This window comes from Theropithecus gelada, chromosome 7a (assembly GCF_003255815.1).
Source record: "Theropithecus gelada isolate Dixy chromosome 7a, Tgel_1.0, whole genome shotgun sequence".
Taxonomy (NCBI): Eukaryota; Metazoa; Chordata; class Mammalia; order Primates; family Cercopithecidae; genus Theropithecus; species Theropithecus gelada.
Window position 1 is genome coordinate 32617554 of NC_037674.1, and position 71413 is coordinate 32688966.

At 48.6% G+C, this 71413-nt stretch overlaps 1 protein-coding gene and 1 pseudogene across 1 annotated transcript in view; one reads left to right on the top strand and one right to left on the bottom strand.

Moving 5' to 3' along the window:
• Positions 1 to 12283: 12283 nt before the first annotated feature.
• Positions 12284 to 21649, bottom strand: LOC112627490 (annotated as a pseudogene).
• A 48694-nt stretch (positions 21650 to 70343) lies between these two features.
• CGNL1 (cingulin like 1) overlaps positions 70344 to 71413 on the top strand; it is a 176636-nt gene continuing 175566 nt past the window's right edge. The window contains exon 1 of the mRNA XM_025390493.1: positions 70344 to 70408. The gene's annotated coding sequence lies outside the window, so the exon portion shown is untranslated. The remainder of the gene's footprint in view (positions 70409 to 71413) is intronic.

The window sequence follows — 71413 nt, forward strand, 5'->3', positions numbered from 1 at the left end:
CTCTCGGGTTCAAGTGATTCTCCTGCCTCAGCCTCCCGAGTAGCTGGGATTAGGGGGCCTGCCACCACACCTGGCTGATGTTTGTATTTTTAGTAGAGACAGAGTTTCATCAGATTGGTCAGGCTGGTCTCGAACTCCTGACCTCAAGTGATCCTCCCACCTTAGCCTCCCAAAGTCCTGGGATTACAGGGGTGAGCCACCATGCCCAGCCTATTTCTCTTATTTTTTTAAAGACAAGGTCTTTCTCTGTCGCCCAGACTGGAGTGCAGTGGAGCGATCATAGCTCACTGTAACCTCAACCTCCCGGACTCAAGCGATCCTACTGCCCTTGACTACAAGTGGCTAGGACTACAGATGTGCCCAGCTAATTTTTTAAACTTTTCATAGAGATGTGATCTCGCTTTGTTGCCCAGGTTGGTCTTGAGCTCTTGTCCTCAACTGATCCTCTTTCCTTGGCCTAACATTAACCATTTTATTTTATTTGAGACAGGGTCTCACTCTGTCACCCAGGGTGGAGCACAGTGGCATGATCATGGCTCACCGTAGCCTCCCCCTCCCAGGTTCAAGTGATCCTTCTGCCTCAGCCTCCTGAGTAGCTGGGACTGTAGGTGTGCACCACCACCCCCGGCTAATTTTTTAAGTTGTTCTAGAGATGGGGTCCCACATTGCCCAGGCTGGTTTTGAACTCCTAGGCTCAAGCAGTCCTCCCACTTCGGCTTCTCAAAGTGTTAGGATTAGATGTGTGAGCCACTGCACCTGGCCAAAATTAACCATTTTAAAGTGTACAATTCAGTGGGATTTAATGACATTCATGATGTTGAATGTCAACATCATGAATGTAGGACATTCCACTTGTATCGCATTTCAAAATATTTTCATCACCTCAAATGAAAACGCCGCACCCATTAAGCAGTTACTTTCCCATCCCCTCCTTCCCTGGGGTCCTGGCCAACACAAATCTGCTTTTTGTTTGTATAGATTTGCCTCTTCTGGATATTTCATATACATGGAATCATACAATATGTGACCTTTTCCGGTCAGGCTTATTGCAAAAACTGAAGCAAAAACTACTGTGAACCCAACACTGCTCTAAAAAATTTAAGTAAATTTAAAAAGAAAAAGTTGCTTAGGATCAACGTGGAAGTTCCTGATCCTCTGTGCTAAGTGCTGGGGCTCTGAGGCCTGAGAACAAGGGCACAGTGACTGAGGAGCGGTCCTCATTGAGCCCAGTGTTTTTGAGGCTTATTCGTGCTGTAGCATATGTCAGTACTTCATTCTTTTTTGTGACTGAATAATAGTATGGAGATGTCCCTTTTGGTTTATCCATGAATCCACTGATGGGCATTTGGGCTGTAGCATTTCATCTTTTGAAAAAGGAGCTCACGGTCAGGCGCGGTGGCTCACGCCTGTAATCCCAGCACTTTGGGAGGCCGAGGCAGGCATATCGCCTGAGGTCAAGAGCTCGAGACTAGCCTCGCCCACATGGCGAAACCCCTGTCTCTACTAAAAATAGAAAAATTAGCCAGGCGTGGTGGCAGGCGCCTGTAATCCCAGCTACTCGAGAGGCTGAGGCAGAAGAATCGCTTGAACCCGGGAGGCAGAGGTTGCAATGAGCCAAGATCATGTCATTGCGCTCCAGCCTAGGCAACAAGAGAGAAACTCTGTCTCAAAAATAAATGAAATAAAATAAAAAAGGAACTCGATATTCTAAAAATCTTCTGTGTTGCAGACCTACTCATCCCTCCCTCCTGCTAAGCCCTGGCGACCGCTGATCTTTTTACTTTCTCCATAGTTTTGCCTTTTCCAGAATGTCATCTAGTTGGAATCATACAGTCCGTAGTGTTTTCAGATGGGCTTATTTCACCTGACAGTAAGTTTCCTCCATGTCTTGTCACACTTGGTAGCTCCTCTTTAGTGCTGAACAATATTTCATTGTGTGGATGTACCACAGTTATGTATCCAGTCACCTACATCTTGGTTGCACAAGGATATCTCAGTTGCTTCCGAGTTTCAGCGATCATGAATAAAGTTGCTCTAAACATTCATGGGTGGATTTTTGCATGGATATAAGTTTTTAACCCCTTTGAGTAAATACCAATGAGTGTGATTGCTGGATGGGATGGTAGGAGCATGCCTAGTTGTGTGAGATACTGCCCAACTGTCTTCCAAAGGGGCTGCATTCTCACCAGCGATGAAGGAGAGCTCCTGTTGCCTCACGTCCTCGCCAGCACTGGGTGTTGTTGGTGTTCTGGATTTTGGCTGTTCTCATAGGTGTGCGGTGGTATTGTTGTTTTAATTTGCATTTCCCTGATAACATATGACATGGAGCATCTTTTCATGTTTAGTTTGCATCTGTATATCTTCTTTGATGAGGTGTCTATAAAGGTCTCTGGTCCGATGTAAAACCAGATTGTCTGTTTTCTCATTGTCGAGTTTTTGTTTTTGTTTTGAGATGGGGTCTTGCTCTGTCACCCAGGCTGGAGTGCAGTGGCACAATCACAGCTTACTGCAGACTTGACCTCCTGAGCTCAAGCTATCCTCCCACCTCAGCCTCTCAAGTAACTGGGACTCCAGGCATGCACCACCATGCCTTGCTCATTTTTTATTTTTTTGTAGAGATGAGGTCTCCTTCTGTTGCCCAGGCTGGATTCTTGACTTGTAAGAGTTCTCTGTATATTTTGGAACTACTGCGTATATTACTATACTGGTAGACACATACTAGAGATGTGTGCAAACCCATAGACTATGCAGCACCAAGAGTGAACCCTAATGTAAACTGAGTGACAGGGGACTCTGAGTGGTTATAACTTGTCAGTGTAGGTTCACCAATTGCAACAAATGTACCACTCTGGCGGGGGTGTTGATAATGAGGGTGGCGATGCATGCATGGGCTCAGGGAGTATGTGGGGAATCTCTATATTTACTGCTCAATTTTGCTGTGATTTTAAAACTGCTCTAAAAACTAAAGTGTATTAAAACAGAAAAAAGGAATTTAGGATGAATCAGCATGGAAGTTCCTGATCATTGAAGTCAGAACCTCACCTCATTTGGAAGCAGGAAAAGCCTTCCGTACTCACCGTGTGCGTGGGCCACACTGACCGAAAGCCCCTGCCCGCTGGCCTTCCTGGGCCTGAAGTGGCACTTTATGCTTGCCCTCCACTTGCCTGTCGCCACATGCACGCCAGGGTGGCCTCACCCCTGCCTTACCTTTCTCAGACCCAAGTCAGCGGAGCCACCCCCAGAAATGACTTGGTGCCATTTCTGGGCGTGCCTCTGCTGTCACTTCCCTCTGCTCAAGGGAATCCTCTCGTGGGCCCCGCCTGGGTGTGGTACTTCTTGTGGACCCCAGCCCTTGGCTCATCTCCCTCTTTCTTCTCCCAGGGTCGCTGAAGAGGAAGCCTATTCCTTCCAAGCCTTAAAGCCACCCTCCTTGGCTTTAACTCAAAGCCACCATTCTGGCAGCCGTAGGATCCACCAGCAGAAGCTATGTTCTCCTGCTTGGTCTGTGGGTGAATCTCCGCAGGGCCCTCTGCTCCCCACTCGGTCCACACTGTGAGGCCCCACCTGGCCTCTCTAGGTTCTCTGCCCCCATCTGGTCCTGGCCATCTCTGCTCTCTCCTTCACTGCTTTTCAGACATCGCGCTCTTGTTCTCAGGCCTCAGAGCCCCAGCACTTAGCACAGAGGATCAGGAACCTCCACGTTGATCCTAAGCTCCCTTTTCTTTTTAAATTTACTCAAATTTTTTAGAGCAGTGTTGGGTTCACAGTAGTTTTTGCTTCAGTCAAAAAACGCTTGTTGACTGGGAACCTCTTCCTTGGAAATTTCAATCCAAATGTGAGGGCTGCTTTAGAGAACCCTCTGTGGGAGAGTGCCTGCCACCTGTCGCTCCAGTTTTCTATACATAATCTAGATCCTCCTGGCAATCCCATGACATGGACATTGTTATTCCTGTGTTACAGTCAAGGATGTTCAGGACAGAGCCTATCCAGGTGGGAAGTGGCAAGGCCAGGATATGCCCCTTGGGTGCCCTAGGACCAGCTCTATTCCCATCTCTAAGCTCCCTCTGCCCATCAGGTAAAGTCGTAAGATCTGGTCACTTCCATACTGTTTTGAATCTACTCTGTGCCAGGCAAGGGGTCAATCACTGAGATTTCTAAGGTACATGGGTGGGGCTGGAGGTTAGGAGAGAGTTTTCAAATCACTTTCAGCCTAGTGGAGAAGGCAGGCCAATCACCAAGGCAGTTCACCAACAAGGCTAGAGAGAGCTGCGCTTACCCTGAGGGAACAGCCCCATTTCTGTGGCATTGTGGGTGATATATGAACAACTAATGACTAATTTCTTTTCTTTTTTTTTTTTTTTGAGACGGAGTCTCGCTCTGTCGCCCAGGCTGGAGTGCAGTGGCCGGATCTCAGCTCACTGCAAGCTCCGCCTCCCGGGTTCATGCCATTCTCCTGCCTCAGCCTCCTGAGTAGCTGGGACTACAGGCGCCCGCCACCTCGCCCGGCTAGTTTTTTGTATTTTTTTAGTAGAGACGGGGTTTCACTGTGTTAACCAGGATGGTCTCGATCTCCTGACCTCGTGATCCGCCTGTCTCGGCCTCCCAAAGTGCCGGGATTACAGGCTTGAGCTACCGCGCCTGGCCAACTAACGACTAATTTCATAACTCAGGGTCAAACTTCAGCCCAGGGATATTCATTAGTAAGATGAAGAAATATACTGTTTGCTGTGGTCCTAATGTCTGTGTCCCCCAAAATTCACATGTTGAAATCTTAACCCCCAAGTCGATGATATTAGGAGATAGGGTTTTGGGGAGAAAGTTGGGCCATAAGGAGTGAAGCTCCATGAATGGGATTAATGCCCTTATGAAAGAGGCCCCAGAGAGAACCATCATTTCTTTTGCCATGTGAGGTTACGGTGAGAAGTGGCTGCCTAGGCATGATGGCTCTTGCCTGTCATCCCAGTACTTTGGGAGGCTGAGGTGGGAGGATCACTTGAGGCCAGGAGTTCAAGACCATCCTGGACGACATAGGGAAACCTTGTCTCTACAAAAAATACAAAAATTAGGCCGGGTACAGTGGCTCACGCCTGTGATCCTAGCATTTTCGGAGGCTGAGGCAGGCGGATCACTTGAGGTCAGGAGTTCAAGACCAGCCTGGCCAGCATGGTAAAAACCCAACTCCACTAAAAATACAAAAACTAGCTGGGTGTGGTGGTGTGCATCTGTAGTCCCAGCTACTTGGGAGGTTGAGACAGGAGAATTGCTTGAATCTGGAAAGTGGAAGTTGCTGGGAGCTGAAATCGTGCCACTGCACTTCAGCCTGGGCAACAGCGTGAAACTCCATCTTAAAAAAAAAAATTAGCCTGGCGTGGTGGTGTATGCCTGTAGGCCCAGCCGCTCAGGAGGCTGGGAGGGTCGCTTGAGCCTAGGAGTTTGAGGTTGCAGTGAACTATGACTGCACCACTGCACTCCAGCCTGGGCAACAAAGAAAGACGCTGTCTCTAAAATAAAAATAATAATAATAACAAAATAAAGGCCATTTTAGGCCCTTAAAAGTAAAGCAGGCCCCAGTGAAGGAGAGAAGAGGATGGAAGGAGGAGGGAAGAGGGAGGAGGGAGGAGGGCGGTGGCTGCACACCCCCACATCTCATAGATGATTCCTTCCTCAGCAACAGTTGCTCAGAGTTGAGCACAAGAACTTGTCTTTTTCCCAGTAACGAACACAGGCCCAGGCACAGAGTAGTGCTGAGGAAATGTGCAGTGAATGGATGCTGAACAGGAAGAGACACTGAAGAAGAAGGTGGTACTGACAGCAGCCATCGTGGAGGTTGGAAACGGAGATGCATGTGAAGCCCTTTGCATGGTATTTTCCCTTAAAATATGGATGGGGAACAAGGGGCTCTCATTTCTCTTTTTCTCTGGGATGGTGAGCAGTGAGCAGGGCACGCCAGGAGGAGCAAACTCTGCAGCCCAAGCACACGCGGAGACAGTGCAGGAGAAGCGGCTGACGGTGGCCTGGCCCCGCGTACCTGGGTGTGGACGCCCCGCCGCCCCGCAGAGGAAGCGCCTGGAGTCTGGAGTCTGCTGCCCTGAGCTCTGGGTGTCCATGTAGGAAACGGGTAGGGAGTATCCGGGTTTCCTACCCCTCCCCCTGGGTGGCTGTGCCTTCCCTTCCTCCTGCTCCCCTCCCTCCCTCCCCGGGGTCCCCAGGGGTGGACAAACCCAACCCCCAGGTGAGGGTCTGTCCTGGGGGAGAGGAAAACAGCTGGCAGGAGCTCAGGCGGCAGGCGGTGGCCCTGCTCCTGCCGTGAGAGACGGAAGCCAAGAGGCGGCGGGTGGGCGGTGCTGAGGAGACCCATGATTCACCCAGCCTGAGACCGACCCTGTCGTTCCCTTCCACCGGGCTCCTCATGAGAAGCCCCAGAGCAAAGTGGGTGTGGCTGGTCAGGGTGAGCAGGGCAGGCCGGAACGGGACCCGGACCCGGAACGGAGGAGGGTGGCCGCGGAAGACACCTAGCCTAACCGGAGAGGGACAGGTGCACCCCCAGACAGTGGGAAAGCGCCCTCTGCCTCCAGCTGGGATGGGCTCAGACTCTCCACTTCCCAGCCCCTTGCTTCTCTGTGCCTTGGAGGTTCAGGGTGGGCTGGTGGGTGGGAGGAGATGTGAGAGTTCCTGTGTCAGGAGTTGAAGACCATCTTGGCCACTTGCCTGCCAGGGCCCTGTAGAAATAAATCCCTGAAGCTATAAACAGGTGCTCCTCTAAGTTGATTCCAGGGGAGGGCGGGAGGAGCAGTGGCAGGTGGTGTGGGAAGAGAGAGACTGCTCTCTAGAGAGCTGATGGCACCAGGCCGTCACCACCGCGGTGACAGCGCACACACATCCACACACATGCACGCACACACAAATGCATGACACACATGCGCACACACGTACACACACATGCACACACACGCACACGTGCACACACATGCACGCACACATACACTCACATACAAATGCATGACACACATGTGCACACACATGCACACACACATGCACACACACATACCCCACTCCTCTACCAGGACCAACACAGCCCCTCCGTTCCTGCTCGCGTGGAAGGACGGCGCCCAGCCAGGTTTCCTCCCTGTGAATTGAGCGCCAGAGAGCAACAGTGACCTGTGGTGGTTTTTCCAATTCTCTTCCCATTCTGTCAAGGACAGAGGAGATGCTTTGTGATACAAAGGGGAAAAAAGGAAGGAGAAAAGGGAAGAAAGCGAAGGGAGGGAAGTCCTCCGCAGAGCAGCCTGGGGAGGGGTCTGGGGCCTGGCCTAGGCCCAGCCACTTCCTGAGGAGACCAGGTGGCTGTCTCCCAGGCCTGCAGGCCTCAAGGCAGCCCAGTCCTCCTCTGTAGTCCCTACGCGTTGCTCTGGTGCGGACATCCCTGGCTATGCTCTCCATGTAGATGTTCCTTTTAGCCTCTGCCTCAGCAGAAATCTGAAGATCAGGCCAATTTCGTGGTCTCTCAGACGTCTGTAAACAGGAGGCCTTGGCTCCTCGGGAGACAGGGAGCCTCTCACTGTACTTCCTTCTCTTGGCTCCAAAGACATAGAATGGTTGCTATGGGGATTCCTTCATTTGTAGAGTAAGTTTTCAGAAAAAAATAGTGACTCACAAGTCCTTTAAGGAGGAACAGAGTCAATCCTTGGGGACGATATGATCTAATAGGGTTTAAAAGAGGAACCGTGGCGGGCTGCAGTTGGCGGGCTTTTCTTCTTTTCCTCTTTGATCCTCATGGGTGGACGAAGCCCACCAGTGGCTCAGGTACTCTGGCACCACCATTTGCTTCTTTGTGACATCTGAGGACAGGTGTTCAAAATAATTTGGAAATGGCCAACTAGGACCCGGCACACTGGCTCACTTTGAGAGGCTGCAGTGGGAGAATTACTTGAACCCAGGAGTTCGAGACCAGCCTGAGTAACATAATGAGACCTTGTTTCCACAAATAATTAAAACAAAAAAACTAGTCAGGTGTGGTGGTGTATGCCTGTAGTCCCAGCTACTCAGGAGGTTGAGGCTGTAGGATGACTTGAGCCCAGGCGGTGGAGGCTGCAGTAAGCCATGGTTGTGCCACCATGAAAAGAAAAGAAAAGAAAAGAAGGAAGGAAAAAGAAAGAAAGAGGAAGGAAGGAAGGGAGGGAGGAAGGAAGGAAGGAAGGAAGGGAGGGAGGGAGGAAGGAAGGAAGGAAGGAAGGAAGGAAGGAAGGAAGGAAGGAAAAGGAAAAGGAATTCCTAGCTAGGCTAACGGGGAGAGTTACTGTCAGTTTCCACAAGGGTCTTCATGGTCACCTCTGAGCCTCGCTGGCTGGGTGAAGTTATTAGCCCAAGGGTGCCACAGGGCTTTTGCACAGTCATCTGCATTATGTCTGGCCAGGCAGAGGGCTTTCCCTGCGCTGATTCTCCTGGAAGCCTGGGGTTCGCAGCACAGACTGGAAAGTAACGTACACAGAGGGGAGGGACTGAACCAGGTCCCACTGCATGTGAATACATACAAAATACTGCTTTTCCTGCACAGATTTTCCTGGAAGCCTGGGGTTAGCAGCATAGACTGGAAACTAAGGTACACAAAGGGGAGGGACTGAACCAGGTCCCCTTATATGTGAGTACATACAATTACTTAGGCTAGGAAGCCAGGCCTTCTAAGCAGCTAGGGCCAACAGAGCAGGAGCCAGGAGGAATGATTTTATGAACAAACTTATTTTCCAACATCAGGAAAAAAGAAAGTTGGCTGTTAGGAGTGATAAGGAGAAAGAATGATGAGGAGCTCAAATCAGGTGGACCCCTGATTGAGATGATCCTTCTTTTCTTCAGAAAAGAGTACCACACTGGCTGTCAGCTGTGTGACCTTGAGGAAGTCACTCTCCCTCTCAACGTTCTCATCTGCCAGGTGAAAGGGCTGGGCTTGAATGAGCTTGGTTCCCTTCCCACAATGATGCTTGTGTACTGCACCTGTGCTAGGAATACTAGTAAGCGGTCTCCATGCTAAAATCAGTGTTCCAGGATCCCGCATGGCCCACAGCACCAAGCCCAGCCTTCTCAGCTTTGAGCTGAAGGCTCTGGGTAACCTGATTCCAGCCCATCGGTCCTGTCTTATCTCCCACTCACCATTTCCTGTGGATTACTTATTGTTCTATCCTCCCAGCCTCCATGGCCTTGTTCGCACCTGCTACCAGCAAAGCACATCCCCTCCTGCCCCAGTGCCCTGGCCTGAAGATGTCCTGTTAGTCTTTCAGCTGTCAATGAAGATGGCCCCCTTTTCAAGAATCCTTCCTGGAATCCTGAGTTTGGGGGTCCTGATCTTCCCAATCCCGTATTCATAGTCACTGCCTTCACCTGAATGCGATTGCAAGTCTCTAGCCCTTCAATTCAACAAATATTCCGGAATGATTATTAGCATGTGCTGTGACGATGACAAATTCCGATACAGGAAGACATGAATCAAATGATCATGTTCATCCATGCATGATTAGAAACACAGAAGGGTAAAGAAGGAAGAGAAAATGGCTTCCTGAGAGCTTGCCTGGGGTCTGGAAGGATGAACACGGAGCTGGGGGGCATGGAAGGGAGCCAAGAGAGGTGAATGGGCTGGGTTGGCCTCTTGAGGCTGGGAGAGGTAGATGGTGTGTCTTGATCAGAGGAGCTATCTGGGAATCCTTTGATGGTTTTAAAAAGGGGAGTAACAGATCCAATTTTTTATTTCGGAACAATCATGCTGGCTGTTCGTGGAGAATGGCCTGGAGCACTGGGTCTCCGCCCCAGCTGCCTGGGAGAAACTGTGTGGAAGGAGCCATATCCCCTGGCCTCCCCTCCAGACTCCAGACATCCCCAGTCACCTGGCTGGGAGGGAGGCAGAAGAGAATCAGGGGTGCACCTGGGGTCCCTGCAGGGGTCCAGCCGGGAGATGGGGGCAACTTGGACAGGGATGGTGGCAGAGGGATTGGGCCCGGGGGCATTTGGGAGATGAAAAGGGCAAGGCTTGGCCATGAATTCCCATGAGATGAAAGAGAAGGAATTGTCAGGATTGAGCCCCAAGTTTCTAGCTCATGCAAATAAATAGAAAGGGGGCATCCACTGAGCTTGAGAGCATGGGGAAGGGGTGTTGGAGACTCTTCTGGGGACCCCTGCAGACTCCTGTAACCCCTTTGAGTTCTCACAGGCAGAGGCTGCGGTGGCGGGGGGAGCAGGCCTTGGCAGGGTACCCGCCCACCACCAGGCACCCTCCATCCTAGTAGCCCTTGGGGAGACACACTGTGGTCCAGAGGAAGGGTACGGAGAGGCAGAGGAAGCCAACCAGTGTTCTTGGACAGCCCACCATGTGGTCAAAGGACCAGACAGCTTGTTTGGAAGCGTCTCTGAGGCACAAAGTGTCAGGACTCTGCTCCCTGAGCCCTCCCAGCAGGAAAATGAAAACTTCGCAATGGGCTCCCAGGGAGGCGGGGCTGGAGGTGCCTTCCCTTTATGAGAGGCCTGCAGAGCAATTCCTGCCGCAGGGGTTTCTAAGCAGTCAGAACATCTGCCCACGTTGATGTCTTCCAGCCACCTGATTCGGTGGCTTGGGGCCTTTGGGTTGGGGGAGTGGGATCTTAGGCCTGTTTTTTGGGGTAATAAATTTTGTGACCTTGGAGGAGCCACTTATCTCACAGATCCTGGGATGGGCAGGAGGAGGAGTGAGACCCGGCCTGCCCTCTCCCTAGAGGCTCACCAGCTCTCTGGAGACAGACACGTCCTGGGCGAAGAACAAATCCCACTCAGCCAGGCAGTTTCGTGGAGGAGGAGGAGGGAGAGGAAGAAGGCAGGAAGAGGAGGGCAGGGTGCAGAGGGGGAGAAAGGAAGGAGGGGAGGAGGAGGTGAAGAGAAAAGGGAGGAGGAGGAAGGAAGAGGAGAAAACCTGTTTTCTGTCTTTAACTGTCCTGGGGGCTCTGTGCTCCTCCTCAGTCAGAACTCCCCCCCTCAGGTCCCCCCCCACCACCCACCTCAGGTCCCTCCCCACTTCCTGTCCCTCCCCCACTCATATCCCTCTCCCCTTGTGTCCCTCCCCCCATTGTGTCCCTCCTCCCCTTGTGTCCCTCCCCCCATTGTGTCCCTCCTCCCCTTGTGTCCCTTCCCCTCTCAGGTCCCTCCAGTCCTCATGTCTCTCCGCATCTCAGGTCCCTCCTCGCCTCATGTCTTCCTCCCCATCAGGTCCCTCCCAACCTCCTATCCCTCCCCACCTTGTGTTCCCCCACCACTGTGTCTCTCGCCCCCTCATGTCTCTTCCCCCTCAGGTCCCTTCCCCTCTCAGGTCCCTCCTGCCCTCGTGTCCCTCCCCTTCTCAGGTCGCTCCCCCTTCAGGTCCCTCCCCTGCTCTTGTCCTTCCCCTCCTCAGGTCCCTCCTCCCCTCACATCCCTCTGTCCTCATTTGCGGGCAGGAGAAATTTCAAAGTGTGTTTGTACCACAATTACTTTAAAACTCTGAAGTTGACCTTTAAGGGTTTGTGTATGTTTTAATTTTACTTTTACATGATAATCTGCAATAACTACACAAATGCATGCATTTTTGTGCTTATTTGTAAGTGCTTTCTTTAAAACTGCTTTTTTCTTACATCCTTTCAGTCCCTTTCCCTATGCCTGGAGCCTGGGTACCAGCTATTGAAAACTACTTTTCTCCTTATTCATTCTAACATATTCACACATAAAGGTTGTCATTCCTTTTTGTCACTATTTTACAAAAATTGGATCATACCATATACAATTATCTGCTATTTGTTTTGCTCATCTAACAATAAATACACTGTGAAAATCCCTTCAGATGAGTAGATATCAATCTTATTCATTCTTTTTTTTTTTTTTTTTTTTTTTTTGAGACAGGGTCTCACTCCCTTGCCCAGGTTGGAGTGCAGTGGTACAGTCACAGCTCACTGCAGCCTGGCCTCCAAGACTCAATCGATCCTTTCACCTCAGCCTCTCGAGTAGATGGGACTACAGGCATGCACCACTGAACCTGGCTAATTTTCGTATTTTTTGTGGAGATGGGGTTTCGACGTGTTGCCTAGGCTGGTCTTAAACTCCGAAGCTCAAGAGATCCACCTGCCTCGGCCTCCGAAAGTGCTGGGATTACAGGCCTGGGCCACCGTGCCCCGCCTCTTACAAATTTTTTCTTTCTTTCTTTCTTTTTTCTTTTTTTGTTTTTCAGGTTGCAGGGTTTTATCTCAGCAACACAGCGACAGTCAAGCAGAGCCACACAGCAGGGGCAGCTACAGCTGCCTCAGGAGGCGGCAGCAGTGGCCGCTTTTGCAGCTGCTCTCTCTCCCAGCATCCTCTGCTTCTGTTTGGCCTGGCACTTCCCGGTAGAACAGTGGGCCCCCAGGGCCTGTTAGCGGTCCCGGTAGGCCGGGGCCACCTGGGTGAACTGCTGCACTTCCTTGGCCCGGTTCTGCCTGTTGTTCTCTCCTTCGCTCTACTGACAGGCCTTGAGCCGCTCCTGGATAATACTGACGATTTCTTGATCGACTTTGTAGTCCCTCCTCCGCTGCATTCGGCTTCATATATGCACAAGATGTCCTCCTTGCGCTCGGTGATGTCCGGCACGCGGCGGTACTGCCGGTGGTAGTAGTAATACCTGTTCTTTGCGTGCTGCCACTCTGGGACCTCTCACGAGGGTCACGGGTCGGTCCACGAGGAGGTTGAAGGCCTTCGTCAGGTAGACGACAGTGCTGGCGTGTGGCGCGGGGGCGCGGGGTCCACATCCTTGTCTCCGCATGGCTGCAGTGAGCGCGGACTCCGCTCCGGGACGCGCTGCCCTGGCTTCCGCCTCGGTCCGGGTCCCTACTCATTCTTTTTAATGGTTGTGTAATATTACATGGTGTGAACTTAATAAAGGACCCCTACGCAGCCAAGAGATTTTTTTTCCCCCAATGAGAAAACAGACTTTTTTTTTTTAATGTTTGAGATTTTAGTGAATTCTTTTCATACGGCAAGGAGCTGAACTACCTGTATTGTTCAGAAGCCAAGTTCAGCAGTCTTGTATGTGGGATGTCTGTAAAGAATAAGAAATGGGGCGGGCGCGGTGGCTCACGCCTGTAATCCCAGCACTTTGGGAGGCCGAGGTGGGCGAATCACGAGGTCAGGAGTTCGAGACCAGCCTGGCCAACATGGCGAAACCCCTTGTCTACTAAACATACAAAAACTATCCGTGGGTGCCTGTAATCCCAGCTACTTGGGAGGCTGAGGCAGGAGAATCGCTTGAACCCGGGAGGTGGAGGCTACAGTGAGCCAAGATCGAGCCACTGCACTCCAGCCTGGCGACAGAGGAAGACTCCCTCCCCCCCCCGCCGCAAAAAAAAAAAGGAATAAGAAAGGGACTGTGCCCCAAGGAGTCTGCGCTCTTACCAGGAGGCAGAGCCACACGTGGTCATGAGACAACAGCCTCTGGCAGCTGCACGGAGGAGAGCTCCACGGAGCCTGCGGGAGGGAGGGCTTGAGACTGGCCCGCTGGGAGGGTACAGCTCTGGCAGGAAGCCTGGAAGGGCAGGTGTGGAGTCAGACGTGATCTGATGTTCTGTGTGGCCAAGACAGAAAGCCAGGCAGGAAAAACCCAGTTACTCAGAAGATTGGTTGAGCAGCCACCTCCCTCCCACTGACCTCCCCCTAGGAATCTCTATATTCTTAGCTTATTTTCAGCTTTTAGTTTCCTCTCGTCGGAGGTTGGGCCCCTGGTCTCTTGATTTTCTAACTGCAGAAGGGATGAAAGCCTGAGATTTCAATCAAAAGCTTAAGAAAATAATAATCCTTGGTTGCCCTAATTCTTTCCTGAAAATACCTCACACTAACAGAAATTGCCTTTAAGCCCCTTTTCTTTTCTTTCATGCTTTAAATTTCTTTCTTAATTAAAAAGAGTTGTTTACTTGATGTGGGCTCCAACATGCTTATTTATTTTAACTTATCTTGTTTCTTTTTTCCTTATCTTCATGACTTGATAACTCTGTAACTCTCTCTTCTTGTGTCTTAAAATGTTGGTTGTCTCTGTCACTGACATGACCTAATAAGGAACTTCATAATCAGCCCTTTTCTATTCTCACAGAATAGAAGTTGTGTCAATAACAAATGGAAATCACTGAGCTCCAGAATTCAACTGCCCTAAACTGGCTGCTTGTCCCTATCAGAGATTTTAGAATGTTTTCCCCTTAAGATGAATTTCAGTTTTACTCAATCCTACCAATGTTTGATGACAATACTCATAGAAAACTAATGATAAATTAATGTCTGCTTTTCAAAGTACCTGGTTGAGTTCACTGTGTAAAAATAATAATAATAATAAAGGCAGCCAAACTGATGATTGGCAGAATTTTTTCCCGTCACTTAAGGCGATTGAGTTGCAGTACCTAGTCTGAGAATGCCTCAGAGACACACCACCCAGGGACTTGGATCCTTGATCTCAGAAAGATTGTGATCGAATTAAGTCTGACTCAACAAATAAGGTCACTGGAAAGAAGTGCTGGCATTAAATTTACCGTTAACGCCAGGGTCAATTTACTAAACAGTCATCTGCATGTGGTTCCACAAGACCTCTGGGTAAATTCCAGAAACTGCCTGGGAGGAAGATAGCTTGCGCATGAAGTCACTGAATCCTGGTCAGTGTGACTCTTGGTGATCATCTCTCAGTACGGCAAAAAGCGTTTCCAAAGACAGGACGCCACTGTGGGGTGGAAAGCCTTTGGAAGCTATGGAAGGTGACTTCTTATGTTAAGTCTAGAAACGGGATGGCAGGAGGACAAGAAACTGAGACTCTGGTGCCAGGATCCTGGAGTCCTAGTTCCACCACAGATGTTAACTGGGCTCAGCTATTCAGGTCACTGACTGGTTCATCTTAGAGTTGTTTCTAGACTAGATATTTATTGCCCTGCATTACAAAGATGGGAAAGTAAGAGTTCTGTCCATCAGCCAGTTGTCAGGCATAAATGATGTCTTTCCCTTGCTTCCTGCACCACAGTTTGCTTATCTGTCAGATGGAAACACTAATTACTTACCTACTCCTCACCTCCAGGGCTGTTCACATGAATAAGAAGAGAGTATGGATATGAATTTGCCTTACAAAGGGAAAAGTTCCACACAAATAGAAAACACTAGCGGAAATAATTTCTAGATTCTTCCTGCTGAAGCTTTTCAACTATTTCCAAAACACATCATTGCTGAGCCTGTGCAAGTTCAAATGGCAAAACCCGAAGAGTCAGTGGCATTGCCTCTTCTCTAGCCAGAGCCTTGGAGGCCGTCAGCCTGCACCTGCCTGTTTGTTCTGCCATTGCCTCATTCGCTCTGACTTAGACACCGGGGAAGCCAGGACCACAGAGGCACTTCTCAGCTTCCTCCTGAAACAGCCCTCCTCAGCTTCTCAGCTGTGTCTCCTGGGTCTTCTCACAGAATTCTTGGCCAGGAATCCACCTTCCTTAAAGCAAATCAGGCCTCCCGATTTCCTAGAGCCAGAATAGCATAGGGGGCAGCTGTGGGGCTTGGAGCCAGACAGACCCTTACTAATTATCCATGGATCTTGCTGAGCCTTGGTTTCTCATCTGTAAAATGCGGGTAATGAAGCTACTTTCCTGGGCATCTATGAGTTTGAAATAAAAGAATATGGGGGCCGGGTGCAGTGGCTCACGCCTATAATCCCAGCACTTTGGGAGACTGAGGCAGATGGATCACCTGAGGTCAAGAGTTCGAGACCAGCCTGGTCAACATAGTGAAACCCTGTCTCTACTAAAAATACAAAAATTAGCCAAGTGTGTTAGAGGGTGCCTGTAAACCCAGCTACCCGGGAGGCTGGGTCAGAAGAATTACTTGAATACAGGAGGTGGAGGTTGCAGTGAGCTGAGATCACACCACTGCACTTCAGCCTCGTTGACACAGCAAGACTCCATCTCAAAAAAAACAAAGAAGAGTATGGGTGAAAGGGCCGGGTGTGTCACGGAAGTTGAATGTTTGTCCTTTTCCTTTTTCCCTTGTTCCTTTCCTGTACAGCTGCCCACCAGGCACTGTCTCCTTTCTCCTGGGAAGGCGCTGCATTGTTTCCCTGCAAAGGAGGTCCAGAAAGCAGACCCGGTCCCATGTCTGTGCATCTGCTCGGAGAAGGCCTCCTGAGGAGCACACCGACACCCTCCCCTTCCATATTGGCCTTCTCTGCACCATTTCAGGTTCTTGCCTCTTTGGAATTGTGTGTATGTGGAGGGAACATCTGGAGGTGTCCCTTAATTTTTCATGTTACATCTGGACGTGTCACATAGCCACAACCGTAACTGTACATGGAGAATCATGTCGTGTGTGCTGTGGGCAAGCCAAGAGGTGGCTTTGTGTGCTCTGCTCTTCTGCCAGCCTGGCCCAATGCAGGTACTGTGTGACCCCGGAGGAGAGAGTCATTCAGTGGGCCTGAAGAAGGGAGGAGTTGGTCGCTTGCAAGGTGCACTCCCACTTCCTGCGGTTTTCCCAAGTAATTACATGATAAGGACTGGAGATGAAATGAAGCAAAATCTTCTGGGGTCACTTGAGCTATTTCTTTTGAGTACAGGTCTCTGGGATAGCATGGCCTGTCAGCCACACCCGTTTCACCCCTGTTGGCAGCTCCATTCTGCAGGGGAGCAAGTGTCCAGTCCTGGGAGCTCTGGCTGCAGGGATGCTAGGAATGTCCACCCTGTCCTGGGGCCTGCCTTCGCCTCTGCCCCTCCACTGCCTCTCCATCCCACTTCCTCCTCTTTATTTTTGTCTGTCCCTATGGCTGTCAGTGGGGTCTTGAGTCACGTATGTCATCATATCAGGAACATTGTGTGTTCCAAAGTGTGCTTGGTGCAACACTTGTTACTTGAAACAGTGCTTTGTAAAATGGATCCTGAGGCTAGCAGCTGGGAATGCCGCATCCTCTATCTCCTTCTTGTGGATTTATGATTCAGATTCTCGATTAACCCTGAAGAATCCCATAATAAATGGTTTGCTTTTGCTTCATAGTTTTGCCCAAACATTTTTGATCATGGATCCTTTTGTATGAATTCCCAACAAACACTTATTAGCAGGATTTGGTGAATCACATTCTGGGAAAAGCAGGCATGAACAACGTATTATTTGTAGGAATGCTATGAAGTCAAACTCACCAGTGAGAAATCTGGCATCAGAGGGCTGTGGAAAATGTGTGTGCTTTTTTTTTTTTTTTTAATAAAAATATCACATTGGTGCAGATCAGACGTTCCCACCCCCTCACCACAAAAAGACCCTTTTTAGTTCTTTCCTCAAGGGATTCCATGTTTTAAAGGCTTTTAACAACCTAACAAACTACATTTATTGAATAATAATTTATTTCTTTGAGTTTTATTTATCAAAGACATCCAACTGCCAATTAGTGCTTCTGATCAGTCAAGATAACCACAGTTGCCACACTGGGTTGATATGACTCCAGCCCAAAGCAAATAAACTTAATGTTTTATTTAGTCTGGGAATGTCATTGAGGTAAACGTATGGTTTCCTCTGGGCTTTTTGATATCTCGAAAATAGCTTGCAGACCCCCCTTGCTGCCTTCGTGGAGTGCAGGATGGGTGGAAAGCAGGACCACAGACGGAAATGCAGAGGACACACAGCTGTTAGGAGGGCGGGAGGGATGGGGGATGGGGATGGTGACTGGGGCTACACCAGGACACTGGAGAGTAGAGACTAAGTGGCTAGAGCCACTGTGAAGACTGGGGGTCCCAGGGTTGGGGGGTCCAGATCCTGGTGAACAAGCAAGAAGCTACTAGCCAAAGGCACATTCATGGTGTACCCTTAATGTGGGCAAAAACCTGGACACAGCGCCTTCCCTGTGTACCCTGGCTGCATTGTACCCACCCTTCCCCCAGCACCCAGAAGAGGCCCAGGGAGGACAGGGAAAAGGGGAGTGAGGCGGGCTCCTTCGCTGGGATGCTTTCCCCAGACCTCTCTGATGCATTTTTCAATCACGAGCTACTATGAGGTGGATGCGTTGCCATGGCCACCTTCAGTGCCAGTAGAGCCCTTGGGGGATTAAGGCCCCTGAGGATTCTGCGGTCAGCTTGCTCCTCACCTCGAAGGAGAGACCTCTGCCCAAGGAGCTCATCCTTGCTTAGCAGAACCTGGGCCACTGTTCATATGGCAAGGATGAGGCACTAGAGCCAGATTCAGGCTCCTCAAGCGGTTCCGTCTCAGATGATGGAGAGCCATGCGCTCCCTAAATAGAGGGTTTCCTGGCGCATTGGAGATGGGACTCAACATCCTGTAATCCACTTTCCACCTGACTTTACAGAAGAGATGTTACTCGAAGTAAGAGAGGGGGCTCCTCCACAGGAGAAAAGTACTCAGGTCATGCCCTTTGCAGCCCCAGTCAGCCTCCATGGGCTGGGTCCTGAGTCCCTCCTGGACCCCCAGGTACCCTCAGAGCCCCAGATTCCTGCTTAGCAATGGCCTCGAAGTAAAACACACGATCCTACTTCGTGCCTCTCCTCCCTCATTAGCCTGGACAACATTTTCCCAAAAGATACAATCTGTGTCTGGCAGAAGCCCACTTGCAAAAATAAATTCTTCCCTGAACATTTTTTCCAGGCGCATTTTAGAAATAAATCTGGGTGATGCCTTTTTCCCATTTCCAATGCCAAACATGCTGAACCCCGAGGCCTTGTTCTGTGGTGTAAACGTTACGATAAGGAAGGAATCAGGATATTCTCAGAAGAACCCACCTCTGCCTCTAGCAGGGAGGCTGAGCAGTCCCCGCAGCTGTACCCAACGCAAACCGCTCCTGCTCAGATGTGGGGACACAGGTGGATGCAGCTCACAGCCTGGGTCCCAGGACAGCACAGCCACATCCATCCCTCTCACCCTGCCAGGCTCTCCCGCAGCAGGGAGCCTTCCTCTGGTTTCTGGGTGTACTGACGACTGCAGCAGCTACAATCTCCTTGATACCCATTCATTCATTCATTCCTTCATTCATTCATTCCCTCACTAAATATTTATGCTGAGCGCCTGTTATGTGTCAGGCACCATGCTAAGAGCTGGAAATACAGCAGTGAGCAAGTGCCCATGGGGCCTGGTATGTATGGGGCACTCTACTCACAGCACAATGACCAAGTGCATGAGCTGGAAGGCAGGAGGAAGGGAGGAAAGGAAGCGTCTATGCAGTTGGCACCCTCTGCTTTTGTGTGTACCATCTCATTGAATCTTCCCAACCGCACTCCGTGATTAGAAGGTGTCCCCATCCCCATTTTCACAGAAAAAACAGCCAAGTTCCAAAAGAAAGGGCAGAGATGGATTGATACAGCTTGTCTAATTTCAGAGCTCTGAACTCTCTCATCCATGCACACTACAACGGCACTCACAAGCTCACAAATGCACAGGGACACATACTCACCCCCTCACACACCTGGACTGTGCATCCCTGCTCCGGGGGTACCCAGTGACTGAGTCATGCGCTAACATTCTACTTTTCTTTCTTTTTCCTTTTTCTTTTAGAAAGAGTCTTGCTCTGTCACCCAGTCTGGAGTGCAGTGGCACGATCTTGGCTCACTGCAACCTCTGCCTCCTGGGGTCAAGAGATTCTCCTGTCTCAGCCTCCTGAGCAGCTGGGATTACAGGCATGCACCACCTTGCCTGGCTAATTTTTGTATTTTTTTAAATAGAGATGGGGTTTCCTCATGTTGGTCAGGCTGGTCTCAAACTCCTGACCTCAGGTGATCCGCCTGCCTTGGCCTCCCAAAGTGTTGGGATTACAGGCGTGAGCCACCACGCCTGGCCAACATTCTACTTTTTTTCATCATAACCATGTTCTGAGCACCCACTTTGGCTCCTGTATGCTCCTGTCTGGGCCCAGGAACCCAGAGCAACAGGGGAGACTGAGTCCCTGCCCTTCAGGCATGTGCTGTCTAGTAAGGAAGCCACTGGCTGTGGCTGCTGAGCGTGTGAAATGTGATTAAATCTACATTGAGATGTGCTGTGAGTGTGAAATACATACTGAGTTTCTAAGACTTAGTAAGAAGAAAAGAATGCAGAAAATTCCATACTTTAACCAGGTTGAGTACCCCTTATCTGAAATGCTTCAGACCAGAAGTGTTTTGGATTTCGCATTTTTTTCTGTTTTTTGGAATACTTTTTGCATATACATAAGTGAGATATCTTGGGGATGGGACCCAAGTCTAAACGTGAAATTCATATATGTTTTGTATACACCATATATACATAGCCTGAAGCTAACTTCATAGAAGATTTTAAATAATTTTGTGCATGAAACAGAAGTTTTGGCTGGGTGTTGACTGCGACCCGGCACAGGAGGTCGGGGCGGAACCCTCCTCTGGTGGAGTCATGTCAGCACTCAAACACTTTTGGAGTTGGGAGAATTTCAAAGCTCAGATTTTTTTTTTTTTCTTTTTTTTTTTGAGACGGAGTCTCGCTCTGTTGCCCAGGCTGGAGTGCAGTGGCCAGATCTCAGCTCACTGCAAGCTCCGCCTCCCAGGTTCACGCCATTCACCTGCCTCAGCCTCCCGAGTAGCTAGGACTACAGGCGCCCGCCACCTCGCCTGGCTAGTTTTTTTGTATTTTTTTAGTAGAGACGGGGTTTCACCGTGTTAGCCAGGATGGTCTCGATCTCCTGACCTCGTGATCCACCCGTCTCGGCCTCCCAAAGTGCTGGGATTACAGGCTTGAACCACCACGCCCGGCCCAGAACTCAGATTTTTAAATTAGGGATATGCAACCTGTGTGAATCACACGTTGAAACTATATATCTTTTGGATATATGGGGTTAAAGAAAAAGTATATAAAAGATCATTTTCCATGCTTCTTTTAAAAAAATGTGGTGGTGGCTGGACACGATGGCTCACGCCTGTAATCCCAGCACTTTGGGAGGCTGAGGCGGGCGGATCACGAGGTCAGGAGATCAAGACCATCCTGGCTAACACGTGACACCCTGTCTCTACTAAAAATACAAAAAATTAGCTGGGCGAGGTGGTGGGCGCTGTAGTCCCAGCTACTGGGGAGGCCGAGGTAGGAGAATGGCGTGAACCCGGGAGGCGGAGCTTGCAGTGAGCAGAGATCGTGCCACTGCATTCCAGCCTGGGAGATAGAGCAAGACTCCATCTCAAAAAAAAAAAAAAAAAAAAAAAAAAATGTGGTGGCTACTTACCTGTTTGAGCTTGCAGGAGCATATTTTTAAAACGTGGCTACTAAAACATGTAAAGCCACATATGTGGCTCACATGTGTGCTCACATGATATTGCTGAGGGACAGTGTGGCTAGAGATGGAAAGACAAACCGTAAGCTAGCGCACACATGCGGAACAAGGGTGCCTGCAAGTAGGGGAACAGGCCAGGGAGGAAGCAGTGCAGGGTGGGTGGATGCCAGCAGTCAGGATGGGTGGCCTCAGGGGTGGAGGGGGAGCCAGAAGAGGGAGGAGCCGGGAGTGAGCGCAGGATGAGTCATTTCTTACCCTGCGAGGGGCTGGGACCTGGGTCCTGGAGGAAGGAAGGAGATCCAGGGAGCTGTACAGGCGCGTGCCTTTTTTCCTTCCCCGACTGAGCAAGGGGTCCCAGCACTGCGGGGGCCCTCTGGAGGTCACCACCTCCATCCAGCCTCTCGGTTTCAGAGGGTCAGTGTCTGCCATGGTCCTGATCTAGGGTTGGCAAACGGTCCTCTGGCCCTGCCCTCACAGGTGCTCACTCCACAGGTGCATTAATCCAGTGCCTGGGATGGTCCAAGCCTGCTGTCAGCACTGCAGAGGTGGTGGTGACCAATCAAAGTGCCTGCTCCAGGGCAGCTCATAGCAAGCGTGGGGTGGCTGGAGACAGACAATAGGCAAAGGAACAACTACATGTGTCAGGTGTGGTCGGTGAAAAGAAAAATCAAGAGGGAGGATGGATGGGTGGGCGCTGTGTTAGAGAGAAGGTGACATTTCAGGAGGGACCTGAATGAATTCAGGGATGGAGCCATGAGCACACCAAGAGGAAGAGCATCCCAGGGAGCTGGAACAGCAGGTGTGAGGTAAGAGCATGCGAAGGACAGCATCAGGTCCACCAGTGGGACAGACGGGAGGAGCGAGTAGCCAAAGGTGAGGTCAGGGAGCCTCCGTGTCAGGGTGAGGCCCAGGCAGATGAGTCTCACGAGTATCCTCCATAAGCGGCAGTTACGGCTGTCACCATTATTAGGCTCTAGAAGGCCACACCTTCCCTAGAAGGATGACAACTGCCACCACCCTCAGAATCTTCCAAGTGGAGGGGTGGTGCCTCTGGCCTCAGGGCTTGGTGCATAAAAAATGGGACAGCCACACACTTTCTTTTGCTCAGCATATGCTAGCAGTTGATGAGACACTTGGACTGGGTGGCCTCTGGGGGTGGCAGGTGGGAGCTATCAGAGAGGCAGGAGGCCCAAGTGACCTCAAGACTCAGCAGTTTCCTGCACTTAGGGAGTCAGGGCCCCAGAACCTTGTGACATTCCGCTCTACCGTCCTCCTCCCTCTGCTCTCCAGCCCCGCTTTGTCATGCCCCTCCTCCACTCAAGAACCCACAATGGCTCGCTATTACCTGTAATTCTTCAGCCAACCTTTGCCACAGGGACCATCCGTGCCCCTCAGGTGTCTCTGTTTAATGGTTATTTGCCCCCAAATCTCAGCTCAGACTGCTGGAGAAAATGACATGTTTCTGTTCTTTGCCAAGAGGGAAAGACCTGCTTTGATAAATACTTTTTTCCCCAAGGAAATGAGTGTCTACTTTTCTCTGAACCACAAAGCCAGTGCTACCTGCACTTGGTCTTCACTGTGAGAGCACCTCACAGTCCCATGGGGTGTGGCTTGCCTGCCAGTCTCTGAAGACAGCTGCACTCATGCAACTGGCCTGGAGGCAAGAGCCTGCCCCAGAAAGACAACTGTCTAGTCCTGCACAGGCTTCTTCCAATGTGGCAGAGTGTATTGAAAGAATGCCGGCCTCCTACTTGAACTGCACTCACGCAGCCGTTTATGGAGGGGCTACCACGTGCCTGCCACTGTGCTGTGGGCTGACCTCCTGAGAGAGGCCCCCGCGGGAGGGGACTGATTCCAAATATGCTTTTTTTTTTTTTTTTTTTTTTTTTTTTTTTTGAGACAGGGTTGCACTCCTGTCTCCGAGGCTGGAGTGCAGTGGCACAATCTCAGTTTACTGCAACCCCCATCTCCTGGATTTAAGCGATTCTCCTGCCTCAGCCTCCCGAGTAGCTGGGACTACAGGCGTGCACTACCACACCCAGCTAATTTTTGTATTTTTAGTAGTGACGAGGTTTCACTGTGATGTTCAGGCTGGTGTCGAACTCCTGACCTCAAGTGATCTGCCCACCTTGGCCTCCCAAAGTATTGATGTTACAGGCGAGAGCCACCGCACCTGGCCCCAAATACACTTCTGTTAAAGAATGGGTATTACTACTTTTCAAATGGTTATGTGACGAGACAGAAAACTATTCTTTTGAATCCAATAACCATAGCCCTCCAAGCTTATGAAAAACTTCCCTTATTCAATTGCATCTTATAATGCCTGCTCTGTTTTCCTGAGGAGGTCCAGGGTCTGGACCCTTCTGTGGATTCCTTATCAGGAAGATGGGTGTTATTATATAGCAATTTGCCAGTGAGGCTCAGGAGGACTGTGACTTTCTTGAGACCACATGGCCACGTGATCTGGAACCAGGTGGAACCTCCATGCCTGAATCTAAAGGTTCTCCACTCTGGCTGCATGAGAACCACGAGCAGCCTTCCAAGCACCACCTGCAGAGAGTCAGGCCACTGGTGGGGCTCCCAGGTGATTGTAATGTCCCAGGAGCTGGGAACCACTGCTCGGAAGCCAGATCGCAAGCCCTCTCTGGCCTGGGGGCAGAGGAACCTCCTGGCTCTGCTGGTTACTTGCTGTGTGACTTGAGGCAAATTCCAGTGCATCTCTGGTCTTCAGTTTCTTCATTTGCAAGAAGAGCGATCCCGTTCAAGGTCTGTTTCTATGAGGAATTCGTGAGTCACTCGGCATCGAGAAGATACTTGGGAAGGCCTCCTGGAGAAGCAGCATGAACATGGGCTTGGATCGTGGCCCTTCCCATATCGGGCTACAGGGAAGGAGGGCAAGACCCTGCACCGGAAACCTTGTCACCGGTCGCTGTCCTCTGCACTCCACAGTCCTAGGGGTACTCTTGCTGGGACGGAAGTCCCAACCTCCTCTGAGGGTGAATGGGTGGGTCCCACGTCCACACCTCTCTTAACAGCCCTCATAGGCAAAGGGGGCTGCAAACGCCTGAGGCTGCTAGGTCTTCAGGGCCAGCCTTGGGCTTCTGTGGCTCAGGAGCAGGGAGAGGGCCCCCCAGCCCTGCGGGCTCAGCTCTGGAGGGGCTGAAAGACAGGAGCCCTGAGCTGGCAGGGCCTGGAAGATGGTGTCCTCTCCATAATGCAATTCCCAGAGCCTTTCTTTGTCCTCATTTCCTGATCATGAAAAATACGTTACAGAACAAATAGAACTAGGTTTATAGTTCCCAAATTATGAAGGTGATTTCACGTTTTTTGGTGTGTGGTGGAGTTCGTTTTTCTTCTGGGACATTTTGGGCCTTGCTGCAACATGAAGGTGGGATGTTGGGGGCACGGGAGGACTTGGCCCTCTCTAGGCTGTGCTGATTACTATAGTGGAGGGACTCACAGAGTTCCAGGCTGGGGCAGGAGGAGGGTGATTGTGGCTCTGAGAATAAAAAAGCAGGTTGGCCAAGCCATGGAGAAAAACTGAAGTCCTCGCCTGCCAGGAGAGAAGCCATGGTAGGCACCTGCTGAGTGTGGTCTGCGGGGCCGCCCTCCACAGTTCCCATGAGCCTTGTGTGGGCAGGCGTCCCCTGACATTTCTAACTGAAACCAGGGGGAAGCTGCTTCCCCGCAGAGCAGCAGGCGTCCCTGTCAGAGCCACCGGCTTTCTCCCTGTGACTCACGGCTGCTTCCTCCTGGTCATCTGGTCCAGCGCAGGCCCAGAGGATGTGTGTTGACTGACCACGTTCCTGCTAAAAATATGGGTCCTGGAGTCAGAATTTCTTGCTGTGAAAAGCACTTCCTGCAGGCAGGGTGCCTCAGGAAGCAGATTATAACATTGTTTTTCTGAGTCTTTCTCTTCTTGTGTGGGGTCTCTATATTCAGAGTCTATAAACATGAACAAATGTATGTACAGTGGCCAGGAAAGCGGGAAACAGGTGGCGGCGGTCACAGGGCAGCACTGGGCTGGGAACCCCTTTCAGCAGCTCCCGCCGTGGGCGTGTCAGTGTGGACTCCCTCTAAGACACTCTGGCGCAAGAGCCATTGCTTTTCTTTTTCTTTGTTTCTTTTTTTTTTTTTTGGAGGAGGGGAAAGACAGTCTGGCTCTGTCGCCCAGGCTGGAGTGCAGTGGTGCAATCTCGGCTCATGCAATCTCCACCTCGCGGGTTCAAGCGATTCTTGTGCCTCAGCCACCCAAGTAACTGGGATTACAGGTGTGTGCCACCATGCCCAACTAATTTTTGTATTTTTAATACAGACAGGGTTTCACCATGTCAGCCAGGCTGGTCTCAAACGCCTGATTTCAAGTGATCCACCCGCCTCGGCCTCCCAAAGTGCTGGGATTACAGGCGTGAGCCACTGCACCTGGCCTTCTTTGGTTTTCTAGCTTCCATCTACTCAGCGTGGAAGGAAATCCAATTTGTTGTGCTTCCTGGCTCCTGGGGTCCTGTGGACCTGAGAGGGTCTTGCACCATTCAGGGAACTGGCCCTCCGGGCCTCAGGATGCCCTGGGCACTGCGGAGAGATTCACTCTTCAGCCACGGTGGTCCTGGGAGCAGTGCTGATGAGTCAAAGCTCAGCCTCTGGCTATTCACGCTCCACCCCCTGAGCAGCCTTGGGCACCCTTCCCCGTCACTCCTCACCATTTGCTGAGACCACTACCCCTGCCCCCCATCTATCCCAGCCTCTTCAACTAAAGCTGCCGATCTCACGCCCTGCTTCTCTGGGACCACCTCTCCCCACACGCCATGGGCCTGAAACCTAAGAGTTCTTTACTTGGGGGTTTGGGGGTGGGTGAGAACACTGAGCCCTTCAGAAACACAAAGCAGCCTCTTCTCCCCAGAATGAGGAGGGGAAGGGAGAAAGGGGAAGGAAGACGCTTGATACAGTTGGGGTATTTGTCCTCGCCCAAATCTCAGGTTGAATTGTGATCTGCAGTGATGGAGGTGGGACCTGGTGGGAGGTGTTGGGATCATGGGAGTGGATCCCTCATGGCTTGGTGCTGTCCTCACCATAGTGAGTGAGTTCTCGTGAGACCTGGTCATTGAAGAGTGTGTGGCACCCCCCATCCCACGCTGTCTCTCTTGTTCCTGCTTTCGCCATGTGGCGTGCCTGCTCCCCCTTCACCTTCCACCACGATCGTAAACTTCCTGAGGCCTTCTCAGAAGACGAGCAGGTGCGGAGGTCAGGCTTCCTTACAGCCTGCGGAACCATGAGCCAATCAAACCTCTTTTCTGGCCAGGCGCGGTGGCTCATGCCTGTAATCCCAGCAGTTTGGGAGGCCAAGGCAGGCAGATCCCCTGAGGTTAGGAGTTCAAGACCAGCCTGACCAACATGGAGAAACTCTGTCTCTACTAAAAATACAAAATTAGCCAGGCGTAGTGACACATGCCTGTAATCCCAGCTACTCAGGAGGCTGAGGCTGGAGAATTGCTTGAACCTGGGAGGCAGAGGTTGCAGTGAGCCAAGATCGCACCATTGCACTCCAGCCTGGCTAATAAGAGCGAAACTCTGTCTCAAAAAAAACCAAAACCTAAAAGAAAAAAAAACACTTTTTTTCTTATAAATTACACAGTCTCAGGTATTTCTTTATAGCAATGCAAGAACAGCCTCTTACGTTTTATTTGTCTCTGGGAATATAGAGTAAAATAACAATAAGTAACAAATAACACTCCAATACAAAACAAAACAAAACACCCCAGAAGATGAACTGTATTTTAGTTTTGTTTTGTTTTACTAAGTAGATCCCCTTGTTACGTTAGCCTCATTTTACAGATGAAGAACCCAGGGCTCAGAGGGTTCCTTGGGCTGCCACGTGGCACTGGGTGGGGGTTTATGGAGGTCATGGCCCCATGTCTATGCTCTCAATCTGACCAGCGTAGGCGTCAGGGTGGGCACTGCCCTGCACAGAGGCCCAAGGGTGGTCCTGACCATGTTGCCCAGGATGGTCTCGACTCACCTGCTAAGGGATGGCCTCCATCACAACCTTAGCCACTGCTGGCGAACAGGTGGAAAGGAACCAAAAGACAAGTACATCCCAGCCATTAAAGGTAGAGCTGGCTGAGCCTCCTTCAGAGACTGCATAATGGTGACTCTTTACTTGGGGGTTGATTTACACCCAGGCTTGATTTATGGGCGCAGATGTGCATATATCACCTCCCGTAATCCCCACAAGAATCCTATTCTTTCCATTCTCCAGATCATAAAATGGGCATGCAGATGTTGAGTAACTTCCCCAAATCTTGTAACTAGTAAGTTGCCAAAAATGGGATCTGAACCCAAATCTCTTAAGTCCAGTGTTCTTTCCATAATATGTCAGTGAATATAGCTGAGATTTCATTTTTTAGAGAGGTGAAAATCAAGAGAGGTGAGTACTGACGTTTGCACTTCTCATTTGACAACAATAGACAACAGGGAAACCAATGTGAAATTTCAGTCTCTAGGAGCTTACCGATGGAAGAGAAAGTATGAGAATGGTTATTCTACAAAGTACCATCAGGTGGCACCATTGCACAGCAGCTGCATATCCCCAGGGTTCAACTCAACAGAAGGGTCAGCTCCCTCTGGCCAGCTGCATCTCCACCCTGGCCGTGGCTTGTGCCCCCTGCCCCCACCTTTACTAATATGGTGTCAAGAGCTGATGTGTGAATAAGAAACGTAGCATCCCATGCCTGAGCTGCTGTCCATGTACTAGTCCATCTATTTGTGTCTGGTAACTATTTTAAGATATCTTGACCTTATTAAATGTTTTAACAGAATCTGATCTGTCTCTGAAAACATTGCCCTTTCTTGTCTGGAGGTGCAGGGACAGGAAGGAGGCCTTTAATCAAGGTTCTTGTTGACCTGAGATGATGGTGGGAAAGGTGTGGGGTCTAGATTGAAGGTGGAGGGGTCAGAGGTCATGCAAGGGCAGTGGTGGGTTTGACTTGGCATTTGGGGCCTGGCAGGCAGCTTTGCAGAGTGCATCGTTTGCCTTTGTATGGGGTCAGGAGCTTGGACAGCTTTGGGGGTGGGGTGGGTGGGTAATGAACCCTTCTCACACTGTTTTCTGTTTTGTTTTTGTTTTGTTTTGTTTTTTTGAGACAGGGTCTTGCTCTGTCGCCCAGGCTGGAGTGCAGTGGTACAATCCCGGCTCACTGCAACCTCTGCCTCCCAGGTTCAAGCGATCCTCCTATGTCAGCCTCCAGAGTAGCTGGGACCAGAGGCATGCACTACCATGTCTGACTGATTTTTTGTTTTGTTTCGTATTTTTTGTAGAGATGAGGTTTCACCATGTTGCCCAAGATGGTCTCAAACTCCTGGACTTAAGCAGTCTGACCGCCTTGGCGTCCCAAAGAGTTGAGATTACAGGCGTGAACCGGTGCCCCCGGCCCCAATTAGTTTTATAATGCTGCATGAAATCTAGATTATTTTAAAATGCCACATAAAAATAATTACTATGACATTTAAATATAGTGACAATGAAGTTCGTAACAGAATTGGTATTAAAGTATTATTGTATAACTCACAAAAATTTGCCTTCTGTATAATCTCTCACATGGAAACATAAAATGTCAAGAATTTTCTGTAAGGAAACATAAAAGGTCAAGAATTTTCTGTAAGGAAACATAAAAGTAGGTTAGCAACAAGTAAGACTGATAAACATAGCATACATTTTATACATTGTAGAGATACTTATTTTTTATTCAATAATTTGAATGTAAAGGGCTTCGAATTTTTTTTGTTTTGTATGTTACCAATAAATTGAAGCTGTTTAAAGCTGTTAAATCTAAATTCTAGTCTCTGTAGAGATTATACCGGTTCCCACATGTGTCATGGGATGCCTTGTGCCCCTCCAAAATTCATATGTTGAAGTCCCAACCCCCAGCACCTCAGAATGTGACTGTATTTGGTGCTACGTTCTTTAAAGAAATAATTAATCCTTTTCCTGTTCAGAAAAAAAAAAACCGTGCAGCCCACTGCCAGCACTCATTTCTTTCTTTCTTTTTTTTTTTTTTGAGACAGAGTCTTGCTCTGTTGCCCAGGCTGGGGTTCCATGGCACGATCTCGGCTCACTGCAACCTCTGCCTCCCAGGTTCAAATGATTCTCCTGCCTCAGCTTCCCGAGAAGCTGGGACCACAGGCACACACCACCACATCTGGGTAATATTTTTGTTGTTGTTGTTGTTGTTGTTTTTGTAGAGATGGGATTTCGCCACATTGCCTGGTCTCAAACTCCTGACCTCAAGTGATCTGTCCGCCTCAGCCTCCCAAAATATAGGCATGAGCTACTGTGCCTGGCCAGAGCTCATTTAATTTTACATAAACAAACCTGACTGATTTTCGATGTCAAAGTAAAATTTAAAAACTGTTCTTGGAGTTATTTCTAAACAGAACTAACATCAAAATCATCTCAATTATTAGAATCATCTATTTCAGAAAAACAAGATTCATCAAATGAATCTATGGCCAACAACTGTTTGAGAACGATCACGTAGGAATGCCATGTTTTCTCGGATTTGACATTTTCAGCCATCGAGAATTACTATATTTTCTAAATGGAAATGCCACTACTAAAGACAGAATGCTATACGCAGAATGATGTCTTTTGTTTCCAAAGTTGATACACTAGAGCAAAGCGAAAATAATAAAAGCGAAATGTTTTGTGACCAAATTACTTTGGGGTAAATGCTGCAGCCGCAAGAGCTGCTGGTGAGTGTTCTTGGGCTAAACAGGAAAAGAGTTAAGGGAACAATTACATCCTGGGAATGGGCTCTAATCCAATATGATTGGTGTCCTTATAAGAAGAGGAGATCAGGGCACAACGCACAGACAGCGGGGACCACGTGAAGACACAGGGAGAAGGCCGCATCTACAAGCCAAGGAGAGACCAACCCCGTCGGCCCCTGATCTCAGATTTGTGGCCTCCAGCACTGCTGCTCAGCCACCCCAACTGTTCCCTCATGACGGCAGCCCCAGCAGATGAATAGCCTGCGTTGTGCAGGCTGACAGGGAAGAGGCAATGGGGAGAGAGGGAGCTAAGACAGCTTCTTTCAATGATAAATCCCTTTTCCCAGAATAATCTGTACCTGTCTTCTTAAAGTAGCTCTTTGCACCAAAAGGGAGGATAATGAATTTTCAAATTGCAAACAGGTTCATTTGTTTCTACAAAACTGTATGTGGCCTAAAAGTGACAGTCATCCTCCTGAGAGAGTCCCCCGTCTTCTAGATGGGACTGGCCCATGCTAACTAAAGCCGGGCTCTGGCAGGGATTCCAATTTGGGAAGATAAATGAGCAGGCGTGGCTGGCCCCTGAGCCACAGCTGAGCTCTCATGGAAGCGTCAGAAACAAGTACAGTCAACCCCAGGGACTTGGGCAAGGCCAGCCAGATGGTGAGGTGACCCCCAGGGCCCTGCAGCCACAGTGAAATTGACAAGGACCCGGAGCAGGGTCTGAAGACCCCTGTGGGCAGGAACAAATGCTGCATCTGGGCGGGGGATGGGGCAGGCCAGGTCCCACCTGTGCTTCCCACTCAGCGCTGGATCAGAGGCCAGGCTGACCCATGACCTCACATGAGAGGCCACACTTGGCCAGTGCTCTAATTTTTATTTATTTTTTATTGTTGTGATGATGGGGTTTGCTGTGTTTACAAGGCTAGTCTCAAACTGCTGGACTCAAACAATCCACCCACCTTGGCCTCCCAAAAGTGTTGGGATTACAGGCGTGAGCCGCCGAGCCCGGTCCAGTGCTCTATTTTGAAAACAATAGTTAACTACTAACTGTTTTTAAAATAAATAGTTGATGGACTGAATAGTACTTTTTCAAAAATTGGCTTTATGTAGACTGACTAGATTCTCCTAACATGCAAAGGAAATATTTTGGGCGGGTGGAGAGGGGGACCTCTAGAAGTTATAGCTCTAAATGTATTAGGTTCCCAGGCCAGGGAGAAAAATTAACTACTTTAGAGCAATATTACTTGGCAGGCAATGTTCTGCTGGCATCACTGCATATGGGTACCTCAACTTCTCCTACAATAAAACCTTATTAATTTGATATCCAAAGAACAAAAAGAAAAATTCTCCAACCCCTGCTGGTCTTTGCATTTACCAGGTCCGGCTTATCTCAGCACTTTCATTAAACAGTAATAAGGTGTCTCGTTGGTTGGGGACTAGCAGTGACTTTGAAATAGTTGCTATTTTTGGCCAGGCACAGTGGCTTATGCCTGTAATCCCAGCACTCTGGGAGGCCAAGGCGCGCAGATCACCTGAGGTCAGGAGTTTGAGACTAGCTTGGCCAACATGGAGAAACCCTGTCTCTACTGAAAATGCAAAAATTAGCCAGGCATGGTGGGGGGCACCTGTAATCCCAGCTGCTCTGGAGACTGAGGCAGGAGAATGGCTTGAACCCGGGAGGCGGAGATTGCAGTGAGCTGAGATTGCACCATTGTACTCCGGCCTGGGCGACAAGAGTGAAACTCCGTCTCAAAAAAAAAAAAAAGATAAAAAGAAAAAAAGAAATAGTTGCTACTTTAAATGAACCAACATTGGAACAATGAGGTTCTACCGTAATTTGGTATGATTTAATTAACTCCAACTTTGTGTTGGGCCTTAAACCTCTTCATCCCAATCAAGAAAAGCCTAGGCTGCCCGCCTTCTTCCTGAGACAGTGGGGCCTCTCTGAAAGCCTACCTTGTTTTGCTTCTTTGGGCAGCTGCTGTGACCTCACTTTTGTTCAGAGCTCAGCAGTGTATGGGGTAACCTTTTTTAGAAAACATTATTTTTATTTTTATTTATTTTTTGAGACAGGGTCTCACTCTGTTGCCCAGGCTGGAGTACAGTGGCACGATCACAGCTAATTACAGCCTTGAACTCCAGGGTACAAGTGATCCTCCCACATCAGCCTCCCAACTAGCTGGGACTACCGGCTTGTGCCACCATGCCCAGCTAATTAGAAAAAACAATTTAGTAGAGACAAGGTCTCACTATGTTGCCCAGACCAGTCTTGAACTCCTAAACTCAAGCAGTCCTCCTGCCTCGGTCTTCAAAAGTGCTGGGATTACAAGCATGAGCCACTGAGACCAGCTTATTTTTATTTTTTGAGAAAAGGTCTTGCTCTGTCACCCAGACTAGAGTGCGGCGGCAGGATCCCGGCTCACTGTAGCCTCAACTTCCTGGGTTCAAGTGATCCTGCCTCCTCGGCCTCCCAAAATGCTGAGACTACAGGTGTGAGCCACTGTGGCCAGCTGGTAACCTTTTTGTTTTTTGTTTTTTTGCTTGCCATTACCATCAACTCAGCATGTCTAAAAAGCAGCTGTCACTCTCCTCACCTACTACATCCCCTGCCTGACATCCAGACTCCAGACCCCCAGGCTCAGAACCACTCTGTTATTTCGGCTTCTCCTTTTATCCTCAAACTGCCCAAATGCTGCTTCCTCTTCCTTCTCAAGGTGGCTCCATGTCTGTGGCCCAGGCTCTCACACTTGTGCCTGTCTCTCTGCCCCGTCACTCTCCTGCAGAAAACCCTTCCCTAGCTCCCCATCGCCCACCAGCGGTTGTCACTGTTCCACAGGACCTAGGAGCTGCGGAGAGTCATTGCAGAAGCTGTGGGGTGACAATGAAGGGATGAGGGGTCCTGGGCCAGTGACTTTGTCCTCACCTCTGCTGTGACCAGAGCCATCCTGCTTTTCTCGGATTCATCCAGGAAGCTTCTGGGTAATATTTGATGTGGAAACAAAAGGTCTTTGTAGCTAAAAATACCTTAGAAAACGACAAAAATTCTATTGGGCCGGTGCTCTCCAGTTTAACAATCAAGACCTGGATCAACAAGACAAAGGCCACCTCTCTGCTTTCCTCCGCTTCTCATTCACTCCAAACCTCTCACCTACGGGGTCCTGAAACCCCTTGTCATGTCCCACCCTTGTGCTTAGAGTAGAAAGCGCTCTTCTCTTTCTGATTCCCTGTGGTTGAAGGCCTGGCTCAGACCCCACCACCTCTGATGTGGCTGTGTTCGCCCTGACCGCTTATGCTGGAAGGTTCTCTCTCTTTTTTTTTTTTCCTTTTCTTTTCTTTTTTTTTTTGGAGAGGGAGTCTTGCTCTGTCACCCAGGCTGGAGTGCAGTAGCGCGATCTTGGCTCACTGCAACCTCCGTCTCCCAGATTCAAGCAATTCTCCTGCCTCAGCCTCCTGAGTAGCTGGGAGGGACTACAGGCACCCACCACCATACCCGGCTAATTTTTTTGTATTTTTTAGTAGAGACAGGGTTTCACCGTGTTGCCCAGGCTAGTTTTGAGCTCCTGAGCTCAAGCAATCCACCTGCCTCAGCCTTCCAAAGTGCTAGGACTAGAGGCGTGAGCCACTACGCACGGCCGGTTCTCTCTCCTTCTGCAGGCTCCTGCTCTTCTCCCTGGCCACGGATGACTGAATCAAGGGATCCCAATCAAGCAGAACCCCTCAAAGGTCTTTTGGGGCCTGGTGTGGAAACCTGTGCTTACTGCAGAATATGGAATTGAGACAGGGAGGCTGCACCATTGGGTGAGGGCGGCTGGTGCTGAGGGCAAGGGCCAGGCTAAGTCACAGTCACTTGTCAGTCAGAATCCGGGGTTGGGGGGCAGGGGCTGGGGGTAAACTGAGGAAACTAGGCAGCAGAGGAAAGACAGTGAGGGTGACAAACAGGGTAGAGAGAGACCCTGTTCCTGAGGGTGGGCTGGTTTCCATCAGGTCCTCACTTGTGAGACCCCCTGGGCGACTTCACAGCAAACCTTCCCTTGTACCTGAGCTGCTGGAGGGGCCTCTGTTCCTGCCAGCAGAAACTCCAGGCCATGTCGCCTGGACTGACCTCGAGCTCCTCAAGGGCAGGGATTGTGCCTTACTCAACTTTCATTCCCTGCAGCACACCAACAGGGTAGGGACCGTGCTTGTATGAGTGTGTGTGTGGAGAGAGTATGTATGAGTGTGAGAGTGTGTGTGACAGGTGACAGCATGTGTGTAATTTTTATCTCTCCAGTAGCAGGTGGAGGCCAGAGCTACCTGCCTTGGAAATACTGTGTATCTGAGCTGTACTCCTGTGTGTGCACAGCTTGAGCTTGGCTAGGCAATGATTCAAAAACCATGGGTACTGGCCGGGCGCGGTGGCTCAAGCCTGTAATCCCAGCACTTTGGGAGGCCGAGGCGGGTGGATCACGAGGTCAGGAGATCGAGACTATCCTGGCTAACATGGTGAAACCCCGTCTCTACTAAAAATACAAAAAACTAGCCGGGCGTGGTGGCGGGCGCCTGTAGTCTCAGCTACTTGGGAGGCTGAGGCGGGAGAATGGCGTGAACCCGGGAGGCGGAGCTTGCAGTGAGGAGATCACGCCACTGCACTCCAGCCTGGGAGACACAGCGAAACTCCGTCTCAAAAAAAAAAAAAAAAAAAAAACAAAAAAACCATGGGTACCACTAGGAGGACTGTAATCAAAATGACAACAATAACAAGTGTTGGCCCAGATGTGGAGACATTGGAACCCACTTACAGTGCTGGTAGGAATAGAAAATGGGGCAGCCACTGTGGAAGGCAGCCTGGCACTTCCTCAAAAGATTAAGCGTAGAGCTGCCACATGAACCAGAAGTCCCACTCCAGGGGCTGTGCCCAAGAGAAATGAAGACACACATCCACGCAAGCACTTGTATACAAACGTTCATAGCAGTGATATTCACAGTCGCCAGAAGCAGAAACAACCCAAATGTCCATCGCTGGTGGATGGATAAACCAACTGTGGTCGATCACACAATTGAATATTATTTGGCAATACAAACAGATAAGGTACTGATTCATGCTACCACATGAGTGAACCTTGAAGACTAAATGAAAGGAGCCAGCCATGAAATACCACAAATGGTTCCTTTTATATGAAAATTTCATAATAGGAAAATCCGTAGAGACAGAAAGTAGATTAGTGGTTGCCAGGGCCTGGGAAGAAGGGAGGTTAAGGCATGATGCCAACAGAGTTTCTTTTTAGGGTGATGAAAATGTTCTGGAGTTAGATGGTGATGATGGTTGTACAACCTTGTGAATATACTTTAAAAACCACTGAGTTGTATACTTTACAATGGTGAATTTTATAGTGTATGCATTATATTTTACTTTTAAAAGCAAAAACCAGGCTGGGCGTGGTAGCTCACGCCTGTAATCCCAGCACTTTGGGAGGCCAAGGCAGGCAGATCACAAGGCCAGGAGATCGAGACCATCCCTGCTAACATGGTGAAACCCCGTCTCTACTAAAAATACAAAAAATTAGCCAGGCGTGGTGGCTGGTGCCTGTAGTCCCAGCTACTCGGGAGGCTGAGGCAGGAGAATGGCGGGAACCCAGGAGGCGGAGCTTTCAGTGAGCTGAGATCACGCCACTGCACTCCAGCCTGGGCGACAGAGCAAGACTGTCTCAAAAAAAAAAAAAAAAAAAAAAAAAAAAGCAAAAACCAAGGGCAGCTCCTGTGAGTTAAGGATCTAGGCAGTAAGCAGCAACCACCACTAACATGGTAAACAGAGACATGGGGACATGCTGTGCCTCTTGTGGAGGAACACACCTACCCAAGGAGTCTTGGGTGAACCTGACTGTGGTCAAGCCCCTAGCTCCAGTACAAACGTACAGGAAGGACAGAGGCAGAGCAATGGGCTAAATGACACCATGGGGATGCAGTCCAGACTGCAGGGAATTCCATTTGATAAACCACCCAGTTACTTTAATAGATTCTAAAGTAAAAAAATAAAGAAACCAAGGGGGAACCTATGGATTCAAAGAGACTTCAGAGATACACATCAACCAATTGCTATATGTGGACCTTCTTTGATCTGGAGTCAAATAATCCATTAAAAAAATAATCGTGGGGCCGGGCACGGTGGCTCACGCCTATAATCCCAGCACTTTGGGAGGCCGAGGTGGGCAGATCATGAGGTCAGGAGATCAAGACCACAGTGAAACCCCGTCTCTACTAAAAATACAAAAAAAAATTAGCCAGGCGCGGTGGTGGGCGCCTGTAGTCCCAGCTACCTGGGAGGCTGAGGCAGGAGAATGGTGTGAACCCGGGAGGCAGAGCTTGCAGTGAGCCAAGATCGTGCCACTGTACTCCAGCCTGGGCGACAGAGCGAGACTCCATCTCAAAAAAAAAAAAAAAAAATTGTGGCTTTTGACAGATTTGGAGATTTGAATACTAGCTGGATATTTGCTAGTACTGAAACATTTTTGTTAATTTATTTTTATTGTGTTTTCTTTAAAAAAAAAAAAAACACACAGCCCTTATTTTTTAGAGTTACTGAAATAGAGAAAAAAATAATCTGATGCCTGGAATTGATTTCCAAATAATCATGATGAAGGGAACTGGGTGGAGGAATAGATAAAATGACATTTGCTGTAAGTAGACAACTGAAGCTGGGTCATAGGTGTATGGGGGTTTTTGTATGTTCTAGCTACTTTTGTATATGTTTGAAATTTTCCATAGCTCCATATTTAGTTCTTATTGGAAAATAAACAAGAAGAGAAGAATTGGAAAAGAGAAATCCTGGGCAAAGTAGTAGTCTGAGGTGGGGTGTCAGGCCTAAGGTCCATCAGTCATTGCCTCCAGGCCTGCTCTGCTAATCTGCCATCTGCCTCTGGGCATCCTCCACAGCCATCCTCCACAGCCCCTCTCAGGAGGGAGTGCTTTCCATGGCTGTGAGCTCTTGGGCCTGGTCTCACAACTGTTTCTGGAGGCAGAAAGTTGTCTTCTGTGGATCAAGACATGAAGAATGGATGATTACATATGGCCACCAAACTTTGTGGAATAATGATTCCAAACTATGGCCCTTCCGCCAGCACAGCAACCCAGGAAGCAAACAGCTGAGGTGTTTGAGAAGGGTCAGGGGAAAAAGCCTTCTTGACTGAGAGCGTGCTGAGGGTTAGGGAAGGGAGAGGTTACCTCTGGATCAGAGGTTGGAGAAGAATCTAATTAAAGGAGTTTGAACTGAACTGGAGTGACACATAAATCATGCAAAATATATGTGAATGTGTTTCTTAAGTAAAATTAAAAAGTCCTCCAGGAGGATGTGCTTCTCCCATGCTCAAAGCTGACCGGTCTTGGAAATGCGTGGTGCCCCAACCAAAGGTCATTTCCCAGCCTTTCTGTGAGAACAGAGAACACATTTCTCATGGAAGCAACATTATAAGTGGTGGCTGGGCTCCCAAGATCCCCCTCAAAATTTATTTGCCCAGTTTAAAGGCTGAGCATTTGCACCTGAAGTAGGTAGGACCCTTGTAAAGGCTAGCAGTTGGATAACATTAAGTTACATGTCAAGCCAGTCAAGATGTGTGCCCTGCAACCCTCAGCAGTTGCTTGTGGGAGGGAGCATCTTCCAGTTAGGTGGCTAGGGAAGCAGTGGGATTTGAGCTGGGCTTGGAGTGGTGGATACATATCAGTGATGGTAACAACCCCTCTGTCCTTCTTACTCACCTTTGCTAAGAAAAATTCTGAACTTTACTTTGAGGCAATTCCCAAATTATCCTTGAATCAGGCCCGGTGAGTTATGAGGGAATGTTAGAGCAAGCCCAAACCATCTGGGACACACATAAATGTGCTCTGGATATGATGAGTTGATCATAAGGTCCTCAGGTCTTCAGAATACCTGTAAAATGACCGTCACCACCTCACACTTCAGATTCCAGGGCCTTGACTCCCTGGCCTGACATCTCACCTCCACCTCTGTTAAAATTTCAGAATCAGGTTGGCTTTTATCTTTGTTCTTATTTTTGATGTCCCAAATAAACCCTTCTTCAACTGATCTTTTCCACCAGGCCCGTAACTTATTTCTTTTTTTTTTTTTTTTTAGACGGAGTCTCGCTCTATCCCCAGGCTGGAGTGCAGTGGCATGATCTTGGCTCACTGCATCCTCCACCTCCTAGGTTCAAGCAATTCTCCTGCCTCATCCTCCTGAGTAGGTGGGACTACAGGCATGCACCACCATGCCCAGCTAATTTTTTGTATTTTAGTAGATACGGGGTTTCACCGTGTTGGCCAGGTTGGTCTCAATCTCTTGACCTCATGATCAAACCTTGGCCTCCCAAAGTGCTGGGATTACAGGCGTGAGCAACTGTACACAGCCTCTTTCTAAGCCAGCATTCAGAACACAGATCCCAGGCTCATTAGGTAGGTTCAAAAAACAGGTCTCCGATGGCTTCCTTATTTCAGGAAGCACTGAATTAATTATTTCCACTCAGGAAAAGATTATGTTGGAGTCCATTGCTGCTTCTTGATCCCAAGTGAACTCCAGGAAGAAGCAAATGAAAAGCAATCATAGGCCAGGAGCGGTGGCTCATGCCTGTAATCCTAGCACTTTGGGAGGCCAAGGTAGATGGATCACCTGATATCAGGAGTTCGAGACCAGCCTGGCCAACATGGTGAAATCCCATCTCTACGAAAAATACAAAAATTAGCCGGGCATGGTGGCAAGTGCCTGTAATCCCAGCTACTTGAGAGGCTGAGGCAGGAGAATCACTTGAACCCGGGAGGCAGAGGTTATAGTGAGTGGAGATCGTGCCAGTGCACTCCAGCCTGGGTGACAAGAGTGAAACTCTGTCTCAATAAAAAGAAAAGAAAAGCAATCACAGTGTATGTAGATCAAAGGAGGAAGGAACATTTTCCTTAGAATGAAACTTTAATAACGAAAACAATAAACTCCCTCCTTTCCACTCCTAGAATAGCCAAGCACTCAATTCTCATTTGCTTCTCAGCCATCAGCTGTCCTAATCTGTTGTCTATTTTGCTGTGTAACAAAACTCGCCCAAATCTAGTAGCTGAAAGCAACAACCATTTATTATGGCACATGTCTACATGGTGGTGGGTGGTTTTGGTGATTTGGGCCCGGGCTGGCTGAATCCAGGTGGGTTTGTTCAGTGGTCACCGGCAGCTGGGCTGGGGGCTGGCCTGTCTAGCATGGCCTCAGGTAGGAAGAGTTGGTTCTACTCCACAGACTGACCCGTGCTTGTTCTCTTCCTCCAGCAGGCTAGTCCAGGCTCGTTCTCTCAGCGGAGTCAGGGGTCCTAAGAGAAGAGCAAAAGCAGTAAAGGTGTCATGAGGCCTGGACTTAAAGGACACTTTGCCAGTTCTGCTATATTCTGTTGACCAAAGCAGGTCACGAGACCGGCCAAGGTACAAGGGGTGAGAAAATACGCTCTACCTTTTAATGAGGCATTGTAAACTCACATTGCCAAGGGCGTGAATACAGGAGGTCATTAACTGTGACCACGAATGCCATCTATCTATCAGATCTGCCAATGTGATTTTTCTTTTAGGTGTGAACTTAGTCCGATTTCAGACATTAGTAAAACTCATTCGGATTCCATTTCCAAATTCCTAATTCCAAGAGAACTGGAAAAGCAGAGCGTGCCAACCTCTTATAATCCTTCTTCATGTGACAAACATTTCTGGAGCGCCCACTGAGCCAGGCTCAGAAGGTCCCCGGGACATGTATGAAACCACAGTTCTCCTGCCCTCCAGGTGCTCAGCACAGCAGAATCCTGACTGGGAACAGAGAGCAGCAATGGCCACACAGCTCTAGTGGGAATCCTGGGGAAGTGGTACGTGGTGTTGAATATTGACTTAGAGTTTTCCAGAAAGAAAAGGAAGCGGAATTCATTCCAGAGGCCTGGAAGATGTAAAGATGGTTGTGTTTTCATGAAACCGAGCTGCTGACACAAAGCGCAAGGCTGAGATTGTGTGGGGCCTTGCCGGACTCTCTGTGGAGCAAGGATTTTACTGTGAAGGATCCACGAAGTTACCGCAGGGCTTCTGCTGGATGCGTGTGCTCTGCCTGGCCCTCTAGAAAGACTGCTGGGGCAGCAGAGAGGTGAAGAGGGAGCTAAAGACAGGGCGACCAGTTGGGAGACTATTTCCGGTCCAAATCCATCCTCTCGGGTTGGAGTTTCCGTGACCGTCCACCTGCTGGCTGGAACTGGGAAGTCGTCTGGGGTCTCTAAACCCTCGCAGTTGCTTGCTCAGAGTTATGCAAGCGGGTGGGGTCGGGGCAGGACCAGGACGATTTGCCCTTTCTGCTCTTGGCTGATTTCGTAACAGGTTAGTTTTTAAACTTCTGGCTCATTCCAGACACTATGCCTCTGGCCCTGGGAGAGAACTTGGCCTCCCTGACCGCGCATAACATTTCCACTTTCCGGCAAACACGGTCTGGGTGATCAGGTGAGGTTGGCACACACAAATCCTTGAAGTTCAGACCGCCCTTCTCTGGCCGCTTTGTGTACCGCACAAACGTTCCATCCTGGAATGATCACCTGGGGGGAGTTTTCTTCTTCCGACACCTAGTTCAGCTCTGCTGAGCTTTCGGATTCCCAGCCTTTCTCCCACCACAACCAGGTGGTCACGAAGTCTCACAGGAAGTGTGGTAGGCACAATAGTGGTCCCTCGGGGATGTCTAGGTCCCCATCCTTGCAACCTTTAAGTGTGTTGTTACACAGCCAAGGGGAGTGAAGTTAACAGATGGAATGAAGATTGCTAATCAGCTGACTTTAAGACTGGGAAACAAGCCTGGATTATCCAGGTGGGGCCAATATCATCATCAAAGTCCTTAATAGCGGAAGAGGAGGCAGCAGAGTAGCGCAGAGTGTTGCTGTGCGAGAAGGATCCGCGTGGCGTTGCTGGCCTTTAAGATGGAGGAAGGGGGCCGTGTGGTAGGAATGTGGGGGCCTAGGGAGGGAAGGAAATGGGCTCTCCCAGGAGCTTCCAGAAAGGAATGCACCCATGCTGACACCTTGACTTTGGCCCCAGTGAACCCCATGCTGGACTCCTGGACTACGGAGCTGTGAGATAATAAATGTGTGCTATTTTTTTTTTTTTTTTTTTTGAGACGGAGTCTCGCTCTGTCACCCAGGCTCGAGTGCAGTGGCCGGATCTCAGCTCACTGCAAGCTCCGCTTCCCGGGTTCACGCCATTCTCCTGCCTCAGCCTCCCGAGTAGCTGGGAGTACAGGCGCCCGCCACCTCGCCCGGCTAGTTTTTTGTATTTTTTTTTTAGTAGAGACGGGGTTTCACCGGGTTAGCCAGGATGGTCTCGATCTCCTGACCTCGTGATCTGCCCGTCTCGGCCTCCCAAAGTGCTGGGATTACAGGCTTGAGCCACCGCGCCCGGCCATGTGTGCTGTATCTTAAGCCAGTAGCTTTGTGGGTAATTGGTCACAGCAGGCCTGGGAAAGTAGTGCAGGGTGTGTGAGCTGACGCTGACCTCCTTGAAGACAGGGTTCTCCACTATGTCCCCAGCGTGGAGTTCAAACTTGCTCTATGCCTGGTGCTCGGAAGCATTTTCAGAATGGACAGGACTGATTGAGATGAAGGAGCAGGCATCTACTCTCTCCAGGCCCCTGTCTGGCTGTGTGACCATAGGTGGGTCTCTCTACTCTCAGTGACTATGTTCCCATGTCTCTTAAGGCAGTTGATGACCTCAAGGGTGGGTGACTTTTGAAGTGACTCTCAGATGTGTTACCACTGGAACCACTGCCAGATCTCCTGACTCACCTCTCTCTGACTGGTCTCATTCTTTTTTTTTTTTTCGAGACAGAGTCTTGCTCTGTGGCCCAGACTGGAGTGCAGTGGCGCGATCTCGGCTCACTGCAAGATCCGGCTCCAGGGTTCACGCCATTCTCCTGCCTCAGCCTCCCAAGTAGCTGGGACTACAGGCACCTGCCACCACACACAGCTAATTTTTTTTGTATTTTTAGTAGAGACGGGGTTTCACCGTGTTAGCCTCAATCTCCTGACCTTGTCATCCGCCCACCTCGGCCTCCCAAAGTGCTGGGATTACAGACATGAGCCACCGTGCCCGGCCTGGTCTCATTCTTAAAGTCTAATACCATCATTCTCCAATGCCAAGGTCATTAATTAGCACCCCAGGCCCTCACCAACTCTGTTCTCACCCCCTCTCTGGGGCCTCTGCCTACAGGTTCACTTTGGTGGTCGTGGTAGACGTTGCTGCCCAAAACCTCCAACCGTAGGAAACCTCTCCTCCTTATTCTCAGCCAGGAAGTGTGGGCGCAAAGCCTCCTGCACAATTTTGCTCAGGGTCAGACACTGGGACATCCCTGGGGCCTGTGATGCTGGTCTCACCAGAGCTTTGACTGTGAATGCTGCTTTTCCTCATAGCAGTGTGTGACCCCTAAGCTCCCCTATTCAGTGACCAGGGACAATCACCAAATCAACACGAAGAGAAAATGAAGCCTTGTGTTTCTATCTAACGGGCGAGCTACATTGCAAGTATAAGAAGTGCTTGTGGGGAAATCTGCTTTCCTGACTCTTACCTCTGTTTCCAGAGGGTGATATAATGTGTGCAATGCAGATTCAGCTTCGAGGAAACTTTCCTCTAATAAGGAACTGAACCACGTTATGGCATGCTACCTCCAAGGTATGACAGTATCGGTTATACTCATGGGGTCTAACTTTTCTTTAGCTTAGAGGTGATTCTTCCTCAGAGCAGGAGTTCTCTATTTTGGCCACCCATTAGAATCACTTGAGGGGGGGTGTTTAAAAATCCAAGCCAGGCTGTACTCTAGCCACAGAATCATTGGGTTGAAACAGTTCCCCAGGTGACACTTATGTGCAGCCTGGGTTGAGAACCACTCCACTGCCTTAGATCACTGGCTACTCCTGCCTTTCCCTTTGCTATTTACAAAAAATTATTTTTTAGTATCTAAAGACCAGCATCCATGGACCCTTACTTGTTATACTAGAAGATGCTCTGTCCTCCTTGACCTGAGTCCCATCTTAGTGGGGCTTATTATAATGGTCCACGCACCTGAGTCTCATCCAAACCAGTGCCTGCCCCAGGGGGGCAGGCTCTTGGGAGCAATGGCTTCTGAGTCATGCCTGGAATGCAGGAATATGTGGGGATCCGTCCAACTGACAAATGCAACTTACCCAAAGTTTCTATGAATGACCACAAGGGCATCTGTGTACAGCAGTGGGACTGCAGTCCAGGTCAGGGATCTGGTCTTTAGTGTTGGCCCTGGGCAGGGAGGGAGTCCTAACAGGCACCGAGGCACCCAGTGTGGTTCCTGCTACCTGCAGTTTCTCTGACCCCCACTGCAATCCTTCACCCCTAGGCTCCCCTTGGCTTCCCTGCCTCACCCACAGTCATTGAACTCAGCTGGTAAATGGTAGCTTGAGCTGGTGCGTCCTCGGAGCATGAGTCCCAACCAGTTTTCGCCGACTCCTCTCCTTTCCCAGCTGCCATGGCAAGTGGGTGCCTAGTCCCATAGCAGCCTCTCTTTCCTAAGTAAAATCCCACCCCCCGTGGCTAATTGTTCACAATCTGAAGGAAGAAATATTCTACTTTCAAAGGAAAAACAACCCTTCTTCCATGTAGCTTGCCAGCTGCCCACTGCTAGCTAGGTGTCGCTTACAATCCATGGACACCAGTCCCATAGCAACCCCCAGGGGACTGTCACAGCAGCCCCTGACACAAACTGCTTTAGCAAAGGGGTGTTGAAAAGTATTTTAAAAACAAGTTTTATACACAATTTTTAGGGAGCAGTCAAGGGGGTTCTCAACTGAGGTAATTGACCAACTTGGTGGGGATTTAGTCAATGAGTGTAGCTTTGCTGCTGTGGCTATTAATGGCAGGGAGGTGGGGGGATGGTGGGTATAAAGGCAATGAGACTACATATCAAGATGGAAGGGGGCATCCTAGGCTTAGCATGGTATTTGGAAACCTTGACTAGCCCTTTATGCCCAATGCTGTTTGGTAATCTTGCTGGGAATCGCAGAAGCTGTAGATCCTTAATGGTGTCAGCATTGGTATGTGCCACCACCAGCCTGAATTACATATTAACCACCCGTCTGCACTTAGCCCCTCTACCTGGCCACCTTCTGATGAGAAGAGCTCTTTCCTCTCTCTCCTCTCTTGTACTCTGCAGTGGATAAGTGAGTTTCTCTCCATGCCTTCTCTGGAGTGGGCTGTTTTGCCCACTGGAGGGGGATTCTCAAGGTCTCCACCAGTCCTTGGAAAAATGGGGTAAGGACTCCAGGGCTGGGAAAGGGAAAGTGTAAGATGATCCTGAACCAGCTTGTGGTGCCTGGAAGTAAGGAAATGCTAGAGAAATGATGATGTGTCAGGAGATCACAGGAACCAGCTTGAAAGGGCTCTAAACAGCCAAACCTAGGAAATCTGACCAATAAGAATAAATAACAGTGGATTGTGACCTGTAGAGTACGATGGATGTATTCTGCTAAGTGAGAGAAGCCAGACTCCAAAGTCTACACATTCAAATCCACTTACATGACATTCTGGAAAAGGCAAAACTATAAGGACAAAAACCAGATCAGTGGTTGCCAAAAATAGGAGGTGTGGGGGGGTTGATTATAAAGGAGCTGCATGATGGATTTGGGGGACTGAGGTAGCTGTTCTGTTGCATGACTGTGGTGTAGGTACATGACTCTACATTGTCAAAACCCATAGAACTGCAAACTACAGAGAGTGAATTTTACTGAATGCAAATTTTAAAAAATTAATCAAGATGTTTGGGAGCCCCAAATGGAACACAAACTATCACGAATAAACCCAATCAGGCTGGGCATGGTGGCTCACACATGTAATCCTAGCAATTTGGGAGGCCAAGGTGGGCAGATCACTTGAGCCCAGGAGTTTGAGACCAGCCTGGGGAACATAGCGAAACCCCGTCTGTACAAAAAATACAAAAGTAGCCGGGCATGGTGGCGCACACCTGTAGTCCCAGCTACTCGGGGATTAAGGCGGGAGGATCACTTAAGCCCAGGTGATTGAGGCTGCAGTGAGCTGAGATCGTGCCACTACATTCCATACATTCCAGCCTCAATGACAGAGTGAGTCCCCGTTTCTTAAAAATAAAAAAACCCAAAAGAACCCAACCATAATACAGATGAATAACATAACCACACTGAAGGGGGTGGGGAAGAAAAGAACCAACCTGAGTACCTAGGGAAAATAGGGTTTTGACCTGATATACAAATACTATATGGTTAATACATTTCTCATGGGGTGTTAGGGATTCTGCAGCTACTTTCTGTGTATCCTAAGGCTGAACAAATAGGTCAGTTCACCCTTGAACAACACAAGTTTAAACTTCAAGGTTGCACTTACCCAAGGATTTTCTTCCACTTCTGCCACGCTCGAGGTAGCAAGGCCAACCCCTCTTCTTCCTTCTCCTCAGCCTGCTCAGTGTAAAGATGCTGAGGATGACCATCCTTTAGGATGACCCCCTTCTACTTAATGAACAGTAAATATATTTTCTCTTTTTTATGATTTTCTTAAGAACATTTCATTTTCTCTTGGGAGGCTGAGGCAGGAGAATGGCGTGAACCTGGGAGGCGGAGTTTGCAGTGAGCCAAGATTGCGCCACTGTACTCCAGCCTGGGCAACAGAGCAAGACTCCCTCTCAAAAAAAAAAATTTTAAGACTATGTAATATACAAATACATGCAAATCAACTTATCAGTAAGGCTTCTAGTCAACAGTATGCTATTAGTATTAATGGTTAAGTTTATGGGGAGTCAAAAGTTATATGTAGATTTTTAGCTGGGTGTGGTGGTGCGTGCCTATAGTCCTAGCTACTGGGGAGGCTGAGGCAGGAGGATTGCTTAAGCCCAGGAGTTTGAGGCTGCCATGAGCTATGATCGTGCTACTGCACTCCAGCCTGGACAACAGTGCAAGACTCTATTAAAAAAACTTTTTAAAATTATCTGTGGGTTTTTGACTCTACGTAGGAGTGGCATCCCAACTCTCACAATGTTCAAGGGTCAAATGTAAATGTATTAGAGATGTTGAGAGCCAGGTTTCTCACTGCCAAAGAAGTTACAAATAAGAGGAAGTGGGGCTAGAATGAACCCTGTCATGTTAGATTGGAATCTGAGATATCACAGTATGAATTTGTTTTTTAACATTTTATGTATATACAGTTACAGAAATATAGATGTGCATGGGTTAGTATACATATGTATTATTTCAAGCTCTGTTCTCTGAGGCCCTAGAAGCAATGACATCCAGTGACAATAAACACACTCAGTGGCCAGATTTTTGTTTCTAAATAAAAGGAACCAGGCCTCCCTGGAGAGGGGATTGATTCCATGCCCTAGGCAGGGAAAATACAAGAAGAGCCTGGAACATCTTGAAATGCAAGAAAGTAAGGAAGTGCTCATGAAAGGATGGGGCATGCCACAAGTGTGCAGGAGCCAATCTGAAAGAGGTCCCCATGGCCAAGCTGGGACAATTTGAGCAATAAAATAACGATGGTATTATAATCCATAAAATAAATATCCATGAGTCCATACTCATAAATAAGCAAGCAAATGGATGAGAAAGGACAGCAATTCTCTAGATAGAATTTCAATTACTTATAATAATAAGTGAGGAAATCATGATAATGAGGGAAATGAAAAATCACCATTAGGCAAACACTATAGTAATAATTATTACAGGCACAATGTACTAATAGATGTTAAGATGACTGGGCAAAAATTTGAGGTGAATCAGGATATTTGCATAGCCTTAAACTATCTCTCCCAAGATATTTTTACTTACGAAGGTAAAAATAGTAACTTTACAGTGAAGAAACCCAGCAGACACGTGAACCAGGCGACCAAGGTTAACATCACCAGTGGTAGGACATAACAGCATCCTATCCCACTAATAGGATGCACTGAGGGTTTGTTACCTTGGTGATATTCTTTGAAGGATGGATAACCTAAACTCCAAATGAGGGAGATTCTACAAAGTAACTGACCAGTACTCCTCAAAAATGTCAAGATCATGAAAGACAAGGAAAGATGGAGGAACTATCACAGATGGGAGAAGACCACAGACTTGACTACTGACTGCAGTGTGGTATCCTGAGTGGCTCCTGAAGAAGAAAGGGGAAGTTAGATAATTAGATAGACAATCAGTGACAATTTAATAAGCTCTGTCAATTATTTAGTAGTATTGTCTTTATGTTAATTTCCTCATTTTTTTTTTTTTTTCCGAGACGGAGTCTGGCTGTTACCCAAGCTGGATGCAGTGGCACCATCTTGGCTCACTGCAACCTCTGCCTCCTGAATTCAAGCAATTCTCCTGCCTTAACCTCCTGAGTAGCTGGGATTACAGGTATGTGCCACCACACCCAGCTAATTTTTGTATTTTTAGTACAGACAGTATTTCACCATGTTGGCCAGGCTGGTCTCGAACTCCTGATCTCAAGTGATCTGGCTGCCTTGACCTCCTAAAGTGTTGGGATTACAGGCGTGAGCCACTGCGCCTGACCAGTTTCCTGGTTTTGATCTTTGTACTGTGGGTGATGTAAGATGTCAACACTTGGGAGATTTGGGTGAAGAATTATGGGAATTCTTTGTACTACGTTTTCAATTTTTTTTCAAGTCTGAAATCATTTCAAAATGAAAAGTTGAAAAAAATCGGGGGTCAGAAAGTGTACATACTATGCTTCTTTTCCATAAGAAAATTAGAGAAATAAGCATTTATATTTTAATTTACTTGTATTTTCTTATTAAAGTACTGGAAAGATAAACAAGAAATGAATAAAAACTGTTACTTACAGGCGACCAGATGAGGACTGTGTGGAGGGGGCAGAGTGAGAGTGAGGCTTCTCTATGTACACCTTTTAAATTATGTAAAAGATAATAATAATCTATCTCTCCTCTGTCTCAAACACCAAAATCCCAAAAAACTAAATCACCTTATCGTTCACAAAGGCAAAGATATTTTATTTCATATTTTCTCGCAATGAAATAAATAGTAATTATCCTATGAGGTAGTTACTATTATTATATCATTACCATTTTAGACATGAGTAAGTGAGGGCACATATGTATAAATAACTTTTTCAAAGTCACTAGCTAATGAGGCTGGGCCCGGTGGCTCAGGCCTGTAATCCCAGCACTTTGGGAGATCAAAGTGGGCGGATCACTTAAGTGGCCAGGAGTTTGAGACCAGCCTGGGCAACATGGTGGAAACTTATCTCTACTAAAAATACAAAATTAGCTGGGCGTGGTGTTGGGCATCTGTAATCCCAGCTACTTGGAGGCTGAGGCAGGAGAATCGCTTGAACCCGGGAGATGGAGGTAGCATTAAGTCAAGATTGTGCCATTGCACTCCAGCCTGGGCAGCAGAGCAAAACTTCCTCTCACAAAACAAAAATTAAAAAAAAAAAAAACAGTCATTAGCTAATGAGACCCAAGAACCTGCACAGGGAGATTACCAACAGGGAGAGCAGATTTCAGAAAATGCAGCCTGGTCAACACGGTGAAACCCTGTCTCTACTAAAAATACAAAAATTAGCTGGGTGTAGTGGTGTGCGCCTGTAGTCCCAGCTACTTGGGAGGCTAAGGCAGAAGAATCGCTTGAACCTGGGAGGCAGAGGTTGCAGTGGGCTGAGATCATGCTGCTGCATTCTAGCCTGGGCGACAGAACTTTGGGAGGCCAAAGTGGGCAGATCACTTGAGGTCAGGAGTTCGAGACCAGCCTGGGCAACATGGTGAAACCCCATCTCTACTATAATACAAAAATTAGCCAGGTGTGGTGGCACAGGCATGTAATCCCAGCTACTCAGGAGGCCGAAGCAGGAGAACAACTTGAACTTGGGAGGTGGAGGTTGCAGTGAGCCGAGATTGTACCATTGCACTCCAGTCCGGGAGGTAGAGTAAGACTCTATCTGGGAAAAAAAAAAAAAAAAAAAAAAAATCAGAAAATGGTATGGAAAAGAAAGGCATGGTTCTATGGCCAGGGACTTGAAAGGGAGTTCCAGAAGAAAGAAAACTTCCCGCTGTCTCAGTCAACTTAAGACTTCGTGGCTTAAGCAACAGACATTTCTTTCTCACGTTTCTGGAAACTGGGAAGTCCAAGACTAGGCTGCTGGAAGACTCAGTCCTTGATAAGGTCTCACTTCTTGGCTTGTAGTCAGCTGTCTTCTTGCTGTATCCTCACGTGATTCAGACACTAGTTTCCTCTTCTTATAAGGACACTAATCCCATCATGACCTCATCCAAACCTAAGGACCTCCCAAAGGCCCTGCCTCTTAATCCTATCTCATTGAAGGTTAGGGCTTCGACAGATGAATTTTTGGAGAACACATTCGGTCCACACTTCCCACCCCCCAACACACAAACTTTTAAAAATCTGTGTAAGGTATACACTTGGTACTGTAAAGTGCTATGGATTTTTTGTTTTTGTTTCATTTCTATTATCCAGGCTGGAGGCAGTGGCACTATCTCAGCTTACTGCAACCTCTGCCTCCCAGGTTCAAGCAATTCTCCTGCCTCAGCCTCCTGAGTAGCTGTGATTATAGGCGTGCGCCACTGCGCCTGGCTAAGTTTTGTATTTTTAGTAGAGACGGGGTTTCAACATGTTGGCCAGGCTGGTCTTGAACTCCTGCCCTTGTGATCCACCCGCCTCAGCCTCCCAAAGTGCTGGGATTACAGGCGGGATCCACCATGCCTGGCCAAACCACGAATCTTTTATCTGCCTCTATAGTTTTGTCTTTTCTAGAATGACACATTATTGAAACCACATGATATGTAGCCTTTTCAGGCTGGCTTCTTTCACTTAGCAATATGCATCTAAGGTTGCTTCATGTCTTTTCCATAACTTGATGGCTCATTTATTTTTAATGCTGAATAATATTACATTGTATGGACATGCCATACCATAGTTCATTTGTGTTTTATTTATATATATATATATATATATGTATTTTTTGAGACAGAGTCTCTTTCTGTCACCCAGGCTGGAGTACAGCCGTGTGATCTTTTTTTGTTTTTGTTTTTGTTTTTGAGACAGAGGGCTCCATCTTGACTCACTGCAACCTCTGACTCCCGGGATCAAGTGATTCTCCTGTCTCAATCCCCCGAGTAGCTGGGATTACAGGAGCATGCCACCATGCCTGGCTAATTTTTATATTTTTAGTAGAGACAGGGTTTCGCCATGTTGCCCAGGCTGGTCTCAAACTCCTGGTCTCAAGTAATCCACCTGCCTCAGTCTCCCAAAGTGTTGGGATTACAGGCGTGAGCCACTGCGCCCGGCCTTGGATTACTTTTGTAATAAAAAAAAAATATGCATTATATGCACAAGAACTCTACTTGAACCTGGGAGGCAGAGGTTGCAGTGAGCCGAGATCGCACCACTGCACTCCAGCCTGGGTGACAGAGTAAGACTGTCTCAAAACCAAAAATAAACAAACAAAAAAACCAACTATGAAAAAGAGAGCTGGCCCTATAGGCGCGTGTGACATATGGCAATGCCTAAGCACACAGGCTCAGTATTGGACAGACCTAGATTTGAACAGCAGCCCTGTCATGTCTTAGTCATGCCATCCTGGGCGAATTCTATAATCTCTACGGGCCACTCTCCTCCTTGCACAGTGGGTTTCACCACATTGCCTGGGCTATTGTGCGGATTGGACGAGATGATGCATGTGAAGCCAGCAAGATGCCTGTCATTCCCCCTCCCCCCAGGTCTTCACTGATGAAAGCAGACATCAAAGTCAAGCAGGTGGAAATCAAAATAGCAATTTTATTATTGATGGAGTTATTGGAGAACAGTAGGAGTATTAGGAATATTTCAAAAAAAATGATGCCTGTGTCAACATAAAAGCATTTTCAACCAATTGTGTTGTAATATCCAGGTCTGCGTAAGTTTTTTTTTTTTTTTTTAAACCACATGTATCTTAATACTCCTTTGTTGATGCCTCTCCATTAGTTCATTTGAATAAAAGAAAAATGTCAAAATATTTTGGTAATTTTTATAGATTTCATAAGGTGAGTTTGTCATTTATTTCTGTGGATTTTTTTTTTTTTTCTGAATATGGATGCTTGAATGATAGAAGACTGAAGGGAAGAGAAGTGTGGTGAGGTGGAACTTGAACAAGATGCCACATGTTATAAGTGATTTTCTGAATTTCATTTTTTAAAATAAGTTAATTTGTAGTATTTTATAACTAGATGGTTTTATTAGATGCTCATAAGCTCTCAAACATGCATTAATGCTCACATTTTACATTCCATCAGCCGGAAACCTGTTAGTTAGCTTGTTTGTTTTTTGAGACAAAGTCTTGCTCCATGGCCCAGGCTGGAATGTGGTGGTGTTATGCCCAGACCGTTTGTTCCCTAAAGAAGACCACCAGAGTCCAGAGCAAGGATCTTTACTACAAGTTCGAACCTGGTCCCTCCATTCCACAGTATACAAGAGGGCCCCGAACAATGCGAGCGTTTGCTTTTTATAGCCTGAAAGTTGCAGGGGAACAAAGAAATTCTTTTGGCTCCCGCGCTTTCAGTAACCTTGAACGGCTGTCCCCTTATCGGAGACTTTCCGGGTGGTGTTTGTACTGGGCTCAGGGAGTTTGAGATATATGGTGGTATGTCGTGGGATGGGAGGATGGGATGTGTTTGTACTAGGCTCAGGGAGTTTTGAGCCCGGGGCTGAGGAATGTGCCCAGCTCCTTTCATTCCCCCCTTCTTTTCAGGTATCTTTAGAGCCAATCTTGGGTCTTATAAGTCTGATTCTGTTTCAGCGTTTACAGGTTGGTATTGGGCTTTGAGGATCATGAGTTGTACGGTGTCAAATCTCTCCCTAATAAATTGTAAAATTCTGTTAACAACACAAGGTCCTACGGTAAGCAGAAATAGTAGACTTAGCAGGGGTCCAAGGAAGGGGGCTAACAGAGAAAACATAGAGGAATTCCACCATTGGTCTGCAGCTGAAGCAAACTGCCGTGTTTTTACTTCAGTGCTTAACTTGCGTAACTGTTGGACCCGGTCTTCTACAAGTCCTGATTCATTTATGTAGAAACAACAGTCTTCTTTTAGAAATATACATGTACCACCATTTTCTGCAGTGAGTAGGTCTAGGGCCCTCCGGTTCCGCAAGGTTACCTGAACTAGGGACGTGAGCTGTCGCTGAAGGGAGGCAAGGGACTCAGCCGACTCCTCCATAGTAACGGCAAATTGTTGGTATAACTTGTTACTTTTTATGAGGGTGTGACCTAGGGCTCCCCCCGCCAGTCCGGCCGCAATGAAGGATGCGGTGAGGGAGATTCCTGCAATGAGGGGGAGGAATATGGCTCGTGCAGGTCTCGGTCTAGGGTCTGGGTGAATAACAGCACTAGTCCAGTTACTGGTATACCTTAGGAACTCGCCAGCACTTAGTAGAGTCAACCGGGGAACTAATGTGACAGGGAGACACAGTAGGTTGTTAACAGAGGGACTAGGTAGGTTTTTAGATATGGTTCCATTACACCAGAAGAATATGCCTGATGGAGCCTTTAAGGTGATATTAGGGGGCGTTGCAGTGATGCTACAGAGGCTGGAATTGGTTCCTGAGAAACAGTAGGGAAACTTCTCCTGACTGGGGTTTAGGTATAGGGGCACGTTTAGGATAGGAGCATATGAGAGGTTTCGGAGGTTGTTAGCTTGGGCAAAGGTAGAGGATCCCTATGACAGAGGGACAGCGGTTAGCGGTGCACGCCTTAGAGTGGCACACAGAAAGCAGCCAGACAGGCTGTGAAGTCCTGTAAGGTTAGCAAGTTCTAGTCTTTCTTGTAATAACTTTAACCAGGAGAAAGGACGTAAGTCTTGTGTTAGTCTGTTTTGTTGTCGTTGGATATTCTCGTGGACCAGGGGCAGTACTTGCACTAGGCCTCGCCACAGATAGAGGTGACTGCTAGGCCATGTGGAGGAGGGGGAGTAGTATACAGCCCCATGTTGAGGCGTGGTCCAGCGGGAGTTCCAGGGGTCTCTAACTATCTATGTATATGAAAAGTCTCCATCCCGTCTATGATGGAAGGGCCACTTAGGGTCTAACTGTTTTCTCTCTCCCTAATAACGGGGTCTATGGATGTTACAATAGTTATAAGGACAGCTGGCATTTTGGTGCCACCAATAGTGTTTACAATTGTATTTAGTCTGATCAAACTCAAAGCATATTGTTGGTGTCATAGGTTTGGCTATTTGGAAACCAGTAAAATTTAGTAGAATTGGGCTGTTGCACCTTGAGGAGGGGCAATCAGCACTGGCCAATAATTTCCCGGGCTTATGAGGTTGTCCAGGGTGGGTTCGGTTTTCATAAAGCCAGAATCTCCAGACAAAGGGATTAAGAGCTGGTTTTGTGATTTGTCCAGCGGCCACCAGGGCGACTAACGTTAGGGTTAGACTACCTAACTGCATGTTTGCAGTGAGCTATGCTGCCGGCGCAGGGTGAGTTTTAAGGGGTTGTTTTTAGCTCTGTCTACAGTCCACGTGTCCAGTGCTTCAGCCGCCACCGTGATTGGTCCTAGGAGGTCGGAGGTTGGGTCCACCGGCTTGACGTGGGTGTAGTGGATCCACGACGTGATGCCTTCTATCTTTAGGGCGGTGGGTGTGGTTAGGAGTACCTGGAGTGGTCCTTTTCACCTGGGTTCTAGGGTCTCTTGTCGGTGTCGCTTGACCAGGACCCAGTCTCCTGGCTGGTATGGATGGGGTGTCGGCGGGGGACCGGTCTCATATAGTTTTTTCAGCTTGGGCCAGATTTCTTGATGAATTTTCTGCAAGGCTTGTAGGGAAAATAAGAGTTCAGAGACATTTTCTGTTTCAGACTTGAGCAGATCATCTTTTAGGCTGGGAACTAAGGGTGGGGGTCTGCCATACATAATTTTATAAGGGGTAAGGCCTAGTCTGTAAGGGGTATTACGGGCCTGGAACAGAGCGTAGGGGAGAAGGACCACCTAATTAGTGCCAGTCTCCATAGTTAATTTAGTTAAGGTCTCCTTTAAGGTCCGATTCATTCTCTCTACCTGTCCTGAACTCTGGGGCCTGTAAGTGCAATGTAGTTTCCAATTTGCCCCAAGGATGGAAGCTAAATCCTGACTTACCTTAGCGACGAAGGCCGGCCTATTATCTGACCCTATCTGGACGGGGAAGCCATACCTGGGGAGGATATCTTCCAGGATTTTCTTTGCTACAACCTGAGCAGTTTCCTTTTTGGTGGGGAATGCTTTAGTCCACCCTGAAAAAGTATCTACAAAGACAAGTAAGTACCGATACCCGTATTTTCCTGGCTTTATCTCAGTAAAATCTACTTCCCAGTAGATACTGGGCCTGGTTCCCCTGAGCCTTGTTCCCGTTGCAGCCTGGGATTGGGGGTAGGCGTTGTTAAGCTGGCAGACTTTGCAACTTGTCACGATGTTGCTGGCCATCTCGGCTGTATGTCTGAATTTGAGTTTAGAGCGTCTGATCAGGTCTATCTTCCGCCGAGCACCCAGGTGGGTGGTTTGGTGGATGTGTTCTAACACTTGTTGTCTTAATTTTTCTGGTAGGATGGTTTGGTCATTAGTATCAGTCCACCACCTATTCTGGATCTGTTTTAGGGGAAGCTTGTCAATCCACTGGAGATCTTGTTCTGAATAATCAGGGAAATATGGCAAGTCCTGGGGGCCCGGGTCAGGGAGCTGGAGTGCAAGGAGTTGGCTGGGAGCCTTTGCCACCTTTCTTGCGGTTTGGTCCGCCAGAAAGTTGCCTTGAGCAGTTGGAGTAGTTAGTTTCTGATGCCCTGGGCAATGCACAATGGCTAACTTTTCTGGCCTCCATAGGGCTATTAGCAGGGCTAGGATTTCTTGCTTGTTTTTTTATCTCTTTTTTTTTTTTAGCTGTCAGTAACCCCCGCTCCCTGTAAATGGCCTCATGTATATGCGCCGTTGCAAAAGCATATTGGCTGTCTGTATATACCGTCAGCTTTTTCCCCGCCCCTAAGGTAAGAGCTTGGGTGAGCGCTATCAGTTCAGCCTTCTGGGCCGATGTCCCCGGGGGCAGGGGTTCCGCCCAGATTACCTCAGTCTCTGAAGTCACTGCCGCTCCAGCGTACCTCTGGCCTTGATGCATGAAGCTGCTCCTATCAGTGAACCAGACGAGGTCGGCGTCAGGAAGTGGGCGGTCCTGCAGGTCTTCTCGAACTCCGTGCAACTGAGCTAGTATCTCGGTGCAGTCATGGAGTGGGGCGTCCAGGTCCGGGTTGGGCAGCAGCGAGGCAGTCTCTTACCTAGTGGCCAGCCTCCTTGCAGTAGGCACATTGGTCTTTTCTCAGATTATCATGCCTGGGGGACCGCCTAGGTTGGGTGTACTCTGGCTGTAGATGTTCTTTCTGTACTACTGCTGCCAGGACCTTGGTCATTTTTTTCAGTGGCCTTAAATTGCCTTTCCTCTGGAGTATCTCTGTTATTATAAACCTGCTGGGCTAGCTGAAGGAGGTCCTGAATCCGCTTTTCTTTCAAGTTTTTTAATTTTTGGAGTTTTTTTAATATCTGGGGCTGCCTGATTTACGAAAGACATTACAACAGCTGCCTGACTTCCTGGAGCCTCTGGATCTATGGGGGTGTACTGTCTAAAAGCTTTCATTAATCTTTCTAAGTAGGTGGCTGGGCTCTCTGTCTTTTCTTGCAGAATAGAATATACTTTAACCAAATTAGTGGGCTTGCGAGCAGCTGCCCGGAGACCTGCCATTAGAGTCTGGCGATAAAGGTGTAGCCGTCCTCTACCTTCTGCCGTGTTGTAGTCCTACGCCGGCCTGGTCAGAGGAAAGGTCGCATTTATGAGGTCAGGGTTGGCAGTCGGTTGACTGTCGTCCCCCGGGACTAGCTTTCTAGCTTCTACCTGTATTCTCTCTCGCTTTTCCGTGGTAAACAAGATTCGGAGGAGCTGCTGACAATCATCTCAAGTGGGCTGTTGGGTGAACATGACACTATCCAGTAAAGCCAGTAAATCTTTGGGGTTGTCTGAAAACCGAGCACTCTGAGTCTTCTAGTTATACAGATCACTGGTGGAGAATGGCCAGTACTGGAGTTTGGGGATTCCTGTGTTATCTGGGGGTCCTATTTTCCGAAGGGGTAAAGCCACGGTGGAGTCAGGCGGCTGGGGGCGGGCTAGTCCGCGAAGTGCACCCTCGCGTCCGCCCTGCCGGCCTTTCAAAGTTACTTTCCCTTTCAGCGGGCCCGTGAGTGCCGGCCGCCTCCCCTCCGCCTGCTCCCTCCCGCGACTCAGCCTGTGGGGCGGGCCCGGGTGCGGCGGCCGCCTCCCGTCCGCCTGCTCTCTCTAATCTTTTCATTTCTGTCCAAATCTTTGATTGACAGACTCACAGGGTCTCTTCTTTAAGTCTCTATCTCATTCGCGCGCTTTCTCTCTCTCTCTCTCTCTGTCATCCCGTGTCCTCTCTCCTTTACACTTAGTCTCTTTCTCTTTCTGTCTCTCTCTCTGACTCTCCACGTCTGCCGTTTCCTCCCCTTTTTCTTTCCGATTTCCCTTCTCACTTTCTCTCTTTCTCTCTCTCCCGTCTCACTTTCTGTGTCTCTTCCTGTAAAGGAATGTGGGTTAGAATCCCTGTAAAGGAAATCAGCGCCGGAAGCCGGGAGCCCGGGTACCGGGGCCGCAAGCGCGGTGCCGGAAGCCGGGAACGCGCTCCGGCAACTCAGATCGCGAGCGCATCCCGGCAGTCCGGGTCAGATCGCGAGCGCAGCTGCTGCCCGGATTGCAAACGCGCTCTGGCAGCTCAGATCGCGAGCGCGCCCCGGCAGTCCGGGTCAGAGTCAGCTGCTGCCCGGATTGCAAACGCGCTCTGGCAGCTCAGATCGCAATTTAAATCAGAAGAGAGCCAGGGGACGTCTCCCACCGGTCTCCACTGGCTGTCCTATAGCGCGTCCGCCAGGACTGTGCCAGCTTCAGTTTCAGACCTCGCGAGTCACAGATTCAGATTCAGAACAGACATACAGACACAGACAGACAAACGGAGACGAGCCAGCTCACCTATCAGTAGATCGATCTTAGCAGATCCGTTGACCAGGGGTCTGGTGGGCTTGGGGAATCCCGGACGAGCCCCCAGATGTTATGCCCAGACCGTTTGTTCCCTAAAGAAGACCACCAGAGTCCAGAGTCAAAGCCAAGCGGCAAGGATCTTTACTACAAGTTCGAACCTGGTCCCTCCATTCCACAGTATACAAGAGGGCCCCGAACAATGCGAGCGTTTGCTTTTTATAGCCTGAAAGTTGCAGGGGAACAAAGAAATTCTTTTGGCTCCCGCGCTTTCAGTAACCTTGAACGGCTGTCCCCTTATCGGAGACTTTCCAGGTGGTGTTTGTACTGGGCTCAGGGAGTTTGAGAGATATATGGTGGTATGTCGTGGGATGGGAGGATGGGATGTGTTTGTACTAGGCTCAGGGAGTTTTGAGCCCGGGGCTGAGGAATGTGCCCAGCTCCTTTCAGTGGCACGATCTTGGCTTACTGCAACCTCCACCTCCCGGGTTCAAGCAATTCTCCTGCCTCAGCCTCCTGAGTAGCTGTGACTATAGAAGCGTGCCACCGCACCTGGCTAATTTTTGTATTTTTAGTAGAGATGGGGTTTCAAAATGTTGGCCAGGCTGGTCTTGAACTCCTGCCCTTGTGATCTGCCCGCCTCGGCGTCCCAAAGTGCTGGGATTACAGGCGTGAACCACTGCGCCCAGCCCTTTTTTTTTAGACAGAGCCTTGCTTTGTCACCCAGGCTGGAGTGCAGTGGCATGATCTTGGCTTACTGCAACCTCTACCTCCCGGATTCAAGCGATTCTCCTGCCTCAGCTTCCCAAGTAGCTGGGATTACAGGCACCCGCCACCATGCCCAGCTAATTTTTGCATTTTTAGTAGAGATGGGATTTGACCATCTTGGCCAGGCTGGTCTTGAACTCCTGACCTCGTGATCTGCTCGCCTCAGCCTCCCAAAGTATTGGGATTACAGCCATGAGCCACCGCACCGGCCTAGATAATCTCCTTTCTTCATTTTGTCATATGTATGTGTACACACATACAATCAAAATTATAACCACGATGTTTTTCTTTGCGTTTTTTGTTTTTCTCTGTAACCTGGGCTGAGGAGCTCCTCGCTCCTTTTTTTTTTTTTTTTTTTTTTTTAATTGTGGTAAAATCTGCATAATGTAAAATTTACCAGCTAATCTATTATTAAGCATACAGTTCAGTGCATTGAGTACATTTACAGCGCTTTGCAGCCACCATCACCATCCATCTCCAGAAAGATTTCATCAACACACCATGTTTCCAAACTTCTCGATTTTATTAAGTGCCTCTCATTCAAATAGGAACAGCTGAAGAAAAAAATGGAGGTACCATGCAACATCTGACTTCTCAGCTGCCACATTCAGAAGTAATAAAGAACCCCCTTTTGAAAATCTCTTCCCATTTTATCTTTACAACTCCATAGCAATGTTGGTTTATGCAATCAAAACTGAAAACAGAGAACAAATAGTTTGTTCCCTGCTGGTATATAAAAACCAAAGTTTGTAACAAGGTAACTATTTTATAGCCCTCCAAGCTCATTAAAAGTACATTCTTCCTGTTGTGTTCTATCTTTTGGACAGGTATGTAATTAAGATAGATGGTATGTGATCCTAAGAGCTCCCTTACCAGAGAACCTTCTGGCCAAATTCAGTGTGTTACATTATACTGTTCCTTTATATGTCCCTTAGGATCATACTTCTTGGCTGTCCACATCATATCAAATATAGGTCACTTTCCTTCCTAAAATGTTTTCTACCATTTTTATATCTATTGAGGGCATTATAATTCTCAGATATCTGAATTTTATTGCTGAATGGTTAAATCTTTTTCTGGTATGAATTCATTAAGGTGCTGAAACATAAATTGTACTATGTTTGTGGGAGTTATCTTCCAATTTTTCTTTGTTTTCTAAAACATTTTTAATCCTATGAAAATAGGCCAGGCCACCTTATCAGAGCAAGGTATCCAGAGCTCCACTCTCTTCTAGGCTTAAGAATGTTCTAGAATATTGTAAGGGGGGAATGGAGTACTCAGGAGCAGTAGAGGGGGAATGTGCAAAATCTCTGGGCACAAGTGGGTGTTCCCCTCCCAGGTGGTCACCAGGTGATGGGCTGACTGCAGGGAAGGGAAGGCGTCGCCCAGGGAGGCACAGCTGGTGCTGCCTGCAGCAGGCTGGTGGAGGCCACTGGCTCCTATGTGCGCCTTTGTGCTGGGAAACCAGATTTTTTTTTCTTCTTTCTGTTCTAATGGCTTCTTCAGCACTGCTGTGCCCCACCACCTCCATAGTCTTCTCTCCCCCTAATCTGGAATAAGATTTTCTAGTCCCTCAAGTCAAATCTCACATTTAAGCCTCACATTTCCCCAACTTTTACCTAGCACTGCAGACCTCCAAGTCCAGAGGCTTTGGAAACAATCTGCAACTGCTTTCTCTCTGCCTTCCACCCTATCTCCCCCTCCAGGCAGCTTGCAAAGAGCAGAGGCTTGGAAAGGAGAGGTGGGGCAGGAAGCGCAGAAAGTGCAGGATTTTGTGGTTAACAAACATTTCAAAAACATTGGCCCGCTGTGATACAAAGAAGTGGATTTTCTCTGATGGAAACAAAACACAGTCAAGTCCTATGCTTGGAATATTAATCTGTAGAAGAGTGGCCCATCTCAGCCTCAAAGGATAGTCTTAAAAAGGAAAAAAAAAAAAAAAAAGTAGTAGGAGAGTTTGCTGCTGCAAAGCTTAAGGTCCTATGAGGAAAATACTATTAGAACCAGGAGCACAATTATGGCCTCACATTAGAGTCACCTGGGAGAACTTTTAAAAATGCCAAAAATAGAATGCCTGGGCCTCACCCCTAGAGACTTTGATTTAATTGGTCTTGAGTGAGCCCCCAAGCAAAGCTTTTTTTCTTTTTCTTTTTTTTTTTTTGTGAGAGGGAGTCTCGCTCTGTCCCCCAGGCCGGAGTGCAGTGGCGTCATCGGGGCTCACTGCAAGCCCCGCCTCCCGAGTTCACGCCATTCTCCGGCCTCAGCCTCCCGAGTAGCTGGGACTACAGGTGCCCACCACCACGCCCAGCTATTTTTTTGTATTTTTAGTAAAGACGAGGTTTCACCGTGTTAGCCAGGATCTGCTGATCTGACCTCGTGATCCACCCGCCTCGGCCTCCCAAAGTGCTGGGATTACAGGCCTAAGCCACCACGCCCCGCCCAGCAAAGCTATTTTTAAACATTCCCCAGGTAGTGAGTGTAGAACAGAAACCCAGGTTATGTTAGCAGGGCCCACTCATCCTATAGGCATAGCAGGCACAGCACTTGGGCCCACCATACTTGCAGGGCACACATAAAAGTTTAATTTCTTTTAGAATCAGAAGAAAAAGAATAAACTTTTAGGTGGAAGAAAATGACTTCACATATAATATTCACATATATTTCTTTATATCAATGAATTCATAAAATACAATTTTGGGGGCTAGGTTTGGTGGCTCAGGCCTGTAATCCAAGGATTTTGGGAGGCCAAGGCAGGAGGATTGCTTGAGGCCAGAAGTTTGAGACCCACCTGGGTAACATAGTGACACCTTGTCTCTAAAAAATAAATTTAAAAATAAAATTACAATTTTTTTTGAGACAGAGTCTTACTACAATTTTTTTTTTTAAATGGGGAAAGAGATTCACAAGTCAGAAGTGCATAGGGCCTACAAAAACCATAATGCAGCCCTATATAAAACAGACACGTGGACGCCAGGTGCAGTGGTTCACCCTTGTAATCCCAGCACTTTTGGAGGCCAAGGTGAGCAGACACTTGAGGTCAGGAGTTGGAGATCAGCCTGGCCAACATGGTGAAACCCCGTCTCTACTAAAAATACAAAAATTAGCCAGGCATGGTGGCATGTGCCTGTAATCCTAGCTATGTAGGAGGCTGAGGCAGGAGAATTGCTTGAAACCGGGAGGCAGAGTTTGCAGTGAGCCGAGACAGTGCCACTGCACTCCAGCTTGGGCAACAAAGTGAGACTCTATCTCAAAAAAAAGAAAAAAGGCCAGTCGCGGTGGCTCATGCCTGTAATCCCAGCACTTTGGGACGCCGACGCAGGCGAATCACCTGAGGTTAGGAGTTCGAGACCCGCCTGACCAATTGGTGAAACCCTGTCTCTACTAAAAATACAAAAATTAGCTGGGCGTGGTGGCAGGCACCTGTAGTCCCAGCTACTTGGGAGGCTGAGGCAGGAGAATCGCTCGAACCCGGGAGGTAGAGGTTGCAGTAAGCCCAAGATCATGGCATTGCACTCCAGCCTGGGCAACAGAGCAAGACTTGGTCTCAAAAAAAAAAAAAACAAAAAACAAAAAAAAGAGACACATGTAAGGGTACATCTTTGAATATTACTAAAAATAATTACTCGGTTCACATTAAGACAGCACTGAAATACACCAATGATGTGTACATCTTGCACATCATTTAGGCAATGATTCCTAAATTTCCCATTATTTCCCCGTCCACTGCAAATGGTTCAAGATAGGCTCTATCCTGCTTCAACAAGCTACCTATAAATTTTGCTGTGTTGCCACCTCAGACATTTTTGAGCATCTAGTCTTTCATCCAAACACACAGTGCCTTTCTTTTTTGTTTTGTTCTTGTTTTTTAGAGACGGGAGGGTCTTGCTTTGTCACCCAGGCAGGAATGCGGTAGTGCTATTTTGGCTCACTGCAGCCTTGAATTCCTGGCTCAAGGGATCCTCCCACTTCAGCCTCCTGAGTAGCTGGGATGAAAGGCAGTCACCACCATGCTCAGTTAATTTTAAAAGTTTGTTTGTTTGTTTTTGTAGAGACATGGTCTCACTTTGTTACCCAGGCTGATCTTGAACTCCTGGGCTCAAGTTAACCTCCTGCCTCAGCCTCCCAAAGTGCTGGGATTACAGGTGTGAGCCGCCACACCCAGCCTTTGGTACCTTTCTAATGTTTGATTCAGAGACATTCACCTCAATTCCTGAGATTTCAGAGACACAGTGGATTGGAGGCCTCAGAGAAAAAGAACCGTTAGCCCTAAGAGATCTGGAGCGAATCTGGAGCCTCCTCAATGGGAGGCTTTTCCCCTGGACTTTGCTGGCCCCTGTCGCCCCAGCTCAGTTCCCTCCTGGCTGCTGTGGCAGGCAGAGCTTCCTAAGGTTGAGTTACAAAAACCACCACGGTCACTCTCACTTTCCCCCTTTTCCAAACAGATACTCACGTTTGAAAAGTCATCTTCTTCATATTGGCACAAACTCCAGAGTTCTCCTGGCAAGGGAAAGGCATGTGGACGCCAATCTCCAAGTCCTTGAATTTCATGGAAGGGAACTCGTGTTGAGGGAGACTGAGGTATCAGGCAGGAAAGGACAGGTCAGTGCTCATTCCACTGGCACTGGGTGGGGCTTGGAAAAGGCAGTCACCTACACTTGCTGGTTGCAAGACTAAAGCACACAGATGGAGACTCACAGGAAAATCACTCATCTGAAAACTCCCTGTGGCTGCCAGAGGCTTTGATGTCCCTTGGCTTCCAGCAGGACCTGTCAAAGAGAAAGCCAACTGTGGTCTGAAATGAGGGAAGCAAGGCTTGGGATAATGATCCCTTAGATGCCTTCTGGTTTGAAGTCCTATGACTCTTGAGCAAAGCTCTAGTTCTGACAGACCCAGGTCTCAATCTCTGCTTCTCTATTTAATTATCAAGAATAAATAAATGTATCCATTTTATTTATCCATAAATTGGGGATAAGAACGTGTACCTCATGGGTTGTTCTGAAATTTATTTTTATTTTAAAAATTAATTTATTTTTGAGATGGGGTCTCAGTTCTGTCGCCCAGGCTGGAGTGCAGTAGTGTGATCACGGCACACTGCAACCTCCACCTCCTGGGCTCGATCAAGCAAGCCTCCCACTTCAGCCTCCTAGGTAGCTGGGACCACAGGTGTGCACCACAAGCCTGGCTAATTTTTGTATTTTCTGTAGAGATGGGGTTTCACCGTGTTGTTCAGGCTTGTTCTGAAATTTAAATGTTGAGTGTGGAATTCTTCAAATTGCCCAAGAAATTCAAGTTCCCTCCTGTAATCACTATCACCTTGACTATAGGGCTATAAGCAGAAGGAATCGCCAGTTTTTCGACTTCAGTCTGCTCTTGGGCAGACCAACTCAAAAACCCTTACATGAAAGTTCTGTGGAAATAAATTGTACTACTGCAAGACTAAATTTGAGTTTTCATTATTTCAGCCCTAGCCACCAAATAGTCCTGGCTTGCTACTTTTGCTTTAGACATAGCCAAGAAAAATGTGTTTTGAAAGGAGAAATCCCTTGCTAGAAGGCTTTGGCAGTCAGAAATGAACAAAAATGCAGAATTTTAAAACATTTGTACTGGTGTCTTTTGGTCTCATTTGTTGCCCAATTGGTCTGAAAATAATCTGAGAATGTGTCACTCAAGATCATCTATAACCAAATAATTCAAACCAAAGAATGGTTGATTAATTTGCTACAAATAAAATGTGGTCCACAGAGTCAAAACTTTTTAAATGTTTCAAGGATTTTTGTTTCTTTATTTGTTTTTAATTTCTTTTCTTCTGAGACAGGGTCTTGCTCTGTCATCCAGGCTGGAATGCAGTGACACAATCATAGTTTACTGTAGCCTAGACCTCATGGGCTCAGGTCATCTTCCCACCTCAGCCTCCTGAGTAGCTGGGACTACGGGCGCGAGCCATCACACCTGACGAATTTTTTTTTGTATTCTCTGTAGAGATGGGGTTTCACTATGTTGCCCAGGCTGGTTCTAAACTCCTGAGCTCAAGTGATCTGCCCTCCTCGGCCTCCCAAAGTGCTGAGATTATAGGCCTCAACCACTGTGCCTGGCTAAGGTTTTGTTTTGAAACTTGGAATTGGAGCTATCCCAACTTTGCTGAAATCATGGTTCGAAAGGGACTTTTCAATTTTGGAGTTGTTTCAACATAACCAGGGACACATTCCCAATAACATTTAATACATGCATGTTTATTGAATTAGTATTAGTTGGTGTTTTGGGGATGGCTGAGGGGATGGTGAGTGTAAACTTGCCTTGTTTCTGGAAAATTCCTCCTTCCACTGGTCAGCAGAGCTTTGACATTCCTATACTAAGTTCTTCAGTCTGTAAGACTGGCAGTCCAAGCTTCTAGAAACTCAAGCCGTGCTTGGCTCCAACCGGGGTCCAACCGACCACAAAATGTATCTAAAATACTTTTGACTATTCTGAATCCCTCTAATGTTGCAATTGGTTCTCTCTTGATTTTTCATTCACCTTGCACGTTGAAGTATCTGTGGGAAGAAATCTGTGTTCCCCTTAGGGGAAATACTGGAGGAGTAGCATGGAGTCAAACTCAAGCTATTTGATGTTTTTCTCTTACTGAGAAACTTCACTCCTCTTTCAACATTTCCACCATATAATGGGGTATGCTACCTTTAGAGCGAATAAAAAAAAGTAATAGTTTATCTTCTTGTCTCTCCCATAGAATAAGGATATGCAATGGCATACTGGGTTTCATTCCCTTCCTCCATACTATACACATACACAGTGACTTTTCCAAAGGCTTCTTAGGACGGTTTATTTATTTATTTTTTTTCTGTTTTTGTTGTGTTTTGTTTTGTCTTTTTTAGATGGAGTTTCACTCTGTCGCCCAGGCTGGAGTGCAATGGTGCGATCTCAGCTTACTGCAACCTCTGCCTCCCGGGTTCAAGTAATTCTCCTGTCTCAGCCTCCTGAGTACCTGGGATTCAGGCGCATGCCATCATGCCCGGCTAATTTGGTATTTTTGGTAGAGACAGGGTTTCAACATATGGGCCAGACTGGTCTCAAACTCCCGATCTCAGGTGATCTTCCCACCTCGGCCTCCCAAAGTGCTGGGATTACAGGCAGGAGCCACTGTGCCCGGCCGGACCACTTACTGTTAATTAGGTCTCACTTCTTCTGCTATGAGGTAAATAAATATCACCTCTCTTTGCAGGCCTAGGGATCCAGGCTACAGAGATTAGGTTACTAGTCCAAGGCCATGGGGCAAGTCTTTATTGGCATTCAGATGGGCTGGGCCAGTCTCTGGCCTGGCCACAAGAGGTGAGCTTCACCTCAAAACCTGTTCTACAATGGCATTTCCTGACTGGCTACATGTGTGCGTGCTGACTAGCATGCTTATTCATTCATTCATCAAACATTTAGTGAACACCTGCTATGTGCTAGTGGCTAGAGACTCAGGGAGGAATCTGACCCGTTCCCTTTAGTTAAGAAACTCACAGTGTTGGAAGGGTTGAATTACAAGTAAATAGGTGCTACAATAAAACACCCCACAAGGCAGAAAGGGAGGATGGAGGAGGATTTCTTAGAGGAGGAGGGACTTAAGCTAAACCTTGAAAGAGCAAGAAGGAAGGGTGTTTTAGATGAAGGAATCTTGACAGCAGGCCCAGGGTGTGGATGGCTGGCTAGGGGCATAGCCCTCTCCTTGACTTATCTGCCAGCTGGGGCCAGATTTTGAGAGGCTTGCCACACCTTGCCAAGGGGTTTGATTCTTTTTCCGTAGGCCTAGCAAGTTTGCCTGCCCGAGGGGCTCTAGAAGTTCAAACAGAAACTTAATATGAGTGTTTGATGTATTCTCTTCCCTCAACACTTGTAGAAGTGAACACTTTGAAAAGTGAGCAGTTTAAGACTGAGATTCCTCACTTCATGTGGGAAGTGTGCAAAGTCCAAAAATGAGATTGAGCACCCAAGGAATTAGTCTCCCCTCTGCTCCTGCTCAGAGCCAGACCTTGTTGGAGAGGACACAGCTGGGTCTCACTGGAGGGGAAAGAAGTTTCTATGGCGCCATGCCCATGGAACCTGCTGGAAATCTGACCTCTGGGGTTCTGGGGAAACCTGTTTATGGGGAATCGGTGTTTTGGTGGAGTTGCTCCACCACGCAACAGCTTGGAGTAGAGGGATAGTGCCAGGAGAGACTGCTGGCTGTGGAATGATGTAGGCACCAGGTCCTGAAGGAGTCCTGGCACAGCAGGGGCGGAGCTTGAAGCCATGGGCATGGCAGCAGCCTGGCGGCACAGAAGCTATCCGTGCTGGGACAGCTCCCTGCACACTCAGACCAACTTCGTGCTGACAGCTTTCCATCACAAGGGAGCACTTTTGTTCCAAGGAGCCCTCTCAGCATGGGAGGTGAGTAGCCTAGAAGTAGGGGTAAGGCACGTAGGAGCAGTCTTTGTTGAAGACTTGGAAAAATACTCCAGCTCCCTGAGCTTCAGGTTGTCAATTCGGGGGGCATTCAGCATCTTCCCAGGAGGTCCTAGGGGAATCAGGCCCCCTGCATACAGCACCACTGTCACTAACACACCCTAACAGTGTCTTTCCTCCTTCCCTGTCCCACTCTTCCTGCTCCCTGTCTCCTGCTTCTAGGGATCACCCTAAATACACCGCCGGCAGGCAAGTCTTGTCGCAGGCTCCCCCTTCAGGGCAACCCATATTAAGGCAGCCTGTTTCCCAAAGACTCTAAGCAAAAGCCCTCTTCCTGGGTGTCCGTCCCAGTCCCATCTTTCTTTACAAGCAGAATAGCTTGTCCACTTCAATCAAATAAACCATGTACTATCTTTTGCTTTGTTCACTTCCTCCTGTTTCCCTGTCTTGGGTGTATGATCACACCTTCCAGAAATGCCCTCCACACTCTTTCTGTTATCCATGTGCATTACATCTTCTTCTTTTGTTTTTGAGATGAAGTCTTACTCTGTCACCCAGGCTGGAGCGCAATGGCGTGATCTTGGCTCACTGCAACTTCCACGTCCTGGGTTCAAGTGATTCTCCTGTCTCAGCCTCCTGAGTAGCTGGGATTACAGGCGTGTACACCACGCCCGGCTAATTTTTTGTATTTTTAGTAGAGATGGGGTTTCACTATGTTGGCTAGGCTGATCTCAAACTCCCGACCTCAAGTGATCCACCCGTCTTGGCCTTCCAAAGTGCTGGGATTACAGGCATGAGCCCCCCGCGCCCGGCCTTGCATTGTATCTTCCAAGTGCATGCCATAAGACCTGTTCCACGCTGCAGCCTCCCTTCTGCCACCCTTCCTGTATTCTGTGTCACTACTCAGATGTCATTTATACTGTAGTGCTTATGTGAATATTTTTGTATCATGTATTTCATGTATAGAAAATTTGGAGGAGGAAAGAGGTGATTTTTCTCTACTCATCCTCCTGGAAACTTCTCTTTGGCAAGTTGCTGCCACTGACCCCCCCGTTCCCCCTCTAATCTTTCTGCAGGCTCAAAAACCATAATTAAGGGAGCCAGACTTACATTAAATAAAAACAAAAACAAAGGTGTTTTTCAGAAGCATTCCCTGGAAGTGTCTGCTTTAAGTTGAGGCGGGAGGGGCTTGAGCATTCATGTCGACAATGGGAGCGTGGAAAGCAGTGTCTCTGGTAGCTAATCTCTTTCACCTCTGTCTTTGCCTCCAACAGCTCCCCTTATTTTTGTCATCAGCGAAATAGCTGTATGGGAGGGGAAGTTGCTGATGAAATGTTTTTTTTGATAGTTAACAAATATTTCCAGAGTGCACACTCTCTACGGATCCTGGGAAGGGCCCATGTGAGAAGTGGATTAATGACATTCGGCACTGCCCTCTCCTTCAGGAGTCCCTCACCCTTGGGCTTCCATCAAAGACTCCTAGGTTCTTCCTGACAGCTCTCAGTTACCCTCCTCTTTCTCCCTTGGGTGATGCCCTCCTCTTCCTCCACCCTCCGTGAAGGCGCTGCACTCTCCTTTCCTGGATCCTGGTCCTCATTCTCCCCTCACCCTCCACATGGATGCTGCCCAGAGACACTCCTCCACTTCCCAGCTGCCTGCTGGGGCATTTCACCAAAAAGTTCCACCATTACTTCATGCTCCATAGAACCTTCAGCAGCTCTCCTGAAAAGCAGCCTCTTTCCGTATTGTTCCTATTTCTGATGCTCCAAGACACCCAGCCTGGAAACCTCAGCTTTGTCTTTGCCAATTCCACTCCCTCATTGCATACATCTGGTCACCAAGATATCTGGTCTTCCAAAGAAAAGCCCTTCTCTTCCCTTTTCCCTTCCCTTTTCCCCTCCCGTCCCTTTTTCCTTCCCTTCCCCTTCCTTCCTTCCTTCCTTCCTTCCTTCCTTCCTTCCTTCCTTCCTTCCTTCCTTCCTTCCTTCCTTCCCTCCCTCCCTCCCTCCCTCCCTCCCTCCCTCCCTCCCTTCTCTCTCTTTTTCTTTTCTTTCTTTTTTTGAGACAGAGTCTCATTCTGTTGCCCAGGCTGGAGTCCACCGGGGCAGTCAACTCACCGCAGCCTCAACCTCCCAGGATCAATTGATCCTCCCACCTCAGCCTTCTGAGTAGCTGGGACTACAGGCACGTGCTACCAGGCCTGGCTAATTTGTGTGTGTGTGTGTGTGTGTATGCACTTTTTTTTTTTTTTTTTGTAGAGACAGTGTTTTGCCATGTTGCCCAGGCTGGTCTTGAATTCCTGTGCTCAAGTGATCCACTGCCTTGACCTCCCAAAGTGTTGGGATTACAGGCGTAAGCCCAGTTGGAAAATTATTTCTTTCCTGTCCCTCCCTGTTGCAACTCCCCCTGTACCCCATGATTTTGCTGGTTCCTAGGCTATGGGTTTTCCCCATCTGGTTTCCAGGGCCATTTAGGTGCCCTCTATTGCATGCAGGTTCCATTCCAGTCATTTTGAGGTGTCCAAGTACTGTTTGGTTGCCTTGAGCCCCCTCACTTTGGCATTTCATGCCTTTTCCACTGTCTGATCCCATCTACCTTTCTAGTATGCCTCATCCCACTTTCTAGCATGTGTGCCCCGCCCCAGGCAGCCTCTGCTCAGGAAAGCTGGTCCATCTTCTGGGTGCTGTTCACACACCCCACCACCTTGGCTGTCTTCCCCAACCTAGACCCCCTAGCTTGAGAATAGTGCAATCCAGCTTCCTTCAAAAAGACTCCCTTGACCATGCTGCCCGCTTGGGATAAGTAGCATTTTTTTTTTTTTTTTCTTTCCTGGCAATGAATCACTATTATTAGGTTGGAGCAAAAGTAACTGCGGCTTTTCCTATTGAAAGTAATAGCAAAACTGCAATTACTTTTGCACCAACCAATTACTTTTTCAAGTCCTTTTATATTGTTTTGAATTGTTAAGTTTTCAAGGGTCTATTTCATTCAATATGTCAGCAAACGCGTATTAAGTACTGGTTGGGCCGGGTACAGTGGCTCACACCTGTAATCCCAGCACGTTGGGAGGCCGAGGCGGGTGGATCACTTGAGGTCAGGAGTTCGAGACCAGCCTGACCAACGTGGTGAAACCCCGTCTCTACAAAAACACAAAAATTAGCCGGGTGTAGTGGTGAGCACCTGTAGTCCTAGCAACTGAGGCACGAGAATATCTTGAACCCGGGAGGCGGAGGCAGTGAGACGAGATCATGCTACTGTACTAAAGTCTGGGCAAAACAGCGAGACTCCGTCTCAAAAAAAAAAAAAAAAAAAAAAAAGTTGTTTTCTCAGGGAATCCTTATAGCTGATGGAGTATCCAGCTTTTCATTTTACAGATGAGTAAACTGGGGTTTAGTACTGATAACATTTTGTCCAAGTTCTCACAGCTAGCGAGAGGCATGCCGCAGTTTACCGTGGAGTGGGTCTAAACAAGGACCTAAAAACTGTATTGGAATCCCAGCCCTACTACCGCCAGCTGTGTCACCTTACGAAGCACCCCACCTTCCTGTCTCTTCAACAGAAACAGACATTTGTTGTTACCGCCCAAGTGGGATTCCCTCCCCACCAGTGTCTAGACATAGTAGGTGCTCAATAAATAGGTGTGGGTTTGCTGTGGCAGAGAGCGGTATCCCTTAAGTTTCTGACAGCGAGGGGGAAAAAGACTGAGCAGGGAAAGGAAGGGAAAGGAGTAAACTGAGCTCGGAGCAGTTGGGAGCGCGAAATAGGGAGGGCTTCCTGGAGGCCAGGAATTTGGAGAGGCCGAGGCTGGGACAAGAAATACACACGGTGAAGGCGGAGGGGAGGTGGAAGGACAAGCGGCTCCGGGGAAGGGTGAAGTCTAAGCGCAGCCTGGGGCCGAGCGGAGCAGAGGGCGGGTCGTGCGATGGTGCCTGGGGAGGTTCGTCCCGACCGGCCGCGGGCGGATCGAAGGGAGGGTTGGGCCCGCTGCAGCCCCGGCGGGTCTAGGCCCCCGGCCGGCCCCTGCCCCTCCTCCCGGGAGGGCGGGCGGCGGCTGCGGGGCGGGGCGCGGGCTCGCTCGGCCTCCTGGCGGCGCAGCGGCCCCTCCACTCCGGCCGGGCTCTGCTGGCTGCGGCGGGAGCTGGACGCGGGAGGCGGAGGCGGCGGCGGCGGCGGTGAGTGAGCTCCGACCGGGAGCGGGGCGGGTGTGCGCCGGGAGCCGGGCTCCAGGATGCTAGGTGCCGCCCAGGGCGGCGGGACCCCCAGGCGTTCGGGCTCAGCCAGGTGCGCTGTGCTCAGTCCGGGCGTCCGCTCTCGGTGCCGCGCTGGTCCTGGGGTTGGTAGGTGCGACCCGGACTCCCGCGCCGCGCCCAGCCGAGGACAGGCGCAGAACAGATGCGGGCAATCCCTGGGGAACCCGCCTCGCGGCGGGGTGGGAGGGAGGAGGCCCTGCAGGACCTCCCTTTAGTGAAGAGGGGCTCTGTGCCTTCGCACCCCTGCCTGGACCCTCCGGCTCTAGTGACAGCTGGGAGAGACCCACGCGAAGCAGTCCCTGACCTATCCTGTCGTACCTAAGTCCTCGGCGTGCTCGGCCAGACCATGCCCTGGAACAAAAAGGGGCGTGTGGCCTCTCTCTTCCCGGATCCTCCCGACCACTGCACCGCCCAAGCAGGTCATCCCCGAGAGCCCCCGCCTCACTTGGAGCACACATTCTGGCTCTCCCCGGGACTTTTCCAAGTTGCATCACTGTTTGGCCTCTAGACAGGTAATTGGCTGTCATGTTGGAGTTAGTTACACAGGATTTTTGAAACTTTGAATATTTGCTTTGTGTGTTCCCCTTCACCCTAAGGCCGCTGCCCTCCCAACTCTGCTTATGCCGCTCAAAACGTTGCTCAAGGCTCACTGGGAATGCTTTTGCAGGCATTGGTTCTCAAACTTGCCTGCACATCTGGAGAGTCTTAAAAAATACTGGTGCCTGTGTCCTACTCCCAGAGATCTGGATTCGGCTTCCCTGGGTCGCAGCCTGGACAATGGAGTTTTTAAGACGCCCCAGGTGATTCTAATGTGCAGACAAGTTTGAAAACCTCTGCTTTGCTGGTTGCTCCCACCAGCCACTCTTCCGACGGCTAAAGATCAGTCCTGATCTAGAACTCATCTCAGGCCCTCTGAACTCTTCC